This window comes from Nicotiana sylvestris, chromosome 2 (assembly GCF_000393655.2).
Source record: "Nicotiana sylvestris chromosome 2, ASM39365v2, whole genome shotgun sequence".
Classification (NCBI taxonomy): Eukaryota; Viridiplantae; Streptophyta; class Magnoliopsida; order Solanales; family Solanaceae; genus Nicotiana; species Nicotiana sylvestris.
In genome coordinates, this window is record NC_091058.1 from 205380181 (window position 1) to 205452269 (window position 72089).

Below are 72089 nucleotides of genomic sequence, written 5' to 3' on the forward strand. Positions count from 1 at the left end.
TAAACATACACGTGGATATAAAATGATAAATTTGGATGATTAAGTCATCACTAATAATTTAGAGGGATAATTAATAAATGTTTAAGTAATTTAAATGCAAGAAAATTAATTTTGAAATTCTAAAAATTATAAAAAAAATTGTAAATTGAGTAATGATGCAGAATGACATTTTGAAAATATATATACTATTTGAAAAAAAATATGAAGGCAAAATTGGGTATCAACAGGGACCATCTCAATTTGATTGTTTAACCAGTAAAGCACAATTTACCCTATAAGGGAAAACATAAAGTGATCAAAGACCAATTAATGAAGAGGTAGATAGATACAAGGGAATGAAAAATCCACCCTTTTCTCTCATTGTCAACCTAATCAGTTTGTGCCTACAGGAATCAAGAGAATCTAGTATGTACAGATTGGTTCCAGATTAGTATCCTACAATTGTTGAGACCAAGGAATTCACTTGTCATTGGATCATGTTATGTCAATTAGTTAGGATAATCGAGAAATCTCTGAGAGCCAATGGCCTGTGATGAACTCGATGGATAATGGACCCCCCCCCCTCCCCTTTACCATTCTCCACTTAAATATGAGGCTTTTGTTTGGAACAGGGGTTCGAACGATGTCAATTACTAAGGATACCACCCATTGTGAATCATAGCCAGCTATAACCAGGTTTCTTACTCAAACCTCTATCCAACATAAGCTTGCGCTGTCCCTCTGCATCATTCCAATTCCCTTCCGATGCTAGCACATTTGCTAGCAATATGTACGTTGCAGGATCGTTAGGGCAAAGTTCAACAAGCTTCTTGGAAGAAATAATGGCAAGTTCCTTGTTACCATGAAGTTGGCAAGCACTTAATAGGCTTTTAAAAACCGAAGGTCCTGGCTCTATTGGCATATTGTTAATAAAGGCCTCTGCTTCAAGTAGATGACCAGCACGGCCATAAAGGTCGACTATGCAAGCATAATGCTCTAGCTTTGGTGGTGGTAGGGAATTGTCATTCTTCATCAAATCAAAATATTTAATCCCTTCGTCGAGCAGGCCAGCATGTCTACATGCTGAAAGTACAGCGAGGAATGTGGTTAGATCTGGTTTAATACCACATCTCCTCATTTCTTCAAACATAACCATCACATCCCTACCATAACCATGATGAGCACAGCCTGTAAGAAGCGAGTTCCACGATATGAGGTCTCTTTCCTCCATTGAAGAGAATATTCTCTCCGCTTCTTCAAGTCTACCACATCTTGTATACATGGAAAGAAGCCCGTTTTGTATGAAAACTTCGAAAGTATATCCTGTTTTCAGAGCTAGACAATGGGTCTGCATTCCCTCCCCTAGGCCCGAAATGTTCCCAATAGCTTTCAAGATGCTTGCAAAAGTGTAATGGTCAGCAGTAAAGCCCGCCCGTCTCATTCTAGCAAAGCATGCGAAGGCTTGTCCACCGACTGCTAAATTAGAGAAACCAGCAATGACGGCATTCCAAGAGATTTCATCCCATTTCATAGTGTCAGAGCACAACTTTTGAAAATCTTCTAAGCTACAACTACACTCTGAGTAAACAGACAACAGTGTTACCACCAAGTAGTGGTTAGTGTTAAAACCTTGCTGAATTACATGACAGTGGACTTGCTCACAATGAACCAAGTAATCTGGGCAAGAAAATGAGTTCAACAAACTAGAGTACGTAACATAATTTGGTCGAATTCCCAACTTCAACATTTCCTTGAACAAAGTCAAAGCCTGGAAAGGGCATTGCTTTTGGGCATAACCAGTAATCATGGACGTCCAAGTAATAACATTCCTTTCAGGCATTTGATCGAAAACTCTCCTCGAAGTCTCAAGATCAAGACACTTTGAATACATATCAATCAAAACAGTATCTACTACAAGATTCAAAGCAAAACCAGCTTTCCAAATCAAAGCATGCAACTGAGCCCCAAGTTCACATGCTTCTAACTGAGTACAACCAACTAAAACAGCTGAAACACTAGAAGGGGTTGGACTAATACCCTCTCTTAGCATTTCAAGAAACATTGCAACAGCATTTTCAGGGTAATGGATGTCCAAATAACCAGAAATCAAAGCATTCCATGTCACCACGTTTCTCTCAGGCATTTCATCGAACAGTTTCTGTGCTAGTTTTATAACACCACATTTCCCGTACATATCAACAAGAGCAGTGTTGATAAATACATTTGAATCGAAACCAATTTTGATAATCTGACAATGGGTTTGAATCCCAACAGTGAAAAGACCCAACTTTGCACAAGTGGAGATGATTTTATTGAGGCTAAATTGGTCACATAGAAAACCATTTTGATGTAACAGAGGTAAGACGTCTAAATTAACGTTATTTGAGTCATAATATTTGTCTTTGAAGCTTGGGTTGGTATTATTTTCTGGGTATTTCACGAGGTAGCTATGTGTTGTTATAACTTGGTAATAAATTTGGTTGGCTAATTTTGCTTGTCTTGCTATGTTGTAGCAAAGGTGAAATGCAGGTGATCTTATAATCATTTTATGTCAAATCATTCCCCGTTTGAGAGGTTTTTCACTTGGACTTAGGCCGTCGGGAGAAACTTATTAGGTTTATATCAAAATGATAAATACAGAATTATTTATTATGTACTGATTTAAAAGCTTGTCATCATTAATCAAGGTTCATCTCGACCATTGCCCCTAGTTTTGTGAAGATGCTATACCCAAAAATGTATTACCTTTCAAGTCAGGTTAAGTTATATTTATTTAAGTTGACTTGGATCATAACTTTTGTTTATATGTCGTCCTTACATCCAGCTTGTTGTTGTTGTGGGTGTCAGTCTTCTATCTCTGCTTGATTTGTTGTAATTGTATAGTCTATCTAATAAAAATTTCCGTATAGATCTATGAAATTACTAGCAAATCCAATTCATTTTTATCATTTAACTATAGTTAATTTATATGAATTCTCACCTCCATTTATTACGTTATCTTGTTAAACTAATATGGATTGATAAAATATCGAGTGTGAATAAACACATGGTTATCTGTCCAAAATTAAGTCTAGTCAATATTGATCAGGTAAAGATGTGTGAAGTAGCAAGTTGTAACATTATCCCTTCAATTTCTGATCATTTTGAGACATAAATGTTTGTATTTGGAAAACACAAAAAAAAAGGACAAACAAACATCTACACATGTATAGCCTATAGGTTGAGTTATATTTCGGCCCTTTTTCATATCGGCAAAGGGTTAAATATACCCTTTTACTTTCAAATATTGTATACATGTATCCCTCGTTATATTATTGGGCTATCTATACCCCTACCGTCATGTTATTGGGTTATCTATACCCCTACTGTCATACTTTGAAATAAAAATACCCCTATTTTGGATGGAGTGACATGTGGCAACACCAGATTAAAATGACTCATTTCTTATTTTTTACCCGACCCGTTTTTAAAAAACACCACAGCCCGACCCCTATTTTCATTTTTTTCTAGTTTTTTTTTTAAATTCAATTTTTAAAAAACGAAAATATTTTGTTAAAAAACAAAAAATATTTTTTTTTTCTGTTTTTACAAATTTGTTTTTCCAGTTTTTACAAAACCAAATTCTTTTAAAAAACTAAAAAAAAATATTTTTCAAAAACGAAAATATTTTGATGAAAATAATTTTTTCAGTTTTTAAAAAATGAAAATATTTTTTTTCTGTTTTTACAAAAAAAATTCAGTTTATACAAATTTGTTTTTTCAGTTTTTACAAAAAGAAAATCTTTAAAAAAACTGGAAAAACTGGAAAAAAAACATTTTTCAAAAACGAAAATATTTTGTTGGAAATATTTTTTCAGTTTTTAAAAAACGAAAATATTTTGTTAAAAACTAGAAAAAAAATTCCAGTTTTTACAATTTTGTTTCAGTTTTTACAAATATGTTTTTATAGTTTTTACAAAAAAACAATATTTAAAAAAACGATTTATTTCAGTTTTTACAATTTGTTTTGCAAAATCTTTTCAGTATTTACTCAGTTTAAAAAAATTAAAATATTTTGCAATTTTTTTTAAAGTTTTACAAAAAGAAAATTCTTTAAAAAAACTGAAAAATAAAAATATGTTTCGGGTCGTGGGTTTTTTGTAAAATGGGTTGGGTAAAAAAAAATGGGCCATTTTAATATGGTGCTGCCACGTGGCACTCCATCCAAAATTGGGGTATTTTTGTTCCAAAGTATGAGGGTAGGGGTATGGATAGCCCAATAGTATAACGAAGGGTACAGATAAACAATATTTGAAAGTAGAGTGGTATATTTGGCCTTTTGCCGTTTTCATATAGTAGTACATATTAAACCCCCAAAAATATGGGAAAACTATCCTCTATAGTCCCTCAAAATTTTAATAGCCCATATTTTTGTTCATTGACAAAAAATAGTCCTCCGGCCCAAACATATTACATCTAGTAGCCCGAAATGTCTATTTTGTATATTTTTTGCATAGTAACGGTCTATTTTGTATATTTATTGTATAATGACAGACTATTTTGTATAGTGACAATAGATTTTGCATATTCTTTTATATAGTGACAGACTATTTAGTATATATTTTGTATAGTGACAGTCTATTTTGTATATATTTTGTATAGTGGTAGTCTAGTGTATATAAATTATATAGTAACAGTCCATTTTATATATATTTGTATAGTGACAGTCTATTTTGTATATAGTTTGTATAATGACAGTCTATTTAGTATATTTTTTGTATAATGACAGTCTATTTTTTTTATAGTGATAGTCTATTGTATATAAATTGTATAGTGATAGTCAATTTGTATAATTTCTGTATAGTGACAGTCTATTTGTATATATATTTTGTAATAATACCAATATTCAAGAGAAATGATCACCTTCCGCGATTGTTAGGGAGAAACCTAATATTAAGTGGAATGATGTTGCCGAGTTGGAAAGTGTTAAGCAAGCTTTGCAGGAAGCTGTTATTTTGCCTGTCAAGTTCCCTCAGTTCTTTATCGGTGAGTATTTGCTTTTATTTGGTATATTTGTATGGTTGCCATATTTTCTAGTGAAAAAAAATTGATAGGTGCGGGTGATTGTATTTCTTAAAAGTGATTCTTAAGTAGCATTCCCTCTTTACAAGAACGCTTTGGAGCACTTCAAAAACCAACTGAAGTACGAGAAAAATCATAAGATTAAGGAAGCGATTACTCAGAAATGTATAGCCTATAGGTTGAGTTATATTTCGGCCCTTTTTCATATAGTATTACATATTAAACCCCAAAAAATATGAGAAAATTACCCTCTACAACCCCTCAAAATTTTAATAGCCCATATTTTTGCTCATTGACAGAAAATAGCCCTCTGGCCCAAACATATTACATCTAATAGCCCGAAATGTCTATTTTGTATATTTTTTTTATATAGGAACAATCTATTTCGTATATTTGTTGTATAGTGACATCCTATTTTGTATAGTGACAGTATATTTTGTATATTTTTTTTGTATAGTGACAATCTATTTAGTATATATTTTGTATAATAATAGTCTATTTTGTATATATTTTGTATAGTGACAGTCTATTGTATATAAATTATATAGTGACAATTTATTTTGTATATTGACAGTCTATTCTGGATAAATTTTATATAATGATAGTTTATTTAGTATATTTTTTGTATAATGACAGTCTATTTTTTGTATGTATTTTGTATAGTGATAGTTTATTGTATATAAATTATACAATGATAGTCCATTTTGTATAATTTTTGTATAATAACAGTCTATTTTGTATATATATTTTGTAATAATACCAATATTCAAAAGAAATGCTCATCCTCCTTGATTGTTAGGGAGAAACCTAATATTAAGTGGAATGATGTTGCCGGGTTGGAAAGTGCTACCGGTGAGTATTTGCTTTTATTTGGTATATTTGTGTGGTTGCCATATTTTCTAGTGAAAAAAAATTGATTCATGTGGGTGATTGTATTTCTTAAAATTGATACTTAAGTAGTATTCCCTCTTTACATGAACACTTTGGAGCACTTCAAAACCCATTTAAAGTATGAGAAAAACCCTAAGATTAAGGAAGCGATTACTCAGAAATGTATAGCCTATAGGTTGAGTTATATTTCAGTCCTTTTTCATATAGTAGTACATATTAAACCCAAAAAAAAAAGATGAGAAAACTACCCTCTATAGCCCCTCAAAATTTTAATAACCTGTATTTTTGCTCATTGACAGAAAATAGCCCTCCGGCCCAAACATATTATATCTAATATCCCGAAATATCTATTATATATATATATATATATATATATATATATATTGTATAGGAACAGTCTATTTTGTATATTTTTTGTTGTATAGTGACAGTCTATTTTGTATAGTAATAATATATTTTGTATATTTTTTGTATAGTGACAGTCTATTTAGTATATATTTTGTATAGTGATAGTCTATTTTGTATATATTTTGTATAGTGGCAGTCTATTGTATATAAATTATATAGTGACGACCTATTTTGTATATTTTTATGTAGTGACAGTCTATTTTGTATATATTTTGTATAATGACAGTCTATTTAGTATATTTTTTTGTATAATAACAGTAGATTATTTGTATATATTCTGTATAGTGATAGTATATTGTATATAAATTGTATAGTGATAGTCTATTTTGTATAATTTTTGTATAGTGACTGTCTAGTTTGTACATATATTTGTAATAATACCAATATTCAAAAGAAATGCTCACCCTCCGTGATTGTGAGGGAGAAACCAAATATTAAGTGGAATGATATTGCCGGGTTGGAAAGTGCTAAGCAAGCTTTGCAGGAAGCTGTTATTTTGCAAGTCAAGTTCCCTCAGTTCTTCACCGGTGAGTATTTGCTTTTATTTGGTATATTTGTATGGTTGCCATATTTTTTAGTGAAATAAAATTCATTGTTCGGGTGACTGTATTTCTTAAAATTGATTCTTAAGTAGCATTCCCTCTTTATATGAGCGCTTTGGAGTACTTCAAAACCCATTTAAAGTATGAGAAAAACCTTAAGATTGAGGAAGTGATTACTCAGAAATGTATAGCCTATAGGTTGAGTTATATTTCGGCCCTTTTTCATAAAGTAGTACATATCAAACCCCAAAAAATATAAGAAAACTACCCTCTACAGCCTCTTAAAATTTTAATAGCTCATATTTTTGTTCATTGATAGAAAATAGTCCTTCGGCCTAAACATATTACATCTAATAACCCGAAATGTCTATTTTGTATATTTTTGTATAGGAACAGTCTATTTTATATATTTGTTGTATAGTGACAGTCTATTTTGTATAGTGATAGTATATTTTGTATTTTCTTTGTATAGTGACAATCTATTTAGTATATATTTTGTATACTGACAATCTATTTGTATATTTGTTGTATAGTGACAGTCTATTTTGTATATTTATTTGTATAGTGACAATCTATTTAGTATATATTTTGTATACTGACAGTTTATTTAGTATATATTTTGTATACTGACAGTCTATTTAGTATATTTTTTGTATAATAATGAGAGTCTATTTTTGTATGGCGATATTGTATTGTATAAAAATTGTATAGTGATAGTCTATTTTGTATAATTTATGTATAGTAACAGCCTATTTTGTATATATATTTTGTAATAATACCAATATTCAAAAGAAATGCTCACCCTCCGCGATTATTAGGGAGAAACCTAATATTAAGTGGAATGATGTTGCCGGGTTGGAAAGTGCTAAGCAAGCTTTGTAGGAAGCTGTTATTTTGCCCGTCAAGTTCCCTCAGTTCTTCACCGATGAGTATTTTCTTTTATTTGGTATATTTGTATGGTTGCCATATTTTCTAGAGAAAATTTTTTTGATTGGTGCGGGTGATTGTATTTCTTAAAATTGATTCTTAAATAGCATTCCCTCTTTACATGAACGCTTTGGAGCACTTCAAAAACCAACTGAAGTACGAGAAAAATCATAAGATTAAGGAAGCGATTACTCAGAAATTTACCGAGTATTTGCACCGGGCTGAGGAGATACGAGTTGTGTTGGATGAGGGTGGGATCGGGCCAAGTCCAAATAGAGGGGATGCTGTTGTGGCGACAAGGCCCAAGACGAAGACAAAACCAAGGATGGAGAAGATGGGGAGGATTCTTGGGCTAGCCTCTTAATTAGTTTTGGGCTATAAAATGCATACTGCAATTTTTGGCTAGCGATTGATATTAGTTTCTAACAGCTAGCGATAAATGAAGTTTGCTCAAAAAATATGAAATAAGGAAACATTTGGGTTTAAAAAAGTCTATTACATAGTACTACCTCTGTTTTAAAAAGATTGATATTATCTCCTTATTAATCTGTTTCAAAAAGATTTCCTTGATAGGAAGCTTTATAGTCACACAAACATTATTTCTTGTTTAAAACACAAGTTTCAAAATTTTTATTATTATACAAATATTTTGTCATATTTAAAATTATAAGTTCTGAAAGTCTTCATTACTTTATTAACTTTGTGTCAAGCCAACAAATTGAAATGGAAAGCGCACTTTTCTTTTCAAATTGCAGTTAGTTTGACACAAGGACTTCTAGTTATAGTTATTCAAAGCTAACTAAAATGGTCATTGGAGCCAAAGTAGCCAGGGTCTCTACGAACCCCATTGTTTATCATTTCTTCAATTGCACACCGGACGTATACACGAAACTCCTCGAAGCCTACGCTCAAAGTGGCGCCCTCCAATCAGGGAAAACTTTACATGCACATTTGGTTATCAATGGATTGGCTCAAAAAGCCCATTTTGCCACCAAGCTTGTTGCTTTTTATACAGAATGTAGACAATTACTCCATGCACGTAAACTGTTCGACAAAATTCCCCAATCAAATATTCGCCGTTGGATTGTTCTCATTGGAGCCTATGCTCGACATGGGTTTTATGAGGAAGCAATGAGTGTTTTCTCTGAGATGCAAAGGGAAGGAATGAAGCCTAATAAGTTTGTTCTTCCCAGTGTTCTCAAAGCCTGCGGGCGCTTCAATGATTTTCGAATAGGAGAGATATTACATAGTGTGATTTTGAAGAATGAGTTTGAATATGACTCGTATGTGGTGAGTGCATTGATAGATATGTATTCAAAGTGTGGTAAAGTTGAGAAGGCGAAGAGGGTGTTTTATGGTATGGTTGATAAAGATTTGGTGGCAATGAATGCTTTGGTTGCGGGTTATCTTCAATATGGGATTGTCAATGACGCGTTGGTATTAGTTGAGGAGATGAAAGTTCAAGGAATGAAGCCTAATGTGGTGACATACAACACTCTGATCGCGGGGTTTTCACAAGAAGATGATCAGGTTATGGTTTGTAAAGTTATTGAACTGATGCATGATGATGGTCTTGAGCTAGATGTAGTTTCTTGGACTAGTATTATTTCTGGGCTTGTGCAGAATTTTCATAACAAGGAAGCTTTTGGTATGTTTAAACGAATGTTGGATGTTCGGTTGTGCCCAACTTCAGCTACAATCAGTAGTATATTGCCTGCTTGTGCAACTGTTGCAGACTTGATGCTTGGTAAGGAGATACATGGTTATTCAGTGGTGACAGGGATTGAGAAGGATGTATATGTAAAAAGTGCTCTCATAGATATGTATGCAAAATGTGGATTTATATCTGAAGCTAAGGAATTGTTTTCCAAGACATCTGAAAGAAATAGTGTGACGTGGAATTCAATGATTTTTGGCTACGCGAATCATGGGTATTGCAGTGAAGCAATTGAGCTATTCAATCAAATGTTAAGAGAGGAAGAAAGGAAACCAGATCACTTGACTTTCACAGCAGCTCTCACTGCTTGTATTCATGCTGGAATCGTCCAGTATGGAGAAAGTTTGTTCAAAATGATGCAGGATAAATACGCGATTAAGCCAAGATCGGAGCATTTTGCGTGTATGGTGGATCTTTTAGGAAGAGCAGGGAAACTTGTTGAGGCCTACAATTTGATTCAGAGCATGCCAATTGAACCTGATTTATTTGCTTGGGGAGCATTTTTAGGAGCATGTAGGCAGCATGGAAATATGGATTTAGCAGAGATTGCAGCTAAACAACTGGCTAAACTTGAACCTGAGAGTGCTGGAAGTAGTGTGTTGCTATCAAGTTTATATGCTGATGCAAGTAAGTGGGCAAAAGTTGCAAAGGTGAAAAGGGTGATCAAGAAGAAGAAGCTGAAAAAGTTTCCTGGCTGTAGTTGGGTAGAAGTTGCATAAGTTTTTAGACGGTAAGAGGAGCTGAATGTCAGATATATTTGCCAATGGACATGCCTGGTTTAAATCAAACCAAGTTCCAACAGAAATCTGAGTCTTAACCAGATTTCTGTCCTTTCATAGTTACGTAAAGCTTTGTCAAACATATCAACTGAAAAACTTACGCAGGGCAATAGTTGAAGAGGAAAAGTGATGCAGATTGCGTGATGGTACCAGCCACTAGAGGCAAAGAACTAGCCCAGAATTGAAAGTTTTTCTCTCAGACGTGGTTAATAAATCCTGTTTTCAAACTCTTAGAGGCATTTAGAAGTAGCCCAAAAATGAAACACGGTTTTTCTTTCAGAAATGGTTAGTAACTTCCGAAGCAAACGTGATCATTCAAATTTGTCACATGCTTGTCTAGACAGGAAGAGCACACAGCTAGGTTGTGTGCTCAGGGTAAAGGCATGCCCAGAGGAATCAAATGGTATTTCTGCTCCCTAGTGTTAACTGATGCACCAAAGAAGAAATATGTACTGCTCAACAAAGAGGCAAAACATTTCTTGACTGACCAAGGTTCAGCTTATAATGATCCGTTGGATCAAGCCCTGCTACAATGTGTAGGAGATGAAACAGTTTGTTGAAAAAACTCCAACTAGATGTAGAAGACAACCCTATAAAAATCCCGTGCTCTGGGGGATCAGTAAGCAGTATCGCAAGCAAAAGAACTGGTTTATATGGTGTGAAATCAGAATTTAAAGTTTCTTTCGGATTATTGGCTACTAATTTGATGCTGCACTGAGCTTCAGAGTCAAAAGCCTTGTAAATAAAATGCATGTACGTGGTCTGGGATTTAAGAAATAAGTACCGAGTAGTGAGTAGTACTTTTGTGCTGCTTTCCTCATTTTCTTCTCCCCCTCCCCACCCCCACCAATGAGGGTAAACTTTCAAGATTGGCATATATGTAAAATCATGGATTTCCATCAGCTGAATGAGTTTGCAGGGTGAAGGGAAACCTGCGTTTTGAACAGATTCATCTATGCTACCACATAATTCAAACTGAGACTAGTAATCTCTATGCTTTAGCAGTAACTTCCCTGGTATAAACAGAATATATAAAAAAAAATCATCGTATCTCGATATAATTATTTCTTGAACAGAAATAGCTCTAGCTTTCCCATCCATTCTCTGGAGTGTTGTGGAAAAGAAGTTAAAATGAATAAATTTTCAATTCCCCAGTAAGTTAAATGACCCAATACTAAGTAGAAGAGGACAACAAGAAAATCAAAAGGGTGAACCAACAAGTAGTTTTAGGTTAAACCAATGATTCGAAATAAGTTACAAGAATATGAGACTTTTGATCCTTGTGCAGAAGCAATATCCAGCAACAGTGAATGAGATGAGATTGCAAAAACCCTCTGTAATGAAGGATGAAATAAACCACGTTGCTCTTTTGACTACTTTGGTGTACGATTATGACTTCGTGATTTCCTATGTCCATTGCTTGATGAACTCCACAGTATGGAGATGATTCCATACCTACTATCAAGTTCAAAAGTACGGTTTCTATCAATCCAGAACATAAGAACAAGGCAAATGGAAGCAACCAAGAAAACAAATGGACACAGGATTCTATCAACCAGTTCATAATCCATCTATGAAGAATGGCACATCCACAGAATAGCAGAGCAAGCAAAATCGCAGACATTATACTTCATCGTACACATGATAAGCAAATCTATGTTTTCGACAATAAGAAATTAGCAACTACCCATACAGGATATGCAGCCAAATAATCAGAAGATAAAAAACACCTGAATGGGCCAGTTACCATCTGACAAGAACAAGAACATAGGGACAGTATATTTCGCAAAGAGAATTAAAAGAATTTCTTTAGTACCACTCTTTGAGTGTGCACTTGGAGCAGTTGTCTTTTATACCTGCATAAAGATGTTTTCTGAAATTGTCTAAAAACCTGTGCTATATGAAGGTGGTGACTGGTGCTTTCAGCGCTAAAAAGCATGAAATTTGTTGCCTCTCCCACCTAACAGCAGAGTTGCTAACACATGCACTCATGGTGACGCATAGCAGATATAAGGAGAAAGATGAGATGTAAGAAGAAAGAGAAACTACAGCACCAGAAACACAATTAGGAAAGCCAACTAAGTTTAATCTGAAAGAATATTTACTTGGGCTGTTCAATTATTAACCAAAGCAATACATTTAATGTTCATCAAGAAACAAGCGGAAACCGAACCACGATACATTTATTAGATAGTAAAAGAACATCATGATATTCAGGCAAAACAAACAGAATCAAGTAGTTAATAAAGTTAAGAAAATTAAAGAAAAACCATCTCCCCTGGAATTGGGGGACGCATAGTGTGGACAATATTGATGCCTGCATCAATCTAGAATGACCTACAAGAACGAGAGGAAAGGATGTCAACTTCCACTCATTTCTAATCAGCCACCATCACAAGTCGTTAGTTTACAAAAAAGTTTCAAATTCAACAATTCATCAAAATCATTTCAAATTCCTCATTAGTTCCATGAGCTGTGATTCATTGCATCAACATGAAAGTTTCGACTAAAGCAGGAAGACGAATAACATCTGTTTTAACTGGAGTCATCCAGAGTACTCAGAGATTCTTCCTAGTTACATTAGTTTAATGTTGCCCAGCAACCCTCCTCCTTTATCCGGGCTTGGGACCGGCTATGCTTTGCAAAGCTCACATAGGCGGAGTTTCAAAGCAATAGAAGTTGCGTATAAAAGATATCCCATTTAACACTTTGAAGGACGAGAAAAAATAAGAGAAAGTACTGAAGAAGGTGCAATGCAGCATCTTACAATCAGCAGAACTTTACCTACCCACTGTTGCTTCTTTGAACTAGCTTAAAGAAAGGAAAAGTACAAGACACATTCACATAGACAATATATATGTATGTATATATATATATATATATATATATATATATATATATATTGAAATGGGGAAAAAGGGCACACATATAAATAGAAGGCTTCAAGCACGAGCATCGTTACCGGAGAAGTTACTAGAGGTCTAGTGAAATTGTGAACCAAGTGGTGCACAAAAGATATTCATCAAAGCTTCTCAAAATTTAATACCATATGATTTCAGCCATAAAATAGATAGTTAAAAAATATATATACCTCACAAAAATTGATTAATTTAGTAAGGGCAAATAAGACATTGAGTTACTGGGTCCTCCCAAAGAATTTCATATCATGTTCATTATTACAAGGGAAACAGGGTAGCAGATTATCTAGGTGTTTTGGGAAACCTAATGCCACCTCAGAGAAAACGCAACCAAATGAAATATTTGTAATTGTTACTCAACTTGAAGAAAGCACAATAATTTAGGAGATATGAAGTCTGCCAATTACATATGGTACAATCAAGTATTCTGTTATAGAAAGTAAATATGGCTTTAAACTGGGCGAAGAAGGATAAAGCTTCATATAACCATGTTAGAGAAGCTGACAATGTTCCTAATACATTATTGAGTCTATGATCATTACTGAAAACAAATGCCAAATACCAACATTAACACAAAATATTAACAGATATCATGTTGAGATTGTACAAATGATCCACTTCCGTTGGGTGAAATTTATTTCAGGGTCCACATCAATGCTTTACAAGAATAGACCAAACATAGTGACATTTTGCTGTCTAACTCAAATTTGTCTGAAATGTTACCAGAGTATACCTCGTGGTCTCTGTCATGAATTCTCTAAGCTCAAGCATCTGGCTGGTCCACACTACAAATTTGAGTACCAATGATCAATGAGACAAAAGTCATGTAATCGGATATGCCGTTTAGTATTTTTAACCCTATCTTCTGAGGTAAAAGCATGAGCCAGAAGATTACCAAGGCAAGAACAACTTCATTTGTACATGTTGATCAAACATTCAGATGAAAACAGTTATTGCCCTAACACCAACCATTTCTGAATGTGAAGGGACAATGCACTTCCATAATCACCATAAGAAAAAAGACATCTAATTGCCCTTTATACAGCCACATTTAACTACCTATGGATCAGTAAACAGCCCAGAAATAAATAAATAATGGTGATGAGATTTTTCCTCTTCATCAATAAATGAAAAATGGTTGGGAGGGGAGGGGAAGCCAGCATTGGATAATGAATGAAGCAAATGAAAGTCAAAGCAATATCAAACTTTAATGTTCTCAAATTGCACAATGACATATGCAGTGTTAACACTTGAGATCCAATAGATACAAGAAACTAGCAATGTATATGTGGTAGATCATCACAATAGATACAGCAGAAATATTTCTAGAATGCAAAAATAAATATGATCGCGAGAAAACGATTTCAACCAAGGTGTTACGACAGTTACTACTAAAATATGTTGGAGGATAAAATTAAGAAATTTCTTTGCTTTACTAGCTTAATACAGAAGGAGAGCCTTGGAGCAACGGTAAAGTTGTCTCCTGTGACCTATAGGTCATGCGTTCGAGCCGTGGAAATAACCACTAACGCTTGCATTGGGGTAGGATGTCTACATCACACCCTTGGGGTGCGGCCCTTCCCCAGACCCTGCGTGAGCGCGGGATGCTTTGTATACCATGCTGCCCTTCTTGCTAGCTTATTACAAAATTAGAACGGGTTGACTCCCTCCATTGAAGTGGTGATTACGGCGCAGAAAATGCATTATATTTTCTTAGTTGACCATCAATCTTAGTTTGCATCAATTTCAAGAGGAGGACAAAAGAAGTTTTCAGCAGCTATAGAAATTAAAATAGGCATTTCACAAAAATCCACTTCCAGAACTCATAATATTTCACCCACACTAACAGCTAGATAAAATGCTATAATGGCCCGCAAATTCTTAGAACTAGTTTTCTTTTATGTCATAGTTTTTGGGACCCAAAAGTAAAATCTGCAATCAACCAAAAAAGCAAGTGGTAAAAAAGATGTAAGAGTAAGAAGTCACTCCTATATCGTATACACCTACTTCTAGGAAAATCCTGGTTTTGCCCTCAATTTTGTATAATAAATCAATAAGCACACCAAAAGATACACCACAATAGTTACTAATAGAAAAGGAAAAAAGAGAATCCGAAATTATTGTACTATCTTTCAAGAAAAGTGTGATCGAAACAACAATTCTATCTTGTTCTCTAATTATGTATTAAGCTCCTTGCTGAATAAGAAGCTACAACCAGAAATGACATGGCTCTAAGAAATTTGGAGCAACTACTACTAGTTTGCCTTAGTCCCAAATAAGTTGGGGTTAGCTATATGAATCTTGACCATGTTACTCCATTTAAGCTCATCTTAGGCCAATATGCTCTAAGAAATTTAGAGCAATTTATGAAATTTTTGTCCCTATAAATCTACCAAATCTAAACAAGTAAAAAAAAGCCTAAATGATACTAACTGGAATTCCTAGTTTGCAATCCACCAAGTGAGAATCTTCCTGATGGACCAATCCAGTAACCAACCCTGTACAAGCAATTATCTATTAGCATACACAATAAAAGTTCACAAACAGTAGAGTTGCAACTTTTATAGAACCAAGAATTACCTCTTTTTTCTTGTCTGCTATAGCTATTTGTCACTAGGAGCAACATGATGATAAGAACCAAATTTATTTCCAGACCAATCTCGCTGTTGTGCCCCCATATTATACTGATGATGAAACCCACGTCCATGTCCATGTCCATGTCCTGACATTCCCATCATAGGCATTGGCACCATTTGTGGGGGATACATCATTGGCATTGGCATAGGCATTGGCATCTGCGCATGACCATTACTATTATGACCATTACTGTTATAACCACTACTGTTATGACCATTACCACCGGACTGCTGCAGACTCTGTGGCACGGGTGTGGACGCGAATAAATGATCGGAAGAAGTGGGCCCCTCATTTGACAGCCCTTGCATTCTCTTCAAGTACAACCTATACTTCTGCAAATGGCTTGCAACATTTTCCCGCGTTAATCCTTCCACGTTCATTAACTGCATAATCGTCTTTGGCACCGCATTTTTTATCCCTAAATGAGCCACCACGTCCACGAATCTCTTGTGCAGCTGTGGCGTCCACACGAGCCGCGGCCGCTTGTTCAGCGGCTTAGAAGCTGAATTATTATTACTATCATCTCCTCCTCCACAATTCTCATTCCTCAGTAATGCTGAATCCGCGTCTAACATCTCCGGGTCAATCCTTCGGGTCTTCCTCGGATCCGATCCGTTTTCCGTCGGATCCGTTTCCGGTGAGGACAGAATGTGTAATTGTTGCAACGGTCCACTGCCTCGGAGAGATGAGAACGTGTTCTCCGAAGCACGATTGACGTCGGTCATCGTCCTTGCCGGCTCCGGCAATATTTTGAACGCCGACGCGAGTTCCGGCGGGATTAACGCCTGAGATAACGGCGTTAGATCGTCGAGACTCGGAAGTCCGTCTTCCCACTCGAGAACACGGTTATCGTCTCCGGAGAAAGCATCACCGCCGGTGATTTTTACTTCTTCGCCCATAGAACTTCTTACAATTTTTTAATTTTTTTATTACAATTTTTTAAAAAAAATATCAAGTTAATGAAACCTGCCGTGATTTCAGTAGAGGATTGGATCAGAGAAAGAGAGGAATTTCCGGTGAATTTCACCGGCGAGAAGAAGACGGAGAGTGTGGGGTGGGTGAAAGAGGGGGGTGGGGTATGGGGCGGTGGAAAATAGCGAATAAATAAAGGAGAAAAGGCGTGAGAAAAAGTGCATATCTGATTCTAAATTGGCCCACCAAGATTGCCAACGTGGATGGCTTAGCTAGATATTTTTTCTATCTTTAGAATCTTATGAAATATCTCTCTCGCTTTCCTCTTATCAACATTGTGTTAGTGTGTGTCCTCTTTTTGCTTTTCTTTTTTCTAGTTTATAGCTTGTTTTTGTACTATATCGTTACTTTAAATATTATTTTAATTATTACTTAAATTTTATTGTATTGTATTATTAAATTTGCCGTTATATAGCGACAAAAAGTATTATTTTTATATAACGGCGGATTTTGTGTGATGACATCATTACCTTTTTTTCCTCTCATTTTGTCCTTTATTATTAAATAAATATATTTTATCATTTACCCTACTTTTTATAATGATTCTACTTCGAATCTTATTTTTTCTTAGTAATGTTGTAAGTTTATTCTTCATATTTTTGGTATGTGATATCATGAAACAACTATAAACGTTACAATCTATCTACACATTTTATTCATCAAACAATACAATACGATATGATATAGTACAATACAATACGATCCATTATGAAACGACATGTAACAACCATCCAAACAAGCTATTAGTATTCCTTCCTCTCATTATATGTGTCATCGTTCGAATTTTAAGAGTCAAATAAATTTTTTATCGTAATCTTTTTATATATTTTTTTAATATTTTTTGAACTATAAATTATTGTATGTAATTTTTTAATTAATATAAATTTAATTTCAAATACTTAAAAATTCTACGTTCGAACATCATCAAAATTAATATATTTGAGAAATAAGATCGGAGCCGCATAAATTAAGACAGGTAATATGTGTCTATTGTTATAAAATAAAGACTGTAAAGTAAAGACAAGTATAGAGAGAAACTGATATATTATTCGAATTCAAACTGATGTACATAATGAACTGAAATCTCTTCTATTTATAGAAGAAAGGAAGCTGCTGTGTAAGCTGCTACTATACCAGATATGGATAATCTTCTACTGAGAGCAATGTTTATCCATAACGGAGTACTGAAAGGATAAGCTTATTATACCCGATATGGATAATCTTCTACCGGGGGTAATGTTTATCCATAACTGGGTACTGAAAGGATAAGCTTATTATACCCGGTATGGATAATCTTCTACCGGGGGTAATGTTTATCCATAACCGGGTATCGAAGTGATAAGCTTCTTCAGGAAGCTTATTTCCAATAGAGTACTAAATAGATAAACATATTTACGGTGGAGTCCCATATGGATAAGCTTCTTCAGGAAGATAATTTACAACGGAGTACTAAATGAACATTCATAATATAATATATTTATAACACTCCCCCTTGGATGTTCATTAAAAGATAATGTGTTTCATTAAAACCTTACTAGGAAAAACCATGTGGGAAAAAATCCTAGTGAAGAAAAAAAGAGTACACATTAGTAATATGCATTGCTAGGTGTCTCATTAAAAACCTTATAAGGAAAACCCCATGGGAAAAAACCTTAGTAAGGGAAAAAGAGTGCATCGCGTATTTTACTCCCCCTGATGAAAACCTTGTTTCAAATATTTGAGTCTCCGCATTCCAATCTTGTATACCATCTTCTCAAAAGTTGAAGTTGGCAAAGATTTAGTGAATAAATCTGCTGGATTATCACTTGAACGGATTTGTTGCACATCAATGTCACCACTTTTCTGAAGATCGTGTGTGTAGAATAATTCTGGTGAAATGTTCTTCGTTCTATCTCCTTTTATAAATCCTCCCTTTAATAGTGCTATGCATGAAACATTGTCTCCGTATAATATTGTGGGTCTTTTATCACATTCCAACCCACATGTTTCTCGAATGAATCACTGATCTCAATCATATGCACTCCCTGCGTGCCGGTTTGAAATCGAGCTTTATGGGTATCAGATAAATAACCTGCATCTGCATTACCAATACGATATGCACCACTTTTGTTAGCATTAGCAAGATAAATAAGTGCACCATCTACACCGAGATAGAGTATTTCAGGACCAAGGAGCTCCTCATCCTCTTCTAGAGGTTGGAACGGATCCTTATTCACTTCAAGTGATTGAATATTCATTGGTGTACTTAATGGGTACACTTTGTCCATGTAAAAGTATTTTTAAGACCCTCTTGGAGCTCTTCCGGAGTTCCAATAAGATTTATGTCACCAACATAAACAGCAAGTGTAACAAATTTTGATGACATTTTCTTTATAAAAATACATGGACAAATAACATAATTTATGTAACTTTCTTTCAGCAAATATTTACTGAGGCGATTATACCACACGCGCACAGATTGCTTTAAACCGTACAAAGATCTTTATAATTTGATCGAGTACATTTCTCAAGACTTTGAATTATATGCTTCGGGCATTTTCAATCCTTCAAGGATCTTCATATAGATTTAGCCAAATAAGTCATATAGGTTAAGACTTGTATCTAAATGGTATGACATCTTCAAGTGTCTGGACTGCTAGTCCGATCCTCACAATCTTTTACAATATTGTGCACTATATTGTATTAAATATATCGTCGACGATCATTTTGTGTCAGTTCCGAAGCGACATAACTTGTGGAGATCTCATCACTTTCTTTATTTTCAGGTACCTGAACTTTTTCGGGAGTTTCATGAAATGTTATGTCGTGGGCTCTTCTAGAGCTTATTTCCTCCTCATTTTGATCATTAGCTCCTACTATTTTTCAAGGATTGTTACCTTTGGAACCGATTGGTCTACCACGCTTCATGCGTACAGTAGACTTTATCCTTCAGGGACTTTAATTTTAATAGGAGCATTTGCAGCTGAAATATGATATTTAATTTTGGATCAGCAAATGCTTCTGGCATTCGACTTGAATTATCTTCTAAGTGAGGATCATGATAATTCGATTCATATAGCATATTTTTCAACTGTTTATTTCATCCCCCAAATGTTAGAAAAACTAACATATATCCCCAATCATCTTTGGGAAACATATCTTTGTGTATTATGGTAGAGAAATTAATCATATACCACACAACAAAAGATAGTAAAAATATTTGGTTTCTGATCCTAAACCAATTGTGAAGGGAGGACTTATCATATATTGTTGATCTGATGCATACAAGTGCTGCTATATGCAATTTAGAAAATCTTAGACCAACACATGAAGCTTTGTTCTCATAAGCAATGGTTTAGCCATTAATAGGAGGTATTCAATGCTAAACCAGCTTGGATATAAACCAGCATTATCAAGATGAACTGTCTTGATTTCATAATCTGAAAATTATGCTCTTAATCGAGAAAAGCAATTCCAAATGCCAAACTGCAGGTTGACAATAATTACACATGTAACCATCTCATATATGCACCTATAAGTGGTTCACATGATAGGTGAACGGGCCCATATTCACCTTTTATATATTTCAGAATCAGGGGTCTTAGTCCCAACTTTAGCTGGTATAATCAATTCATTATGAGAACAAGCAACACATGAGAATTCCTGAAGAATCTTCTAGTTCTTTAGTATATGCTTATCTGAATTCTCAAATAGCTCATTTAAAAATGGCAAATGAAAACTTCAAGTTTATCATGTCATGTGTTATCTCTTAGTAAACTTCTGGTTTACTATGGCATAAACTTTTGCTTTAGTAAACTTCTGGTTTACTATGACTGCTTTTGCATTAGTAAACTTCTGGTTTACTCTGATACATGATATAGTACAAAATTGAAGAATAAGGCGGGTAACTTCGCACATACATATTATTTTACCCCCTATGATTGTGGAAACATGAAGATTTTTAATCTTCCAATCATTTGTAGTCTCAATATGATAGTCATTTGTATTAGTAAACTTCAGGTTTACTACAACATATGTTTTGACCATAATCATATAATATGAATGACATATTTGTATATAAACTCTTCGAGAGCCTTCATTTATTATCCACAATTTAATATTTATCAGACACTACTGGTGTCATATGTCTTCTAGACAAACAGTTAGCTCTTCAGGAGTTGTTGATATATTTTGTACTATCAAATATTGCTCAGACACTTCTGGTATCATGAGAGAAATTCTTAATAAAATGAACATTATAAAAACATTATAAATTTATAAATGTAAGAAATTAAAAATTTCAGTATTTTTATCATCAACTTTGTGACAAATATCTCCTTTAGGGAGAAACGCCATTAACATCTGAATATTTTATATCAAAGCGGCAACCACATAATCATTACATCCTTCAGGGAAAGATACATGAGTTGTTATTTCCTTCAGGGAACTCGATAACTAACCATAAAATATTAATGTGGTTGTAGTACAAAGCATTCTACAAGAATGTTTTTTGCCTTAGAATGATATTTAATAAAATTATTCAAGATATTTTACGTACAACGGGTACGTGCGGTAATGATCTTTATGCCACAAAAACAAAATTTATATCCTTTGTTATTCTACCTCTTCAGGAGGTGAGTTGTGGTATTTCTTCATTCACTCCAGGGAATGAAAATGTGCTTCAAAAATAACTTTGAATAGCTTATTATTTTGTTTAAGCACAGAAAGACACAGTTTCATAATATTTTCTTGCTTCAGGAGAAAATTTCAATTGTGTTACTTCTTCAGGAGCAAATTTAAAATACGAAATATTGAGTATATATTCCTTCAATCATATTACCTCTTCTGGAGGTGAATTGTAATATATTCACATCAAAAACGTGTTCCTATTTACGCCCTTTATTAATATTGTCACATTTACTTCAGGAATGGGCTAATATTTATCAAAAGTTCTCATCCTTCAGGGAACGGAACATAATTATTTGAACGTGCATTAATCACACCAAATCGTGTGATGTCTTAGAAGCTCTTTTACGATAATGCTACTTCAGGAGCAAATCGAGGCATGCATGTACTATAGAGAATATTTCTCTAGTTTATCTTCAATTGTAACCACAGAAAGCCTAAATTATCACTTCTAGTGGCCATAGGCATATACCACTTCTGCTGGTTAACAAAAATTTAGTTACAATGAGATATGCGAAACATAACCACTTCTGGTGGTTGTATATTTCTTGCAAACTCTGCTGGAGTATAAGTGGATCTAACAATGTCATCCACTTTATAGTTTCCTATGCAATATTACTCTTCTGGAGTAAAATTAAAATCTTAATTCGAAAACGAGTAAGTGAAAAACGAAACATAAAGATATACAAATTATAGTGTTTTAAAATTCATAAAATGCTCCAGAATCTCGTCCAATGATTATGACTCACTTACTAGGTTCCTAAGTACCTTTTTTATTTTATTTTAATGGCAGTAGCACACATAGCAAGTAAAACGCATAACTTATCTTTGATGGTGTCTGCTAGACCCATCATATCAAGATGAATTTCAGCATCAAGCACCCAAGACACGTAGCTTTTGCCCGATATATCCAATACTACAAATTCACGTTTAGAAAGATTTGGCATTATTTACAAAAAGAAAGTTCGTACCTTTGATACTTTCAAAGTATTTGCTCGAGATGGCAGAGTCTCGTGCTGATAACGTGTTATAAAATAAGATTGTAAAGTAAAGACAAGTATAGAGAGAAACTGATATATTATTCGAATTCAAACTGATGTACATAATGAACTGAAATCTCTTCTATTTATAGAAGAAAGGAAGCTGTTGTGTAAACTGCTGTGTAAGCTGCTACTACAAGCTGCTATTACAAGCTGTTGTGTAAGCTGCTGTGTAAGTTGCTACTGCAAGCTGCTGTGTAAGCTGCTACTGCAAGCTGCTGTGTAAGTTGCTATTATACCAGATATGGATAATCTTCTACTGAGAGCAATGTTTATCCATAACGGAGTACTGAATGGATAAGCTTATTACCCGGTATGGATAATCTTCTACCTAGGGTAATGTTTATCCATAACCGGGTACCGAAGTGATAAGCTTCTTCAGGAAGCTTATTTCCAATAGAGTACTAAATAGATAAACATATTTACGGTGGAGTCCTATATGGATAAGCTTCTTCAGGAAGATAATTTACAACGGAGTACTAAATGAACATTCATAATATAATATATTTATAACATCTATACTTTACATGTAGAATTTTTTGTCCTTTTTCTTAGGCCTTTTGCAAGGATCAGTAATTGTCTGAAACACAATCTTATCTATGATTAGCATTTATTGGTTTATTTAAAGGATAGAATTTCGCCAATTCAATTTATATGATATTATTCGACTATGCATAAAACTTAAGGAAAAAAAGATTTTTGTCACTTATGATCTTAAAAATATTATGAAATTTCTTGATTATAAAAGTATGTGATTAAGGACAAAATGAAAATTTTAAAAATAAATTATTTTCACATACAAAAAAGTGATATTGAATTTTAATCATACTCTTTTACTTCTTAGAATAGCTTCAAGTGAACAATCACATGTGAAATATTTTAGATTCCACAATTTATGGCATGCTCAAGAGAGTTTCAAGGAAGTAATAAAGAAGAATAGGATATACATGTGGAACATAAGAAAAAAAATAGTCGGCGATCTTACCTTCTCTCTTTTTTATGAGTATGCTTATAAAATCTCTGCCAATTCATTTGAACCAATTATTAGTGACGTGTTAGCAGTATTTATCTATAACTAAGTCATTTCTACAATCTATTTGTTCAACTACGTTTTGCTTGTAGTTAATTAAAAAATCCTTGATTAAATGTGTCGTCATGTCTTGTTTTGCTTACAGGATTAGATTATTGTTGAACAATTTTACTTTTGAGTAATTAAGAGTTTAATCTTGAAGACTTAAAAAACGGGATTAAAAATAACAAAACTTTAGCGCGATTTTTATGAGTCGTTTGAGTTACTAACTTGAGTTAGTTCGAGAAAATAATTTTACAAAATTAGTTCCTTTTAAAAAAAGATAATTATTGTAACACAAGAACTCATGATCAATGAAGAATAGTTCCGCAAAATTACAAAAAATACGTTAGACGCTCATCCAGATAATTAGAGAAATCACTATCCCAGGGCTTTTACTCATTGAACACACCTCATCTCTTTAGTTACTTATTTTTATGTAAATAGTCATTAATCAATTAGGTAAAATAAAAACCACAATCTGTAGAAATCAAATTTTGTTTTAACCTGTTTTTTTTAGTGATATTGAGTAGCTACAACTATATGTTAGTTCTCTCTAGAATTCGACTCCGAACTCTTTAGCCGAATATACTTTCCACCGCTGCTAGCCCTTCACGCCTAGAAATGGGCGTGATCAGTAGCTTAAATCAATAGGCTAAGAAAATGCACCTTAGACGCGATTATTATGAGATCATAATGTCGCTTGAGCTGCATCTACTGCAACCGAATCTCACAACCACATTACCTTATGAAGGTAAAGGCTGTTCCAATAGACCCTCAGCTAAGAACAGTGAGATAAAGAAATCGTAGTCTCATAAAATTGCAGTAAACTGAGCATCTGAGATAAAGGAAAATACACTTAACCATAAAAGAAAATTGTCAAATCCCATACATGGAAATTCTGACCACCTAAACATCAACTCTCCACATGGCAACATTTGTACAATCGCGTTGATATAAACTGCCTCGTCGTCTGATATTTTTTTACACTCATTGGAGACGAGACTTCCTCTGCACAGCCGATCTCGAATATATGACATCTGAGCTTCAGCATACCTGATTTTATGTTTTAACTACACAATTTACAGTTCTCTAGCACATGCAACAACTTTATTTGCAATTTACTCCATACCTTTGAAGACATGTATGGAGTTTAAACACTAGATGTAGGAGAAAAGGAAGATAGGTAGCTCAAACTAGCCTCAGTTAGCTGTACAACTTTCTTTCCTACAAGACTAAGCAGGGCTTAGGGACTGAGCAGCAATTCTTCTTTCTGCAAAACAGAATAACAAATCATTTAATAATGGCGTTCGGACAATATTTGACTGAACTGATTAAAAAAAATGTGTATTTGAAGTTGAATAAGTGATGCATCCAATGCTCCAGCCAAATGCAAACAGAAAACTGCTTACCCCCAGCAGCAACTAGTTTTTCAACACGGGCAACAATATGCTTTCCGTAAGTGTATTTCTTCAGAGCATTCAAGTGAACTCTTATCCTCGACATGATCAGCTCACGTTGCTGATCGCTACAAGTTTCCAAAACTTTCTGTACAACGTAATTCGCAAACTGATCTTTCATCATAGCCTGGACAAAAAGAAGAAAAATGAGGAAACATGATGCACATTTTAAATACCAAGGCTTCTCACTTTTTAACTCTATAAAAGATGATCGACGATAGACATGAGAACGTGAGAAACAAGACTAAAAATTTATATGATGCACTAAATACCACCATTATCACAATCACTTATCTATGTGATTGTCCTCCGTACATGAATTGTATTCCCATAGATGCAAAAAATTAAAATGCAAATATCACTAAGGTACGATTTTCATGATTGAATAGCATAACATAGATAAATCAAGAGTTGAACATCATAGAAAACTAATTCATGACATTTGAGGAAATCCTTTTAGCATACACTAACGTAATGATTGTCCAGCAGAAATTTTGAGCCTCTAACTAAACGTATTAAATAAGTAGGTAGCATGTTTTCAGGCTACAATGGAGCTTGAAATGGTACAACTAATTTACGTTTTTATATTAGCAGCACAAATGTTTTAGCCAAAAGCTTTCAAGAAAAGACTTTCTTCTTAGCTAGCCAACATGAAGTTGTAGGTGGCCCATCCTCAAAACTTTCAGTATATGGGATACTTAATGTGGGTCAAATATAAAGTGAGATCATTGAAAAAAGGTACAAGGTGGGGAGAAAGGAAGTTCCCAACATAGAAACCCATCAATCAACCAACTCCGCCATAATCCCAAATTATCGGGGTAGGGTGTAAGAGTCCTATATCCATCACGCTTCATTCAAGTCCAACTGGAATATAGTACAAGAAGTCTAGCTTAAAGCTCACAGTAATTCTTCCGCTTCAACAAATAGGACTATTTCTTTAAGGGCGAAGTCCAGCAGAAATTAGGGAACTACCCAATGCTCCAAGACATCTCTTACTCTTTTGTTTTTCCAAGACAACAGTCTCAGCATCCAAAATCTGGTGCTACAGGGTCACAAGGCACATGAATTATTTCTACTTAAAGGGGGAACAGGCCAGAATGTCCAAAAGCACGAACATAATACAAATGTCAGAAATTCAGCTGTTCTCTACTGCCAATATGTGATTTGCTTGGAAATGGTGAATAATTAAACACATTAATATGCGACATCAGCATGTGTCTTCGTCCTCACGTCCTTTCAAACATGTTAAGGGGAAGTCCAATGCCGCTCACCATCCAGCTGGGGATAAATAGAGGTCTAGACACGCTGGCACCAATCATTCTTGCGATCTAGTTGATTTAATTCAAGACTCCATAATTTCAGTTTGACATAAAGCACAGTTGCTTTAGAGGGTCTAATGACTCAAATTAAGAGACAGGAAACATCACTTACAGATGAAGCACGGTTGACAAATGATCGTTCAAGGCTAAAGTTTAGACAAACCTGAAGAGGCTCATTTTCATCAGTCGTACCAAGCATCTCATTCACCAGTAGCTGTCGTTCGCTGGAATTACAATAAGTTAAACACTTCTCTACAACATTAGAGGCAAACTTCTGCTGACTCATTTGCACAATCTTCCCAGCTAGTTCCTGAATTATGGTAGAGCGCTCATGCGGCTTCCCGTGCTCCAGTACATGCTGCAAGTGTTGCATTTAAAACAACAAATGGAAGAAAAAGGAAAAGACAAAAAAAAAGGTAGAATTGTACCTCAGTATAGGAATGAAAGACATGTTTGCTAATATAGCAAAGTGTTGTTAGCACAAACAAAAATTTAGTTGACCAAAAGAAGCTTCTTCAAACACTAGCACTTTAGCAAAACAAATGGAAGGCAGCAAGAAAGAAAGGTTTTTGAGGTATCAAAGAGGGAAAATCCCATTACTTACAAAATTCTTTTTTCTAGCCAGAACAGGTTCCCCATTTAGCATCATGTTAAGGACAGCAGCATACATTAGCAGCACTAGAGAACCAGGTGAATGTGCATGTTCATGTAGTTGGAAAGTTGATTGAAAATTTTTTGCAAATAATTTTTCAAATTTCTAACTTTGTTTTGGTTGTGGTTTTTTTTTCCTTTTTATTTCTTTTTTTGGCAAAGGAAAAAAAACATCTACTTTAAGTTTTTCAAAGGTTCTAATTTTTAAGGGAAAAAAGAAGGGGAATACTTTGCAAACAAATAAAATTTCCAAAATAGGAAAAGAAGACAATTTGCAAAAGATTTCGCTTCAACAACCAAATGCCTTTATAGTAAAAATCAATGACCTCGTTTTGGCACTTAGCAGTGACACAACAATGTTTTCCTAGTACATCATAAAGAAGCAAGACAGAGCCATCAAAAAATTGAATGAAATGCGCAATATTACCATAGTCTAAAATAAGCAAAACATGTGCCCATATCAACAACAAATTCAGGAATCACCAACTCAGATACATTTTACGCATTGCTCCATACAGTCAAGAAGTGAGGATATTGTGTAAAATACAACAGATATAACGAACTACTAACTCAAGAAAAAGAAAATGGAAATAATTGCTTCTAAATAAGACAGTCAAGATACCTTATCAAAAAAAAAATAAGACAGTCAAGACACCAGCAGCAGCAACATATATAGATAGTAAGTATTCCATACCTGAACAACATAATTACCATATTGATCTTGTGCCAACATGCTAACAGATCCCAGGATTTCTTCCATCACTTTACTTTGGGTTTCTGGATCACTACAATGTTCCAATACTCTCTGACAGATCAAGGAATATTCGTAAATATAAAACACTAAATTACTAATCCAAATGGATAAGACACACTACTCATCTACCTGTATTACTCGACAGCCATATGGATGGGTGGAGAGAGTAATAACTTGTCCAAAAAATGTCGAGATGATAAATTGAATGTGATCTTCTGGTACACATTCAATACATTTCTGAATAACGTGATTCCCATTCTGATCTCTTACACAACGCATGATATTACCATCAAGCTCCTCAACCATTTCAATCTTCTGGTCTACGTCGACTACTTCTATTGCCTGTATAGTGAACCAAACAGAATAAGAACCAAAACAAAAGATTAACACTAGCAGATAACACTTATGAGCATTTCTAGAAACAATTTGGTATACCTTCTGTATGACGCGACAACCATACATTTGAAGGCTCAGTGTTAATACATGCCCAAAGAGCTTGCCAGCTAATTCTCTCCTCTGAGATGCCATTCCATGTTCAAAAAACTGCAGGAGAAATATGGACATTATGATCCATTTAAAGAGAAACCGGACAGATAGGAAGATACATGCACCACATACCTTCTGGATTACGTAATTTCCAAAGACATCAGTCATCAAAGTAAGAGCTTGGGGGAAAATTTCCTGAAACACCATGTTTTTCTCCTCAGTGGTGGCAGTTTCCAGCTTTTGCTGAATGAATCGACTCCCATACTGGTCGGCACTGATCATAGATAACATATATTGAGGCTAGTTCAAGTAGGCAAAAAACAGAGGTAGTTCAAGTAGGAAAAAGACGCGTAAGAGCAAGTTTACCTAAACTCAACAACGTGGCCTGCAATTTCTGAAAGTTCAAAACACCTGGTCTTGTTACTTTTGAACTCTTCCAGTAGGGAGGACGCTAAGTTGTTTTCCATAGCATCCAAGTGATATGGTCCTATGACACCTGCAGCAGCTATGTTTCTCATTCGTCTCATATTATTATAATCACTATGCCTCATAGGACTACCGGGTCCCACTGGAGAGCCTGGGATGACAGGACTTGCTAAAGGACTTCCAGGATATGACAAGCCAACTCCAAACGCAGGATTTCCATAATAGCCATGGTGACCTGAACCACTGCTTTTGACTCCATACTGAGATTTCTGAGGTACAACATTACCAAGATAAGCTTTCTGAAGCAAGTCTATATACGAATTTCCCATGTAGTTCCTGTCCAAGGAAGGATCGTTAAGAGCAGCAACATATTCAGCTGTCAAGTACTGAAGATACATAGGGTCCATGAATGACGGCCCTCCCATTTGATTTCCCATTCTACTGAGATTATGCTCTGAGGTTGCAGAGCTCAAATTAGATCCCCCCAACATCCGAGAGTCCAATCCAGGTACAGCCATAGCTGATGCAGCAGCAGCATTTCCAAATAAAGGTGGCAAATTACAGTTGCCAAGATGGCTTGACATTGGACTGAGAGAATGACCACTTAAACCATAATTAGAAAAAGATGAATTTGGACTATCCAAAAGTGGATACTGAGGAAGTACGCCACCTCCACTATTCAGTCCCGATCCTTTGAGGTATGAACTATTGGAGAAAGCAGCTTGGGGGTTAGAACTATTAAGGTCTGAGCCGACAGAATATGGTACTTTTGCAGACTGAGCAGTAGAAGCCCTATTGAACTGTGGGGATTCAGATTGCTTCAAGAATTCATGCTGCTTTGTGTTATTCTGCCCACCTGCAAGATTGGTGAATATAGTATTAAAACCAACTTCTTGTTCAATCTGAGAAATGATGTCAACCGACGTACCATTAGATAGATTCATGCCAGAAAAAGAAGCAACAAGCTCTGGAGACTCAGTTGGACTATTAACACTTCTCTTGTCTGAATTGACTACCCTCCCTCCACCAATAGGAGTAAGGCAAGGACTAGGAGCCCTTGCAATGTGCTGGGGATCAGGAGTGGTACTTCTTGATAAAGCAGCAGCATATGAATAGGAAGCAGCCACCTCATCGGATGGGATTTGAGTGCTTGATGCAGACCTTAAAGGCTTTGAAGAAGAAAACTCGTGACGAAGATGAGAAAGCTCAGCTTCTGCTGCATCACCACTTCTGTCAAAAGCATTTCGACTAGCTGGCCGTGAAGGGTGACCAGGAGCAGGTGACACACGGCTGAAGTCATCCTGGATGAAACATGGCTTAAAACCCATCAGATGATCCTGTTAAATTCTCTTTCTCGAGATAAAACGTAAAACAGGTTTCTCCCGAGACAAAATAAGACCCCCTTCATTTCAATTTATGTGCCCTAGTTTGATTGGGCACAGAATTTAAGAAAAATAAGGAAACTTTTGAATTTTGTGGTGTTAAATATGCCATGTGGAATGTTGGAGTTAAAGAGTTGCTAACTATTGAAAGAGGCATTCTATTTAAGGGGCACAACTTGGAGAAGCAAAAGAGGTATGAAAGTTGAGATATAATCTCCACTGAAACAAGCAGCCAAAAGCAATTTCACAATAATTTCACCGGGTCTTTCCAAAAGAAAAATCCAACTTCCAATTACAAAACCAACATCTACTTGTTCCTTGGTAAAATTTCTAAATGATACAGCATACCTGTAGTGTTGTAATCCATAAACAAATATATATATTCGCAACATAAGGAATTTCTATTTTTTCCTTAATATAGCAATATCAGTATCTTATATTGCCTATGAACTTACTGCACTATACTAAGTATACATAGAAATGCAACATCGTTCTAGACTATCATCAATTGTTACACTATTTTGCTCTTATCCTGCTAATGCAAAAATCCAGTCCCATATATGAAAGAATACATTGTTCCGACTGACATGAGATGCTTGCTCTTATTGGAACACACTGAGCCCACACTTTCTCAAAGCCAATCGCACTTGATATCATTAATTGTCACAATAATTTGTTTTTATCATGTGATCGCAGAAACCATTCTCATAAAAGGAACAAAAAATGCTCATTTATGTCATATATGTCCAGATGAATTGTCAATAGAAAAATTTGAGATAGAAAAGAATAAATAAATAGAGAGAAAGTTAAGTTAAATGAAAATTTTGAAGGCGCCCCTTTAATCATAATGCTAAAATGTTGGCCTCGGAGATGCAGAACTGCCTCAAATCTCATCAGCTTAGCAGAGATTATTGAGCGAAATGGAGCTACACGTCTACCAAACCATCATGTAAACAAAGCGGGTTCAATAGGAAGACTAATCGACTATCACCTAGCATTCATGCCACACAACAATAAAATATTTCCACAATTCGAAAATGCCAAATACAGCCAAAACACCTCAAGGAAACTTGTTGAACTGTTTCCTTCTATACCAAACATACCATTCGGGCAGTAACATAAATGAGCTAAATTCATGAAGCATTAAATACCAAACGTTAATCGCGTCACTTTCAAAAGCATTTAATACCTGAATCTTGGAATCTAACATCCAATAGTCAATGTTGAAATTGTAAAAACAAAAAAAAAATACACTAGATAAAGTTTGAAGCATGCACCTGGAATATTTCAGCAATGCTCTTCTTTTTACTACCTAGTCCTAGTCCCGGCAAACCAATCAGCCCATCACCACCCCATTCCACTGAACCCTGCGATTTATCCGTTTCATTCTCGCTCTCCGCTTTTTTTGAGTTAAATCCTGGAGGCATGGGTGACCTCCTACCATTACCATTATTATCATTCTTGTTTACGTTCCTCCTATCACCAATAGCGGAGCTCCCTCCTTGCAACCTCTGTGAAAACCGCCAATCTTCTTTGGACAAAAGTGGAGGAGGCAACCTAGGATTAAGGTTTACGTTCGAGTAATAGTAAGATAAGTAAGCAGGATCAGACCTAAGCTCCTCCTCAGACATGAAACCATTATTGTTAAACAATCCACCCACTGCACTCGATGAACCCTCAACAGTAGGTGGAGCTGAGCCACTTCTATACATATTCAGCTCCTTTTCGCGATCGTCAGCTTCTTGTCTTCGCTGATCATGAAGTAACATCCCAATTTCTTTCTCAAACTCATCTCCAAATGAATTTTCATTGTTCCCAATCATCGGTCTCCTACCCAATTCAGACACCATCTTCACTCACTCATTCCACAACAAATATAATCAATACCCACAAGCCTTAACAACCCAAAAAAGCTATTCAAAATCAAAACTTTGTCATATATATAAACCTTTAAAAACTACAAAACCCCACGTGCACAACCTCAAAATCAAAGCTTTAAGCTCTTAAAAATCCAATCTTTGATCAAATAAAATTCCAAGAAAGCTCCATGATCAAAGAACAATTACATATACCCTCATTCCACAACATGTATAATCAATACCCACAAGACCTAGCAACCCAAGAAAGGTTTTTTTTTTAAAAGATTCACATAAACCTTAAAACTACAAAACCCCACAAGTACAACCTCAAAATCAAAGCTTTCAGCTCATAAAAATCCAATCTTTGATCAAATAAAATGGTACCAAGAAAGCTCCATGATCAAAGACCATATATACTCAATTCTACAACAAATATAATCAGTACCCACAAAACCTAGCAACCCAAAAAAGGTAAAAGAACCAAACTTATCATATAAACCTTAAAAAGTACAAAAACCCACATGTATAAGCTGAAAATTGAAGCTTTGGTGTTGATAAAAATTCAATCTTTGACTAATTAAACTCCAAGAAAGTTCTTTTTTCTCAACATAGAACAGGTAAAGAAAACTGTGAGCTAATGAGAGAGGTGATGAAGGTTAAATGGGGAGAGGAGAGAAGAAATTCTGGCGGCGAATCAATCCCTTTTAGGGTTTTGTTTTTTGAAGTAAGTATTAGGCAAGAAATGATTAAATGCAAGAAAACAGAGTTTTATTCCGTAGGTGTATAGTGAGTAACACTTTTTAGCCAAAATTAAAAATGAAAAAAGAAAAGAAGTTTATATTATAGATAGATATATATGTAGAGAAATAAAGTGACGTTGGTATGCCTAGTGTTCCTAAAGAAGAATCTGCAAAATGCCACGTCTACTCTTCAATTAGATTGGGAACTGCTCTTGTTGAATTCTTGGTCCTTCTTGGAGGATTTTTATATTTTGGGTAAATATCTCCTTATTTTTACTTTTTCCGAAAGAAGGATTTGACCAACGAGATGTGAGGCGAAATGATTGGATCCTTTAGCTTTTACTTAAATTTCGAGTTTAAATTAAAAAAATGAAAGTCTCTTGGTATGAAATATTTTATTTCTTCTAATAAATATATTTAATATGTATTCAAATTAATGAGTCAATAAATATTTGAAATAGGGGTTTTGTTTTTCATTATGGTAATGCAATGTTACGGGTAGGAAAATTAGATTGTTTCTAATGATAAAAATAATTTTAATCTTATGTGAAGTTTATAAAAACAGGTAATATATCGTATTTATACTAATTTATTTGAAAAAAGAATTTGACCAACGAGATGTGAGTTGGAATAATATTCAAATTCTAAGAATGGAGAATCTTTTGATATGAAGTATTTGACCTCTTTTAGTAGATTTATCCAATACACTTTTGATTTGTTGGGTCTCGTAAACTATGACTACCATATTCGAGTTACTATACAAGAATTATATAGCTTTTTTTAAAAAAATGATGGCCTGTGATTGGAGAGCATATTACAGAAGTTATTCTTCAATTATTCAACACTGCCAACATGCTCAGAGCTATTAACTGCACTTCAGTTATTCTCATACCTAAAGTACATAATCCTAAATCTATAAAGGAGCTGAGGCTCATATTATGTTGCACCATTCTCTACAAGACTATGTCAAAAGTACTAACTAAGAGACTACAGGAGGTGATAGATACTTTGGTTGATAAATGTAAATGCATTTGTCCCTGGTATGCTAATTACAGACAACATCATCCTAAGCCATGAGTTGATTAAAGGATACGGAAGAAAAGGGTTATCACCAAGATGTGTGATGAAATTGGACATGCAAAAAACCTATGACTCACTTAAGTAGGTATTTTGGAGCAAGTTTTAGTAGGTTTGGGCTTCCCTAATGTCTTTGTGAAGTGGATTATGGGTTGTGTTACCACTATAACATATTCCATTTTACTTAACGAAAGACCTACTCAACCATTCGTGGTCAGGAGAGGACTAAAGTAAGGGGACCTTCTATCACCCTCCCTGATGTATTAACAATGGAGTTTCTAACAAGAAAATTAAAGACTATGAGGCTGATATCAGACTTTAACTACAATCCCAAATGTGAGAAGCTGCAGATTGTACAGCTAGGTTTTGTTGACGACCTACTTTTGTTTTGCAGGGGTGATATAAGATATGTGCAGTTATTATATGAATGTTTCCTCCGGTTCTCCCATTGCTCGAGACATATAGTAAATAAACCCAAAAGCTCAATATTCTTTGGAGGAGTACCTGAGGATATACAACAAGTTATTCTAAACATGTTGGGAATTTCTAAAGGCTCATTACCAGTAAAGTACTTAGGTATATTACTAAGTTGCAAAAGACTATCAGTTTCAATATGCCAACCTTTAGTGGACATATTAGTGGGAAAAATTACAACATGAACAATAAAGTTCTTGTCCTATGCAAGGAGACTTTTGCTTATTAAAAGTATCATGTTATCAATACAAACCTTCTGATGCCAGACATTTATTGTGCCTAAAAAGCTACTTAATATGATTGAATTTATATGTAGAAGGTATCTTTGGATGAGAGACAATGAGATGACAAAGAAGGCATTACTATCATGGGGAAAATGTGTGTTATCCTAAGTCAACTAGAGGATTCAATGTCATCGATATATGCTAGGGGTGTCAAATGGGCGGGTTGAACCGATTTTGGGCGGGTCAAAATGGGTTGAGTCAATAATTGGGCGGGTCAAAAGTTACTTGAGGTAAGATGGGCTGGGTCAAGATGGGCTAAAATTTGGATCATAGCCCGACCCACCCAACTCTTATCAAGTTTTACTTAATATGTGTTATTTTCTTATGTACTGTATAATTATAAGACCTTTTTTTTTCTTTTGTTACGGTCATATATAACATATCGAACAAAAAAATAATTATTTCTAAGATATTTTGGCAAAGTTATTCGTGGATCGATTTGGGCTAAAAATCAACCCAACTTTAAATAGATTGATATGAGTTGGATCAAGATGGACTAAGTTCAATGAATGGGCAGGTCAATAATTAGCCCAACCTTGGACGGGTCATTTGGGTTTGGCCCAAATTTGACAGTCCTAATATATTCCCATGAAATAAAGTTACAATATGCAAGCATTTCTAAAATATGTGCCAAAAGAATAATAGACTTTGGGTACAATGGATTCATGGCTATTATGTGAAGGGTAAATAGATCTGGGGGTGTGACCCTCCACAAGCTTCCTATATGGTTAAAAGGTGATGCTGGCAAAGGATACCTTGAAGAAAGCAGGATACTTATATGAAGACATCTTGAAGTCTAGCCACCTCCAATCAAGAAGATATACAACAAATTTATAGGAACTTATCCAAAGGTAAGTTAGAGGAGACTAATATGCAATAACTCAGAATATTCTAAGTGAATATTCACACTACAACTGTCAGCACTAGGAAGGTTATATAATAAAGATAGTTTATCAAAATGGGGTGTGAAGACTGAGCTAATTTATTCTCTATGTGACACTAATGATGTATTCATTGAGCATCTATTTTCCAAGTGCAACTTCTCTGCTGTCCTATGGGGAAAATACTCACATGGATGGAAATAAACAAAGGGCCAATGGGATGGAATCAAGAACTGGCATGGACAATTAAGAATGCAAATGGAAAGGATACTAAAGCTAGAATTTATAGTTAACAATGACAGGATATGTGTACTACCTGTGGTAAGAGCGAAACTTAAGAATCTTCCAAAAGAAATCAAGAAGTGTTGAAGTTTTAAGCAGATTAATAACACAAGATGTTCATTGCACGGGACAGTGGGATCGAAAACTTATAGGATAATTAAGAAGGGTGAATTTCTTTCCTTAGTTTAAATCTGTCTACTTTTGTAACTAAGGGGAAAGTGAGGAAGAGAAGATGAATGTGTAAAGCTGGGGCTGTCCAACTTTACAGGTTTTGTGTTGCTTGTTCATATTTTGTCCTTAGTAAATAAAATTACTTAATTACCAAAAAAAACTATAGCCTTTTGTTTTAATTATATAGAATGAATTTTACTTGTTAGTTTTTATTACAGCTTTTGAAAATGGCTAAACCTGTACAATAATTTTTTTGTCTTTAATTTTTTGTTGCCCGCTCATTTCGAAAGATAGGATTAGAGAATTATGTTGGACAAAAAAATAGAAAACATTAGAAGATGTTCAAAAGGAGCTGATAGCAGTGGTCTATGGAGATGTGTTATATCACACATGTAGAGGTAAACATTGAAAACTATTTCAAGACATAAAGATACATAAATCAAAAGTAGTTGGGCAAATAAGGAGGGAGATTATAGAAAGGACAGGGCTTCTAGGTACTTCAAAGAGAGCACAAAAATGCAGGAGATTAGTGCAACATATACTATGAATTGGAGATTGGTTGTCTATTTTGTCGAGGAATAAAGTTTGTGATCAAAATTAGGTGCTCTTTATTTTGTAATAGTTTTTGGATGTTATTGGTAATATTTACATTTGTTACCCCAAAAAAAAGAAATTTTACCAAATTAAGGTACAAACCTCATCTTTTGAGCTCTAACAATATGTTTATAACAATAATACAATAAGCTCTCTCAAAATATTTTGCACTTTTAAAATATGTATTTTCACCACTTTGATATAGCAAGTTGTATGACCCTTGTACTTTGCTTGTTTTTGAATTTATGAATTACAGAAGCAGAGAAGAAAATTTAGAGGAGTTAGAGAGTATCGAGAGAGAGAAGAGGAGATCAGTTCTCAAAAGGTGTAACTGCTTCATTCACTGTACAATTGGATACGACTGTAATCCTATAGATATAGCAACTAATTAAATAAGTACTAATACAACTAACAACCTAGATAACTAACTTAGATAAATAGACCAAATTACCCTTCTACCTAAGTGACATTACTCTAAACACCCCCACCCCCACCCCCCTCTCAAGCTAGATGGTGCAAACACATTTAGCACATATAGCTTGGAATTCAAATATTCATGTTGCACTTACTTAGTCTCTTGTTTAACAAGTTTGTCCGTTGATCTCTAGTGGAAACATACTCAGTTTTAATTAAAACCCTTTTGCATTTTTCTCCTCACAAAGTAGCAGTCTACTTTTATATGCTTTGTCTTTCATGAAAGTTTGGGTTGACAACAATCTACATTGCAGCTTTGCTATCAATGTGCACCTTAACTGGAAATTTCACTTCAACTTCAATTTTCTTGAACAACCCTATAATCCATGTTAGTTCTGCTACTACTGATGCTAAACCCCGATACTCAACTTATGTTGAGCTTCTAGAAACGGTGCTCTGCTTCTTTAATTTTTAAAAAATCAATGAGTCACCAAACTTGATTAAGAATTTTTTTACAGACTTCCTAGAGTTAGGGCATGCTTCCTACTCAGCATCACAATAGGCTTGAATCTTCTTCTACCTTTTGCAAGACAAAAGGATCTTTTGCCCCTGTTTGTTTTTACACACTTAACCACCATCATTGGTGCTTCTAGATGTGACTTCTTGGACTGATGCAAAAATTAGCTTAAGGTTTGGACACTGAAGGCTATGTCATGTCTTGTTATAGTCAAATATATTAGTTTACCTATGATCTTTTGATAGACACCAACATTTGGCAAGAGCTCTTACTTTTATTTGCTTGAATTCCTTGAGTGATTATCCAACTCTTTGGTAGTAAGTTTACATTTATTTTAAGTGATGTTGGTGCTGGTTTTGCTTCTTCTAAGCCTAATTCAGTGCTAAACTCTAATGCATATTTTTTATGATGCATTAGAATATCTTGCTTAGACCTGTCAAATTCAGTTCCTAATAAATACTTCAATTCTTCCAGGTCCTTCATCTTGAAAGCTTGATACAAAGCAGCTTTATTTTCATCAATCAATTGTAACTTACTTCTTGTAATCAACATATCATCTATAAAGACTAGGATCACTACTACTTCACTTCTGACGCTCTTTATGAACACAGAATGGTCATACTAGCTCTAAGTGAAACCGAATTGCAGAAAAGCTTCTAGTAATATTTGGTACATGTTTGAGGCTATACAAGGATTTAGTGATATAGGCCTTGTCTCTCCATGTCTCTTAAATCCTTAAGGTATATCCATATAGATTTCATCATGAAGGTTCCCTGAATGAAAGTATTGTACAAATCCATTTGATGAGTATTCCAATGTTTAGCAGTTGTAACCACAAGAATGGACCCGATAGTAACCATCTCAACAACATAAGAGAATGTCTCGTTATAGTCAATCCCCCATATGTACTATATCCTTAGCTACAAACCTAGTCTTAAACCTTTCAATCTCTCCAGAAGCCTTGTACTTAATCTTGTACACCCACATGTAGACAATTGGTATCTTTTCCTCAAGTATGGAAACAACAGTCCAGCTGTGATTATGTAAGCAACAATTTCTACCTTCATAGCCTCCACCCACTTAGGGTCTTTAATAGTTTCAGTAGAAGAAGCAGACTCTACTTCAGAAGAAGAAGCGGCTAAAAAAGTCTGATATTGAGGAGAGAGCTGAGCATAGGATAGATTATTGGCTAGGCCATAAAGAACATTTTCATGATCAATAAGAGACATAAAATCATTCATCCAAGGTGGAAGATTCTTGGGCCTTGTTGACCCGACCGGTTGTTTTGAGAGTTGTAGCTCTATTCCCCTATTTATTGCTCATTCCCTACTTTATTTTTGTTATGTGACTTGCCAGGGTAGTTGATTCGGGTCTAGAGAGGTTTTAGAATAAATTGAGACACTTAGTCTCAAGGTTAGAAGCTTAAGTTGAAAAGCTTGACCGGATATTGACTTATGTATAAATAGCTCCCAAATGGAGTTTCGATGGTTTCATTAGCTTTGTCGGGTGATTTTGGACTTAGGAGCATGTTCGGATAGTGATTTGGAGGCACGTAGTTGAATTAGGCTTGAAATGGTGAAAGTTGGAAATTTAGAAGTTTAACCGAGAGTTGACTTTGTGGTTACTGAGCTCGGATTAGGGTTTTGAGAGTTAGAGTAGTCCCGTTGTGTCAATTGTGACTTGTGTACAAAATTTAAGGTCAATCGGATGTGATTTTGATAGGTTTTGGCATCAAATGTAGAAGTTAGAAGTTCAAAAGCTCATTAGGCTTGAATAGACACGCGATTCGTGGTTTTAACATTGTTTGATATGATTTGAAGGCTTGACTAAGTTCATATCATATTTTAAGACTTGTTGGAATATTTGATTGAGACTCGGGGGCCTCGGGTGGAGTTCGGGTGGTTAATGAATCAAGGTTTGGAGTTAAAGGGTTGCTGAAGCTGTGAGTCTTCTGGTGCAATCGCACCTACGGAGCTTTGATCACAAGTGCGAGCTCGCATGTGCGATCAGAGGAGTGTAGGTGTGGCCTGGAGAGGAATGTGCAATGGTCGCAGGTGCGAGGGAATTTCCACACCTGCATGGTCGCTGATGCAAAGTAAGGGGTGCAGAAGCGAGCTCAGTAGAGGAAGCCTTGGAGCGCAGATGCGGACTCGCACCTGCATGTGGGGGATCACAAAAGCGAAGGCAGAAATCCTAGGCTTGGCCGCAAAAGCGGAGGAATTTCTGCACCTGCGAGACCGCAGATCCGGTTAAGTGGGTCGTAGGTGCAAGACCACTAACAATGTTTAAATTCGAGGGTTTCCGAGATTCTATCATTTTGGACTTTGCAAACTCGGATTAGGGCAATTTAGAGACGGTTTTCAAAGGGATTCTTGAGAAGTCACTTGTGGTTATTTTTATTCCATACTTGTGTTTCCCCATTGAATTTTCCACCTAGTTTGTGTGTTTTTGAGGTGGAATTTGGGAGTTCGAGGCTATGGATTTGGAAAGTTTAATTTGGGGATTTGAGTGACGATTTGGTGTCAGATTTTGGTAAATTTGATATGGTGAGACTCGTGGTTGAATGGTCTTTCGAATTTTATGACTTCTATTGGATTTCGAGATGTGGGCTCGAGGGGAGGGGGGCTTTTGAGTTGATTGTTTGTCTTTTGACTAAGAACTTAGTATTTTCTTATGGAACTGATTCTTTTAGCTCGTGTTGATTGTATCAAGTTATTTGTGGCTAGATTCGAGGCATTTGAAGGCCGATTCGTGAGGCAACGACTTATTAGAGTAGGGATTTGCACAGTTCAAGGTAAGTAATACTTTTAAACTTGGTTCTGAGGGTATGAAACCCTGAGCTACGTATGATGTTATTGGTGTTGAGGTGACGCGCGTGCTAGGTGAAGGGCGTGTGGGCATGCACCCTAAGAATTGTGACTTGTTCGATTTCATGGAACTATATGGGTTATTAATCTTGTTGTTACCCGTATTTCCACCATGTGCTAAAGAAATTGAGTTGTTGTCATATTAGAAATCATGCTTAGGCTATATATTTGTACTGTAGGGACCCATAGAGGTCGTGTTACATGTTGAATTATCTGCTAAATTACCATTTTGTACTTAGTCACAGTTTTTACTTGCATATTATATCTCAATCTTTGTTGTCCCTTATTGATACATTATATCATCGTTGTTTAGGCTGATTATCATGATTCTTGAGAGTCTGAGACTAGAGAGATTAAATGACTGAGTGAGGCCGAGGGCCTGATTGTGAGGATATTTATTGGAGCGGGATGCACGCCACATCATGTTTGTTTGATTCATGCCATGATTGGCTTATTATAGTGATTGGGCTGGAATCGCCCTTCCGAAGTCTGCACATCCACAGTGAGTGTAGGTACCTACTGAGTGCAAGTACTGAGCGACTGAGAGGATTGAGTGGTTGTAAGGATGGAGTGACTGTGAGGAATGAGAGATTTTGAGGTTGAGGTGAATGAGAGGACTGAGTGACTGGTACTCTAAGAGTATGCACATGATTTCATTACTGTTTGTACTTCAGTTGGCATATATAACTGTCATGTAGTTACTGAGATGTGCCATATCCTGTTTCAATTGAACTTGACATGATTTAACTGTTTTGGCTTTAATTGTCAAACTTAAAAGCATGCCTACTTTCTTGTACTATAATTCTGTAATTGAACTATACCCCTGAAGCTCGTCACTACTTTCAGTCCAATAGTTAGTCTTGTTACTTACTGAGTTGGTTGTACTCACGCTACACCTTGAACTTCGTGTACAGATCCAGGTGTTTCTAGACACGGTAGGTGCTGATATCTGAGCGGCTTAGTCATTCAGAGATTTTGAGGTAGCTGCCCGGCGTCCGCGGACCTTGACTCTCCTTCCATATCTTTCATCTTTATGTATTTAGTTTCAATTTTTCTTAGACAGTATTTCAGACTTGTGTTGTATAGACACTCATCTACTCAATGACACCCTGGTTTTGGGAACTTCCATATTGAGTTTTGATCCTTTATCCAGTTTATGAGAGCTTTAATTATTTAAACCTGTTTTAGCTTATTTTTCATTTAAAAGTGTTGGAAATGTTTGAGTTTTTGGCTTGCCTAGTACCATGTAGGTGCCATCCCTACATGCTAAGTTTGGGTCATGACAAGTTGGTATTAGAGCCTAGGTTACATAGGTCTCACGAGTCATGAGAAGGTTTAGTATAGTCTTACGAATCGGTACATAGACGTTTGTACTTATCTTTGAGAGGCTGTCGGACCCTTAGGAAACTTCACATTCTTGTATTCTTATCATGCAAATTTGTTGATTTCGGGAACTAAACTTCTGTTGTTCTATTCTCTCACAGATGGTGAGGACACGTACTACCGGACAGGATGGACAGCCACCAGTACCACTAGCTAGGGCCACGAGAGGCCAAGGTCGTGGTAGGGGCAGAGTTACAGCTCGTACAACAACTAGAATAGCACAAATAGATCCACCAGTTGCTCCAACTCATATGGTTGAGCCAATGGGTCTAGCTCAAGCACCAATTGTGCCCATTGTGATTCCAGGCCTTTAGGAGGCTTTGGATCAGATTTTGACTGTGTGCACCATCCTTGCTCGGGAGATTTCTATTCAGGCCACGCCAGCCACTTCTCAGGTCAGGGGAGGTACCCAGACTCCCGCTGCCCGTACTCTAGAGCAGGTGATGCACAGACTTCAAACGCCGGGAGTACTATCAGCCCAACCGGTTGTAGCTTCTTAGGTCTAGCTGGGTCCCGTTATGACTGATGATGAGTAGAGGAGACTAGAGAGGTTTGGGATGCTTCAACTTCCATCATTCAGTAGGGCTAAGTCAGGGGATGCCCAGGACTTCTTGGATAGGTGCCATCGGATTCTTTGCACGACGGGTATTCTGGAAACTAGTAAGGTCTCATTCACTACTTTTCAGTTTACTGGGGCTTATTTTAGATGGTAGGAGGCCTATGATAGGCGCAGTCCAGTCGGTGCAGCACCATTTATATGGCATGAGTTCTCCTTTCTCTTCTTAGAAAGTTCGTGCCACAGACTCGTAGGGAGGAATGCAGATGTTGATACCCAATTTTTCCCTCATATATTTTAAATATGCATATATATATTTTAAAAATAGTGCACATGCATTATTATTAGATTTACAAGCATGTACAAGTGTTTTTACAATTTTTCTATAAATTTGTAAAGGGCTTTAAATCAATTGATCCTTGCATTTCTAGTATACAAATACCAAATAATTACCTCTCATATTATTTTATGATGATTTAATCATCTAAGTTCATCATTTATGCCCATAAAGTGTTTAAATATTTTATTGCATTTTTTATAATTATATTTGCATTTTTCAGACTAGAATTACACATTTTGCAATAATAGCATATATACATGCACAATTATATTATTTACACGGAAAATGACTTTTTATATTTTTATAATATTAAGTAATTATTTTAAATCATCTTCATGTACAAATGATATTTTTATTATTTACAAATTATTTTATAAAATTATTTTACTAAATTAAATGGGTATTTAACTAATAGCCCTAAAATTCCTATTTTTTTCGGACCTAACCCAATTACCCCGGCTCAATTATTTAAAACCCATTAGCCCAGTCCCTTACCCACTTAATTTACCCGACCTAGAACCCCGACCAATCATGGCCGTTGATCTCTGAGATTAGCGACCCGTAGTATTCTTATCCCTTTTAATTAACCTAGTCAGAAACCCTACCCCATTCCCCCAAAACCCGCCGTCCTTTAATGCTCTCAATGCCCTCTGTCAAACCCTAGCACAGTCACCCTCAAATCTCTCTTATTCTGGCTCAAACATGGAATCAATTACCTATTTTGTGTTACCATATCATTATACGCTCGTCTATGGTATTAATTAGATTCTTGCCCTATTTTTGGCAAGAACTAGATCAATAACGGATAAATTCACCCTGATTCTATGAAAATCTGGACGATCTTCCGTCCATATGCATGTTTTATTGAATGATTCTTGCATCTCTGGTCCGATTCAAAGCATCAGTCTCAACTAGGGTATGCGACCTTTCCTTGTTCTTTACTGATCTCTGATTGATACTCTTTCATTTCTTGTATTTGACTAATATTTTTCTTATTTCTGTTTGATCTAACGTGTTTTCATTTATTTTTTTACCTTATTTTAAATTAGGATTTCAGATCTTTCTGGTTCGATTCTGTGTTACCTTTTGAATAATCTCCCATCTTTTTTCGTTTTATGCAAATATGTGATTATTTGCTTTATTTTCGATCAATTTTGTGGTTTACCTAAATTTAAGGTTTCAAACCCTTTTACTTGAACCAAATCTGGTTCAATCCTACTCTTCTTTTGAATAATCCCTATCTATGTTCATTTTTGCGCTAGTACGTGATTCTTTGCCATTATTCTATGCTGATTTTGGGATGTACCTAAATTAGGGTTTCAGACCCTTTTTACTTGAACCAAATTTGGTATCCCTTTTCGTTATATGTCTTATGTAATTCTTTACCTTTTCCCTACTGATTTTGTGTATCTTCACCTAAAGTTTAGGGTTCAATTTTACTGATTTAAATGCTTACCTTTCTAGTGTTTGACTAATTGATTTTCCATGTTTATGTGTTTAACTCCTACATTATTTAAACCCTTCCCCATTACCCTTTAAACATACTCACGCTCAGACTCATACATATATACTTGAAAGCACACACTGATACACACTTACACAATTTCAGTTTCTTTGATTTGTTGCACTGTCTAGTCGGCTGAAAGCCAAGTCTAGACTCTTGGATTTCATTTGTCTTCACATTCCTGTTTGCTATCTCCTTAACTGGTATGCCTCCATTTCTGTTATCATGTTCTCTTCTATATGTTATGTAGTTAGACTTCAATATGATTATGTTTGCCCTTCTGTTTCCTGTTTACTGCTCTCTTAACTAGTCTGTCCCAATTCCTGTTACCATGTTCTATTCTATATGCTATGTGGTTAGTCTATTATAGACCTCAACATGTTCCTGTTTGATACATGATTCCTGGTCATCTTGTTCTCACCTGTTATGCCTCAGTTATTGTTGTTCCATGTGATTATATGATTAGTGTACTTCCAACTGCGATCTGTTTCTGTTTGCCATGTGTTTCCTGCTTGTATTCTCCCTGACTAGTATGCCTCAAATCCTGTTAATTTGCTTTGTTCTATGTGGTTATATGATGGGCTTACCTTAGCATGTCTGGCCCTTGATTTCTGTTAACTTCTTTCTATACTAGAGAGCTTTAGTTCTTGCTATCCTGTGCTATAAGTTTGTTTGGTTAGTTATTTCAAACTCCAGCATGCTTCTGTTCAATATGTGTCTATATGAGTCCACCTAGTGATAGTTAATAAACTAAGTTATGTGAAACTCTGTCTAAATCAGTTGTATGTTCCCTGTTCTGAACATGGCTGGATACTGCAAGCATGTAATGTGGCTAACTATGTTTGTTAATTCAAGTGTCCTTGCTTTTTGTGATCACTGATATAAGTATCCACTCTAAAAAATATCAATCTTCTTAAATCATGTACTGAGTATGGATCATGTTTGTGCGACTCTATTTGCAACCCCTATAGCCTGAATCTATTTGCTTCTAAAATTAAAATGTCTTCTAAAACTGCCCCTTACCTTCTGTGTACTGGTTTTCAAATTGCTACTCTTAGTCCTTTAGGTTCCTACCACCCCGGTGTGAGCACTGCCTAGGGTCCCTGAGACTCTTTTGAACTCTAACACATTGGGGCTGGTTTTCCAACACTTTATGAATTATGTGTTGAATACATGGCTCTAGTGTGAGCATTGCCCGGAGTCCCTGAGGCTGTTTGGGAACTTTGATACACTGGAAGTTTGGTTTAATGTGCTATAAATGGATCTCTGCTACTGTTTCAAGACTGTCGTGCTGAAGACCTGACTCTTAGGTTTATATTGGGTCTGCTAAGGCTCCCTATAGTATAATGATTCTTATTATGTAATTTATTCATATTGGCCTATAATAATCTCTGTAATAAACAGATATGGGGTTATTAGTAAAAGCTAGGGGGTCTATTCTCATATCTTTTGTTGAAATTGGGTAGAAATCCTGCCTATAGGATTTAACTATACTGATTGCATTATGTGGATACTATACTGTGATCCTGCCTGCAGGATTCTTCTGATCGTTTGATTCTATGCTGCACATCCGTATGTTAGAAATTCTGCTTATATGACTTTATGTTTAATTCTTTGCAATGGAAATCATATCCATAGGATCCATGCGCATTTTTACAAGCATTAGTAACCATGTCAATAGGACCCTATCTATTCGATTAGTAATTTTCCTGGCAATATGTTTAAAGAATTCTGCCCACGTGTGATTAATAGATATCATGCCTATAGGTTTATAATTGTAGATACCATGCCTATAGAATTTTTAAATCGGTTTCTGCATTTAGAAATCATGCCTATAGGATTTCAAAATCAGTTTCTGCACTTAGAAATCATACTTGTAGGAAATAAAGGAATCAACTTCTGCAATTTAGATATCATGTCTATAAGGTTTTAAAATCAGTTTCTGCATTTAGAAATCATGCCTATAGCATTTCAAAACCCGTTTCAACACTTAGAAAGCATGCCTATAGGATTTAAAGATAAAATCTGCCTGTTAAAATTAGTAGTTGATTTACAACTTAGATGCCATGTCTATAAGGTTCTGTCTGGTTATCACTTAGGCAAGCCTGCAGGTTAATTAAATTGTGGGTCTAAAAACTGTGATTGCTTGTTTGACATGTGCCCGGATTCAGAGTATTAACAAAGTTAGTAGGCAAACTGATAGGTATTCATCTGCTCGCTTTAATAAAACTGACGTATATTCTGTTTGTGTTCATTTAGATATCCTGCCTATAGGACCCTAAAATCATTCATAATTGTTTGAACAACATGCATTTATTTGTCTATTTACGGAGGTTAACATGAGCCCACTTAATTGCTTCGTGTGTGACAGTCCTACTTGACTTTTGTTTTTCGCTTAGTTTTCTCATTTTAAACAACATAGGTGAGTCTAGAACCGCCTTAAATAGAGGCCCTAAACACCTCTAGGGCCAGAGGTAAGGGACGGGTACTGCACGCATAAGGTACGTACTGGACGTTATTAGAACGCTTAGGTAATAATTAAAAAAGGGGAGGGTAATTGGGTAGTAAAAGGAAATGATGACATATGCGCTAATGTTATGTGTAGCACCCCAACTTGGGGACGATTACCAAGTATTGAACAGAAGTGATCCTATAGGCTAAAAAACCTAGGACCCCCTTTACTCCTTGTTTTAAAAGTAATATCTATTTGTTTAAATTGCTTTATTTCCTTATAAGACCAATTCGCTTAAATTGAGTTTGGCCGGGACTCACCGTTGTGGATCTCGAGGGGTGCCTAACACTTTTCCCTCAAGGTAATTTCGAGCCCTTATTCAATCTCTGGTGGTGTAAACTAGTTCATGAGTTATTTACTCTAGGTGCCCTAATGCATCTTAATCCGTTAGGTGGCGACTCTTCAAGTCTCATACCCAATTCCCAAAAGGAAAGGTGTTGTCCCAAATGTCGAAACCTGGACTCCGCGAGGAAAAAGGGGAGCGCGACAGCATGTCGACTCTGCTGGGGATATTTTTAGGCTCTTACTATGACAAACTTGCTTTTTGTGAATTAGTCTTAAGCATGTTTTATTCTGTTAATACGTGCGCACTCTTTTCCTTTCCCCTTTATCTGGATTTAATTGTCTATTTTCAAGCATTTATGATTTCTTTTACTGCAGAAACTGACTTGTCTCCTTGTTTTATTTCTTAAACATCTTTCAATTATTAAATACTGTATTTATCATTCTTTTAAACATGCAAATACTTTACAACATGCTATTTATTGTTGCATAAATTATGCTCGACATCATATTCCACTCGTGCGTAATCAATATTATAGCAACGTTTGATGAGTGTTTGCGCCCTTCCTATATATCACTCTTTAAACTGGGAAATGTGTATTTGCGGTAAAACTAGTCGATCAGCGGTGCAGTCGATAGTTCCGTGCCTTTCCCCCTCAAGTTGTCCACTTGAGGGTACCAATCTAGACATCCATAGAAACCTTACTTTGATTAATTGTACATGCATCATGGTCAAACCTAGCCGGGTTAACATGTTGTCCATAGAATAACCCTTTAAGACAAGCCTCATCCAAAAGTCCACCGGGTTTTCCATAATCCCAATGGATGCAACCACGATTTTGTGCATTAATTTTGGAGAAATAAGTGCTAATACGCTAATCATTGTTGTATAAATAGTCAAATATAGAGGGGAAAAAGGCCTAACCATATTTGTTTTGAAGAAAATGAGGCACGAAGTCCTCAGGTTTGGCATCGTCCATAACATACCACCACTGTTGCTAGATTGGTGGGAGGATCTTCCATCAAGTGATAAAAATCATGTGAAAAGGGTCTTGGGAAATTTGCCTTCTTTATTGGACCTCCAGCCGAACAACATGTTAATCGAAGCTGCCACAATGTTCTGGGACAAAGAAAAAGCCGCGTTTCACTTTGGAAACATAAAAATGACCCCTCTCTTGGAGAAATAGGGGGATTTGCTAGGATACCTTGGGATAGTCCTGATTTATTGGTGTCAGAAAATCGCACTACTAGGGGGTTTATGAAGATGATGGGATTAAAGAACAATGATGACTTGGAGTGCCTGAAAAATTCCTACATACCCTTCGACTTCCTCTATGAACGATATGGTCACAACAGATCTTATCGTATTTTTGATGACGAATTCTCTATAACTTCTTTGGGTTGGATTCACCGCAGAGTTTTTGTGTTCATCATCTGTTTCTTGGGTACGATAGTGTTCCCGATCCAAGGGGATAGAATCTACACCAGACTGGCCATGGTAACTAAAACATTGATGGATGGGATCGAGGGGCAGACATATACTATTGTCCCTATGATCATAGCAGACATATATTGGGCCTTAGAGCGCTGTCAGAAGGGGTACAAATACTTCGAAGGTTGTAATCTGCTGCTATAAGTTTTGTTGTTAGAGCATCTCTAAAAAAGTCAATACTGTCAAGAGCTTTCACGAAGGCCATGAAATGATCACATAGCCTTCCATCATCATAAGAGAATGACTTATATCCCAGACAGATTTGCTCAACCCGAAAATGCTATAGGGTGGGCGCAGGTTTTCAGCAATTTGACCGAGGATCAGGTTCAGTAGATCTTTAAATGGTTCCCTACTGATGAGTTCATCATCAGATGTGATACTTTCGAAGCATGGACACATGAAACACTGGATGCACGGTTGACAAACTCGACGGCAACGCAAGTTTGTAAGCCACCTCTCCCACTCGATCAAGAATCTCAAAAGGACCAATGAATCTAGGGCTTAGCTTGCCCTTCTTTCCAAATCTCATCACACCCTTCATAGGCGACACCCAAAGCAACACCCGCTCGCCGACCTTGAATGCCACGTCACGAACCTTACGGTCGGCATAACTCTTTTGCTTGGACTAAGCTGTAGGAAGCCTATCCTGAATGATCTTAACATTGTCCAAGACATCCTGCACTAGATCCGTACTCAACAACCGAGCCTCTCCCGGCTCAAACCACCCAACCGGCGACTGACACCGCCTTCCATATAAAGCCTCATAGGTAGCCATCTAAATGCTCGACTTGTAGCTGTTGTTATAGGAAAACTCCGCTAAAGTCAAGAACTAATCCCACAAGCCTCCAAAGTCAATAACACAAGCTCGGAGCATATCCTCCAAAATCTGAATAGTACGCTCAGACTGCCCGTCCGTATGAGGATGAAATGTTGTGATCAACTCGACCCGTGTGCCCAACTCATGCTGAACTGCCCTCCAGAAATGTGAGGTAAACTGCGTACCTCGGTCAGAAATGATAGACACGGACACACCATGAAGACGAACAATCTCCCAGATATAGATCTCAGCTAACCTCTCAGAAGAATACAAAACTGCCACATGAATGAAATGTGCTGACTTGGTTAGTCTATCAACAATAACCCACGCTGCATCGAACTTTCTCTAAGTCTGTGGGAGTCCAACAACGAAGTCTATAGTGATACGCTCCCACTTCCACTCGGGAATCTCAATCCTCTGGAACAAACCACTAGGTTTCTGATGCTTGTACTTTACCTGCTAACAATTCAAACGCCGAGCCACATATGCAACAATATCCTTCTTCATCATTCCCCACCAATAATGCTTCCGCAAGTCCTAATACATCTTAGCAGTGCCTGGATGAATAGAGTACCAAGAACTATGGGCCTCCTCTAAAATCAACTCTCGAAGTCCATCCACATTAGGCACACAAACTCGACCTTGCATCCTCAAAACTCCATCATCTCCTAATGTAACCTGCTTGGCATCACCGTGCCACACTGTGTCCCTAAGGACACACAAATGAGGATCATCATACTGCCGATATCGGATACGCTAAAATAATGAGGAACGAGCGACTGTGCAAGCTAACACACAGCTAGGCTCAGAAACATCCAACCTCACGAACAGATTGGCTAAAGCCTGAACATTCAAAGCAAGCGGCCTCTCACTGACCGGAATATACGCAAGACTGCCCATGCTGACTAATTTTCTACTCAAAGCATCGGCCACCACGTTGGCCTTCCCCGGATGATACAAAATGGTGATATCATAGTCTTTCAACAGCTCCAACCACCTCTTCTGTCTCAAATTTAGCTCCTTATGCTTGAACAAGTACTGTAGACTCTTGTGATCCGTGAACACCTCACATGACACGCCATATAAATAGTGCCTCCAAATCTTCAGCGCATGAATAATGGCTGCTAAATCCAAGTCATGAACTGGATAATTCTTTTCATGAATCTTCAACTGTCGCGAAGCATAAACAATGACCTTGCCATCATGCATCAACACTGCACCAAGTCCAATACGAGATGCGTCACAATAAACTGTATATGGCCCTAAACCTGTAGGCAATACCAACACCGACGACGTAGTCAAAGTTGCCTTGAGCTTTTGAAAGCTCGCCTCACACTAGTCCGACCACCTAAATTGGGCACCTTTCTGGGTCAACCTGGTCATCAGAGCTGTAATAGATGAATATTGATAGATCTTAAATACTATTACCTTATGTTTTGATGATCTAACAAACTTACTGAAAAGAACCAGATAGGGAACCTGGCCTACTTGGATTTCTGCAAACTGAAACGGATCCCAGCTAAGGATGAATTGCTAAAGATTCAGGAGCTAGGAACCAAACAAGGACATGATGCTCCTGTGGTTCCTATATAGCAGTACAGAGTCATTTGGACACAGCTATTGTCGCACCTCCTTTTCCGCACCCGCGAGGGTGCAAGGGAGTTTTTTACAATTAAAGGACAGTCGAAACGGGATTTATTTCTTTATTTCAGAGTCGCCACTTGGGAGATTTAGGGTGTCCCAAGTCACCTATTTTAATCCCGAATCGAGGAAAAGAATGACTCTGTATTACAGTCTGCGCACCAGAAATCCGGATAAGGAATTCTGTTAACCCGGGAGAAGGTGTTAGGCATTCCCGAGTTCCGTGGTTCTAGCACGGTCGCTCAACTGTTATATTTGGCTTGATTATCTGATTTTATACAAATATGGACTCATGTGCAAGTTTTATCTTTTTACCGCTTTCATTATTATATTTTTTAAAGAATGTGAACATCGTTTAAAAACATGTCTTTGGATTGGGTCACATAAAATGCATCCACGATCCGGAACGTATTTTTATTCAATGTTTTGGGATTTGGATTTGGGTCGCATAAATGCATACCCGTGTTTAAGAATGTATTATTATTATATCGCGCCTAAAGCAATTAGCGATTTATTACTTTGGGGTAGGGCCGTGAAATTTGCTAAACGACTCCTCCTTAATTCTAAGCAATTAAATGTACATTTATTGAGGGCCCCGCAATCTATACATTTTATTAAGCGAGGCTCATCTCATTTATTTTCCTAAATGGATAAATCTTAAAGCGACTACATTTTGCTATTTAAAATTAGTCTCTAAAATGAATAAAGAAAATCCTAATTAATTACGTTTTTTTATTATTATTATTTAAGAAAACATGACACGCTAATTGCTTGATTCATACAAATATTGATGAAAAAGGAATTTTATTCTTAATTTCGAAAATTATAAATTAAATAAAAATTCAACAACTAATATTCAAAATAAACAAATATAGCTAGATTAAAACTCAGCATTGTTATTTTTAAAAAAAATATTATTGAGATTAATTATTCACAATCATTTGAAACTAAATTTAACCATAATTACTAAACCTTATTAGAAAGTTTATTAGACTTAAACGTTCTTCTAATCTTGATTAAGCTCAAGTCATGCCTTAATGCCTAATTTACGATGTTTAATTTAAATTCGTGTCTTAGCTAAATTTAGCTACTTGTTCATGATCAACCTATAATCTTGAAGCCTTCATAACTAGTGAATTAACTTATTTTGCCGAACCGATTTATTACAGACTAACTTATGATATTATTTTCTTATTCCAGTCATTATTTAGTAATTCATGAAATAGCTTAAATACAATCAACAAAAGGAACAAAGAAAAAAAACCGAAATTAAAACTTCAAATTTTCATTCTTCATATGTATTCATGCTTCATATTTCGGATTACAATAACCAGCTTTTCAGTTGTGTACCTGATATTGGAAGCAAAAGAAAATGAATATGAGAATCAGCAGCAACAGTAAAATCAATACAACACAGCAACAATAGCCCAGCAACAGTAACAACCCAGTAACAGACCGGTGGAGTAGTAATCCCAAAAAAAAACAAAAGCTTCCAGCTTTGATGAAACAATAATTAATTCTAATTTCAAACAACAAAAGAAAGCAGAATGTTTTTTCTTAGGTTTTTTTATTTATTTGAAAGCTTAAATATTTTTCGGAATTTTCTATCTCTTAAATGTTCAGCCCTTTTCTCTCTCTTATTTTCAGATTTGTTTCTCTCTCTCGTATCTGTGTATTTTTCTCTATCTCTCTCTATTTTTCTCTCTGTATCCTGTCTTGTGTTCAAGACTTCACATATATAACCCATCCCATAAACCTTTCAATTAATTAAAATCCATACTTTTTCTCTACCCAACCCATTATCTTTCCACTCATCCCCATTACATTAAATAAACATATCACACCACCCCATTATATTTTGTCCCCCATGCTTCATTTAAAATAATGCAAGATTCCCCTTTAAATTAAATCTTGTCCCCCCTTTATATTAAATAACCATATCACAACCCACCCCATTTCATTTTGTCCCCCATGCTTCAAATAAACAATTACAAAATGTACAATTCCTAAACTACCCCCTCCGACCTTACTGAAATTACCAAACTACCCCTGAACGTACTACAAATTTACCAAACTACCCATCAGCTATAACACATCAATTAATCAAACTTAACTAAAATATAGACAATATGATCAATTTCTAACAATGTTCAAACAACAATATGAACACGGATGAACATCATAACAACAATATCACATGAACACAATTTTAACAACATTTCAACAACAAATCACATGAACACAAATTGAACAACAAAGAACAACTAAAATTTGATTGAACAATATTTTAGCAACAAACAATCCTATTTTCGGATTCAACAACAACAACAAACAAAGTATGAAGATTTCTAAATTCAATCATATTGAACTTAAAATCAACTCTAACAACATTACAACAAACAATTCTTATATTAAACTTTAAACAAGATTATGAGAACAATTCAAGAAATAATCATAAATGGTAAACAAGAAATCAAACTATACAAAATTCGGATTCAAGATCATCCAAACAAAGTATGAACATGAATGAATCTATTTTAACACAACAAACATGACGGATTAAACGATTAAATCAATATATTCCTTTAACACAACTAAATTCTTTTTAGACAAATAACAAGATCGACGAATAAACAATTATGAACTTAAGCTTGAACTTAACAATATTAACAATTTCTAACAATACATAAACTCATGAAACAAATTGAAGAAATAGTTAATTAAATTTCAATTTGAATCTAACAAACATCAAACTAACAAATATTCATTTAAACAATAATACAAACATGAAATAAACATGAAAACAACTAATTAAACTTCTATTTTGAAATCTGAAAATTAATTTTAACAAAGCACATGAACATGAACAAACTAGAAAAAATGATTTCAACGATAAACAACGAACAAAACAAGAATCAAATATTTAACGATTTTAACTTTTAGAAATATAAAAACGAAATATGGACAAAATAAAACTCAAAAACAACTAACCGGAGATGAATCAACGAAGAACTTTGATTGTAAACAAATCTGTCCGAGCCTCGACCAAAGCTCGAACAAATGACGACGAAGACGAAGAGAAGATGAAGCAGCCCGTAGCTACTGCCGCGACGAGCAGCAGCAGTCCGTCCAACACCTGCTGCGACGAGCAGCAGCAGCACGACGTCAAGACAGCAGCAACGGCGGCGACAGGCAGCAGCAGCGGCGGCGACAGGCAGCAGCACAGCGCGGACAGCCATGGACGACGACATGGTCGACGTCGAAGCTCGTCCATGGCTGTGTTCGTTTGGTTGTTTGGTTGAGACAGAAGCAGCAGTAGCTGGTCGACCATTGCAGCGGCAGTCCGTCGAGGAGGATGACGGGAAGACGACGCACCGGCAGAAGTAGCGGGGAGCAGAAACGGGCAGCAGTGCGCACAACGGAGGTTTGACGAAGAAGATGAAGCAACGGAGAAACCATGGACGACGTCGACGGAAAAGATGAAGACGTGAAGATGGAGGGGAAGCCATGGTTGGGGTGTAAGGGGGGGGGGCAGCCATGGTTGTGTTTTTTTTTTAGCTTGGGGAAGATGATGAAAAGAGAGAAAGAGAAGAAAGGGGGGGGGGGGAGCGGATTGGTTAGGTCTTTTTATTTTTTGTTTTGTTTTGTGTCTTTGAAATGCAAGATAGGGGTATTGGGTCTTTTGGGTTATGGACTGGGTCGACCCAGTTCGAAATGGACTGGGTCGTAGGGAAGATTGGGCCATTTTTTGGGCCTATGGCTTGAAATCGAAGAAGAGGCCCAATTCCGACTTTCTTTATATTTTCGCTCTCTTTTCTTCTTTTATTTCTCTAAAACTAAATTATAAAAATACTTAAACTATTATTAAGAACTAAATTAAGTTATAAAAGCGCAAATTAACTCCCAATAACAATTAACGCACAATTAAGTAATAATTAAGCATAAAATTGTATATTTGGACATTAAATGCTAAAAATGCAAACGATGCCTATTTTTGTAATTTTTAATTTTTGTAAAACAAATTTAATTACTAACAATTGTAGAATTAAATCCTACATGCAAAATGCGACATATTTTTGTATTTTTTTATTAATTTAGCAAATAAACACGCACAGACAAATACAAATAATTATTCAAAATATCACAAAATATCACAAAATTGCACACCAAAGAAAAATCATTTTATTTTTGAATTTTTTGGGAGTAATTCTCATATAGGGCAAAAATCACGTGCTTACAGCTGCCCCTCTTTGCCCGGAGACACGAAGGGTTTTCGTGCAAAGATAAAGCGAGCGATTTTTGCCCATCCGAGTACTCCGTTGAAGCATTTTTTTGAAAAAGATTTGACCGAACCTTTGCTTCAAAGGTTTCCTACATATCCTGGGCTAAACAGGAATCAGGTCAATGTAGTTCGAGAAATTTTGGTAGCTGGGACTACCGTTGGACTGCAATGTTACTGTTGTTGCATGCTATTACTACTGCTTACCGATCTCCTTGTTACACCGTGCTTAAAAAAACAAGAAGCTAGGCTAGAGTACAATTTGTTTTTGTTGCCTTGCTTCCTTGTCTGCTTGCATTTCTTTCGGTGCTTTACTTCTTTTGACACATGTACTTGAGTTTGTACTGTGACCTCTTGTTGCAACCTTCTGTTTCCCGGTGCCGGGGAATTTTATTGTTTCCTGCTGGGGATTCCTATTGTAACCCTCTGTTTTATTGTCCTCTGACTTGATCTTGAAATGTATGCCTCTGTTATCTGGGCGGGCTCCCAACTTCAATACTTGAAAATTAAAGACTTGAAATGTATGCCTCTGTTATCTGGGCGGGCTCCCAACTTCAATGCTTGAAATGTAAAGACTGAAATTTATGCCTCTGTTGTCTGGGCGGGCTCCCAACTTCGACGCTTGAAATATAAAGACTGAAATGTATGTCTCTGTTATCTGGGCGGGCTCCCAACTTCAATGCTTGAAATGTAAAGACTGAATGTATGCCTCTATTTTATGGGCGGGCTCCCAACTTCAATGCTTGAAATGTAAAGACTGAATGTATGCCTCTGTTCTATGGGCGGGCTCCTGACAACAACTTTGAAAATAATCGCCATTCCTCTCTTCAGGCGGGCTCCTGACTTCAAACAATACATCGCCATTCCTTTCTTTAGGTTGGCAAGATTTCAACAACTTTTAAAAATGCCTTTCCTCTCTTCAGGCGGGCTCCTGACAACAACTTTGAAAATAATCGCCATTCCTCTCTTCAGGCGGGCTCCTGACTTCAAACCATACATCGCCATTCCTTTCTTTAGGTTGGCAAGATTTCAACAACTTTTAAAAACGCCTTTCCTCTCTTCAGGCGGGCTCCTGACAACAACTTTGAAAATAATCGCCATTCCTCTCTTCAGGCGGGCTCCTGACTTCAAACCATACATCGCCATTCCTTTCTTTAGGTTGGCAAGATTTCAAACACTAAATCGCCATTCTATTCTTCAGGGGGGCTCCTGACTTCAACAACTTCTTCTTTTTTTTCAAATTCAAACTTCTTCTTTTTTTCAAATTATCCTAGGAGAAAATTCATCAAACTAGGATTTGATATCTTATCTTAGGAGAAAGATTCATCGGACTAAGATTTGATATCTTATCTTGGGAGAAAAATTTCATCAGACCAAGATTGTGACTCTAGGAGATAAATCGTCAGACTAGGTCCATTTTGTTGTGATCTTAGGAGAAAGATTCATCCGACTAAGATTTTATCTTGGGAGAACAATTTCATCAGACCAAGATTTTGACTCTAGGAGATAAATCGTCAGACTAGGTCCATTTTGTTGTGATCTTAGGAGAAAGATTCATCCGGCTAAGATTTTATCTTGGGAGAACAATTTCATCAGACCAAGATTTTGACTCTAGGAGATAAATCGTCAGACTAGGTCCATTTTGTTGTGATCTTAGGAGAAAGATTCATCCGACTAAGATTTTATCTTGGGAGAACAATTTCATCAGACCAAGATTTTGACTCTAGGAGATAAATCGTCAGACTAGGTCCATTTTGTTGTGATCTTAGGAGAAAGATTCATCCGACTAAGATTTTATTATATCATCTTGGGAGAAAAATTTCATCAAACCAAGATTTTGACTCTAGGAGATAAATCGTCAGACTAGGTCCATTTTGTTGTGATCTTAGGAGAAAGATTCATCCGACTAAGATTTTATCTTGGGAGAACAATTTCATCAGACCAAGATTTTGACTCTAGGAGATAAATCGTCAGACTAGGTCCATTTTGTTGTGATCTTAGGAGAAAGATTCATCCGACTAAGATTTTATCTTGGGAGAACAATTTCATCAGACCAAGATTTTGACTCTAGGAGATAAAATCGTCAGACTAGGTCCATTTTGTTGTGATCTTAGGAGAAAGATTCATCCGACTAAGATTTTATCTTGGGAGAACAATTTCATCAGACCAAGATTGTATCGGGAGGGAAATTCATCAGACTAGGACTTTTTATCCTAGGAAAAAAATGTAAAGATCAATGATTTGAGAAAACTTACCTTCGTAATTCCTTCTTTTCTTTTCTCCTCCCTTCGCGCTGCTTTGTTCTTGCTTGCTGGGGATAATACCACTGCGGTAGTTTTCTTTCTTCCCCTCCTTCAAATTCAATTTTTTTTCCAGAATTTATTTTCTCTCAACACTGCTGGGGATAAAAGTGTTATCTTCTTGGGATAACGTCGTTGAGGATAACGTTGTTGGGGAATTTTATCCCTTTGAAATCGATGCTTCATTCTTCTGGAAGCTCCTAGGGATGATAATGGCTTTTGTTTTTCTGAGCACAAATGTCATCCCTTTGTTCTGTCTGCTGGGGATCAATTTCCTCCATTGGAAACTTATTATAATGGGGCAACACTGGTTCAAAGACCACTTCTCTTGAGACTGGTGTTATTTTTTATTCTTCCTCAAATGGGTACCTGACTTCCAGAAAATTTTCCAAATGAAAGGAAAATTTTCTGCCCCAGTTTTACAGTCTCCCTTATGGCATGCATTTCTATCATCAATGCCATTTGTTTTACCTGTTTCAAAACAAAATTTTTTAGCTTAAAGCGTGGTAGTTGGTTGTGATACTCCACTGGGACGGCTTTTCCCTTTTTCCTTCCTTGCTTTGCATTCCACAAGGGATGATATTATTTGCTGGGGATAATCCTTTTCTGCTGGGGATATCCCTCTTCTTTCGTGGCATGGCTCGGAGACTTGCATTTTCCCGACCTTTTAGTCTCGCATGAATTTTCCAAGTCATGCTTATTGCTCTCCTTGTTTTGTCCACGGGCCTTGGCCTTGAGGTTTTAATAACCTCTGATTTCGGCAAGGATATCCCTCTTGACACTCGTCGATCCTTTTGTCAATTCCCTTTTGCTGGGGATATCTTTCTTGACATTGGCCTCGCGCTTGTTCCTTCCTGACTATATCACTTGGATGTATTAGTCAGATCTTATCTTGGAAAGCTGATGGCCTATTTTGAAGTCATTTCCCACTGGTTCTGACCAAACAGACTCTACTGGGGAAATTTCTATGAAAGGAAAAGATAAAAGGGAACAGAATAAAAGACAACGGAAAAAGATGACTCTTTAACAAAAGGAACTATAAATAAAAACCTATCAAACGCAAATACCGACTCTAATGGTCATGACATGCACATGTGGCCCATCCTCTGCCGTCAATCGTCTTTTAAGACCTTCAATTGGCGATTCCCCATTTGATTCCCAATCTTATTCGACTTGTAGTGCCCGAAGGGTTTTCACTATCAAGCCTCTCTCATTTTGGTTTTTCTCTCAGCTTGCGTCGCCTTATGGTGTCCGTAAAGATTTTCACCGATAAGACTCTCTCATTTGTATCACTTTCCAGCTGGGGATTTGGAGTGTTGCCGGTATGACTCTCTCTGCCGGAGATTAGAGTCCTTTCTGCTGTGGAACAGAATGTTATGTTCGCCGGTAAGACTCTCATTTGTCTGACTTGGCATCTTTTGCAGACTGATCAGAAGGTCTTTCTTTGGACCGTAATGTGGGTTTTTTGGATAGGCTTAGAAAGAAAGGGTATTAAAGGCTCAAAAATAAATCAATTTGGGGTTCAAAATTACAACCTTCGAAATCATATTTGTTTATAACAAGCGCAACTCTTGCCCCAGTTTCTTGCTTGGGGATTATTTATTTATTATTTTATATTTTTTTTTAATTTTTTGTTACACTATGCACACCATGCACATTATGCACACTATGCACCCTATGACCGAGCCGTGAGGCGCCTACGTATCCTCTTTGAGGAATCAGGTCAAACGTAGTTCCCAATTCCTCTTTTTTCATTTGACTTTCTTTTGTTTTTTGTTTTTTTTTCATTTTTCTTTTTCTTTTTCGTTTTTTTTTTAAATTTTTTTTACCTTCTAGGCTCGTATTTCCTAGTCATTGCTATTGATTCCGAACGAGGGGTATGAAAGAAAATAAATAAGGCTCAAAAGGGGTAACGAAGGATAAAGTGTTTAGGTAGCAGAATAAAATGCCTTCGTCATTCCAGTCTTCAAAACATGCCAAGTGCAAACAACACAATTGAACAATAGATTTATAGTCTCTTCCGATGGTGCTGGACTTGACAATTATATTCAACATCTGTTTGTTCATTTGTCACTTCTAAAGCACCGTTGGGCGACACTCTCATTCTCATTATTATGAACGACCCTCATGCCAATTTAGGCGAATCTTTCTTTAACGGTTTTCTTTGTGTTTAACTTGCCCCAGTTCCACATGACTCGGGCTCCAAATAATCTCAAACCGTTCTTATTTCCTTTAAATGCTTTGATCACCTTCCCAGGGTTTTATGATTAACTTTTAAGACTAGGCCCAAACTGTGTGCGCATGTCATGTCACTGGAATCGGCGCTGAACAAAATGATAAAAGGACTAAACAAAAGATGACTGGAAACAATAAAAGACCGGCTTTTGTATTAGACTACCGGTGAAATGGTTTGAATAATAAAACAAACAAAACAACCAGAATAAAATCTTAACACAACCTTGACAAAACTTAAACAAATTGATATGACAAACTGGAAAGATAAGAAGGTTTGACACAAGACAATATTCGGATTACAATCCTAATAATCCGAACAACAGAAATGACAACAAAATAAGACACCACCCGCTTCTCTTTTGCTAACCAAGGAACGGAGCGACCTCCCACTTTATCAAAATTGGCATCTTTAGCCACTGAGCTTTGCATCAGTATTGTCTAGACCATTTCCAACTTTAATATCATCAACCTTAGTCAACAAGTCCCAATAAGATTCGAGTGCTTCTGTTATCAAGCCTGATCCCTGCAAAGTATGCTTCTGGGTCTTGTATTTCCGGCTTACCACAAACCAACCACCTTAACTTTCTTTGTGATTCAAAGCGAAACAGGTTAGAATGGACTCCGTTGGTCCCCATTATTAACAACATTTTTTTTTCTTTTCTTTTCTTTTTTTCGATTTTTTTTCATTTTTTCTTTTTCATTTTTTTTTTCATTTTTTTGTTGTGGTCGAATCTTATGGAGATTGCCTACGTATCATGACCCCGCATGAATCAGACCTTGCGTAGTTCGGACCAGTAAAAGATAAGCAATACTAATCATTTTTTTTCAATTTTCATATTGGGTTTCAAAGGTTTAAAAATGACCTGCAAACTTGAAAATCAAACGACCCACATATTATAATCAAAAGTTTTACAAACTCCAAAACAAACGGCCAGCTTCCTTTCTCCATTTGACAAATGCAACCAAATGGTTATTTTTGCAAATGTGGCCCCTTCCAAATTTTAAGGCCGGAGAGGATTATTTTATGACACTTTACACACTTGTCCATTCTTTTACGAAAATAGCCTTTCGACAACTGAAAGATACTCTGAGCCTATTTTGGCAAGAACGGTTTAAGACGCGGCCGAAGCTGGCTCGACTTATTATGACAAAATTCAAACGGTATTGACCTGACCGCTAACTCTTTGTTTTTTTTAAATTACAATAAAAACCAGGTGTTGCAACACGGCCCTTCAGCGCCTTGGGGACGAAGATTGTTTAAGGTTGTGTGGGTCAACTGGACCAAATCTTAAAAATGACCCAAAGGTGGCTGTTTATGCGAAGTCAGCCTTTCGTCGTCCCTTTCGGGAATATTCGGCTATGTCTTGATAAAACAGCGTCACCCGACTTCTTTATGACAAAATTAAAATTTGACATATTTTTTTTGGCTATTTTGTTTTAGCAAAAAGTGGAGGCTTGACACTGCCCGACTTATTTATGAAAAAATTAAAATTTTGACATGTTTTTTATTTATTTATTGGTTTTTGGCTATTTTAGCAAAAATGGGGTTGGACCCGATGAGGGTTGCCTACGTATCTCACATCCGATGAGAATCAAACCCGCGTAGTTCGGGCAAAATAACCGAACTATTTTAAAACAATTTTTTTCTTTTTCAGCAACAAATAACAAAACCACTTTCAAAGCACGACTCTTTTCATTTTCATTTTGGTATTTTCAGAAACAAATAAAAAAACTATTTTAAAAGTAAGACTCTTTTTCATTGTCATTTTCAGGGGAAGACAAACTATTTTCCTTTTTATATTTTTTTTAAAAAATAAGACAAAACAACGACTCTTTTTTTTCTATTTTTCATTTGCTTTTTAGTAAAACAAACTAATAAAATATATATATTTTTTTTCATTTTCTCGAAATTTCGGCAGAGTTTTGACAATATTTAGGCATTGGTTTTTTTTCAAAAATAAATAGTCAATTCCCTAACCGCTATTTCTTTTTCTTTTTTTTTCAATTTCAAAATTTTATTCCTGATATTCAAAAGTCAGTCAGCACACAAGTACGAATCAAATAAATGCGCAAGTAGGAGCAAGTAAGATGCATCAGGATGGTCATTTTTATTTTTTGGTACACCTGTCCTAGACAGACCCAACCCCTGTGTTGAGTCTCCAAAGTCAAATGCACGTGATGCAAACAAACGCTCCTACTAGGGATCCGACATGAAGTTGAGTTATTAGTGAAAAAACCTGAGGCATATTGATCTAGCCCTGGCTTACCCAAACGGACAGTTTGAGCCGAAGCGGGGGCAACGTACCGGGAGCACGAAAGTCTACCCGGCCTAGTTACTTGTCCCAACTTCGTCTTATTTGGTATGACTTTAACAGAAAGGTGGGCCACGCGCACGTGTGCACCATAAATTTAGAAGACTCAGAAAGAAGGGGGTTTCGTAGCAGTTGTATATATTCATAATTCAAATAATATTAAAGCGGTAAAAGTGTCATTTAGCACATTGGGCATATATAAAAAAAATCAGATAATAAATAAAGCCAACTATAACAGTTATTTTAAGCTCGAATTCTTAAACCCTGAACCAGTGGTTCTGGGTGTTTTCCCCAGCAGAGTCGCCAGAGCTGTCGCACCTCTTTTTCCGCGCACGCGAGGGTACAGGAGTTTTTTCCAATTAAAGGACAGTCGAAACGGGATTTATTTCTTTATTTCAGAGTCGCCACTTGGGAGATTTAGGGTGTCCCAAGTCACCTATTTTAATCCCGAATCGAGGAAAAGAATGACTCTGTATTACAGTCTGCGCACCAGAAATCCGGATAAGGAATTCTGTTAACCCGGGAGAAGGTGTTAGGCATTCCCGAGTTCCGTGGTTCTAGCACGGTCGCTCAACTGTTATATTTGGCTTGATTATCTGATTTTATACAAATATGGACTCATGTGCAAGTTTTATCTTTTTACCGCTTTCATTATTATATTTTTTAAAGAATGTGAACATCGTTTAAAAACATGTCTTTGGATTGGGTCACATAAAATGCATCCACGATCCGGAACGTATTTTTATTCAATGTTTTGGGATTTGGATTTGGGTCGCATAAATGCATACCCGTGTTTAAGAATGTATTATTATTATATCGCGCCTAAAGCAATTAGCGATTTATTACTTTGGGGTAGGGCCGTGAAATTTGCTAAACGACTCCTCCTTAATTCTAAGCAATTAAATGTACATTTATTGAGGGCCCCGCAATCTATACATTTTATTAAGCGAGGCTCATCTCATTTATTTTCCTAAATGGATAAATCTTAAAGCGACTACATTTTGCTATTTAAAATTAGTCTCTAAAATGAATAAAGAAAATCCTAATTAATTACGTTTTTTTTATTATTATTATTTAAGAAAACATGACACGCTAATTGCTTGATTCATACAAATATTGATGAAAAAGGAATTTTATTCTTAATTTCGAAAATTATAAATTAAATAAAAATTCAATAACTAATATTCAAAATAAACAAATATAGCTAGATTAAAACTCAGCATTGTTATTTTTAAAAAAAAAATATTATTGAGATTAATTATTCACAATCATTTGAAACTAAATTTAACCATAATTACTAAAGCTTATTAGAAAGTTTATTAGACTTAAACGTTCTTCTAATCTTGCTTAAGCTCAAGTCATGCCTTAATGCCTAATTTACGATGTTTAATTTAAATTCGTGTCTTAGCTAAATTTAGCTACTTGTTCATGATCAACCTATAATCTTGAAGCCTTCATAACTAGTGAATTAACTTATTTTGCCGAACCGATTTATTACAGACTAACTTATGATATTATTTTCTTATTCCAGTCATTATTTAGTAATTCATGAAATAGCTTAAATACAATCAACAAAAGGAACAAAGAAAAAAAAACGAAATTAAAACTTCAAATTTTCATTCTTCATATGTATTCATGCTTCATATTTCGGATTACAATAACCAGCTTTTCAGTTGTGTACCTGATATTGGAAGCAAAAGAAAATGAATATGAGAATCAGCAGCAACAGTAAAATCAATACAACACAGCAACAATAGCCCAGCAACAGTAACAACCCAGTAACAGACCGGTGGAGTAGTAATCCCAAAAAAAAACAAAAGCTTCCAGCTTTGATGAAACAACAATTAATTCTAATTTCAAACAACAAAAGAAAGCAGAATGTTTTTTCTTAGTTTTTTTTATTTGAAAGCTTAAATATTTTTCGGAATTTTCTATCTCTTAAATATTCAGCCCTTTTCTCTCTCTTATTTTCAGATTTGTTTCTCTCTCTCGTATCTGTGTATTTTTCTCTATCTCTCTATATTTTTCTCTCTGTATCCTGTCTTGTGTTCAAGACTTCACATATATAACCCATCCCATAAACCTTTCAATTAATTAAAATCCATACTTTTTCTCTACCCAACCCATTATCTTTCCACTCATCCCCATTACATTAAATAAACATATCACACCACCCCATTATATTTTGTCCCCCATGCTTCATTTAAAATAATGCAAGATTCCCCTTTAAATTAAATCTTGTCCCCCCTTTATATTAAATAACCATATCACAACCCACCCCATTTCATTTTGTCCCCCATGCTTCAAATAAACAATTACAAAATGTACAATTCCTAAACTACCCCCTCCGACCTTACTGAAATTACCAAACTACCCCTGAACGTACTACAAATTTACCAAACTACCCATCAGCTATAACACATCAATTAATCAAACTTAACCAAAATATAGACAATATGATCAATTTCTAACAATGTTCAAACAACAATATGAACACGGATGAACATCATAACAACAATATCACATGAACACGATTTTAACAACATTTCAACAACAAATCACATGAACACAAATTGAACAACAAAGAACAACTAAAATTTGATTGAACAATATTTTAGCAACAAACAATCCTATTTTCGGATTCAACAACAACAACAAACAAAGTATGAAGATTTCTAAATTCAATCATATTGAACTTAAAATCAACTCTAACAACATTACAACAAACAATTCTTATATTAAACTTTAAACAAGATTATGAGAACAATTCAAGAAATAATCATAAATGGTAAACAAGAAATCAAACTATACAAAATTCGGATTCAAGATCATCCAAACAAAGTATGAACATGAATGAATCTATTTTAACACAACAAACATGACGGATTAAACGATTAAATCAATATATTCCTTTAACACAACTAAATTCTTTTTAGACAAATAACAAGATCGACGAATAAACAATTATGAACTTAAGCTTGAACTTAACAATATTAACAATTTCTAACAATACATAAACTCATGAAACAAATTGAAGAAATAGTTAATTAAATTTCAATTTGAATCTAACAAACATCAAACTAACAAATATTCATTTAAACAATAATACAAACATGAAATAAACATGAAAACAACTAATTAAACTTCTATTTTGAAATCTGAAAATTAATTTTAACAAAGCACATGAACATGAACAAACTAGAAAAAATGATTTCAACGATAAACAACGAACAAAACAAGAATCAAATATTTAACGATTTTAACTTTTAGAAATATAAAAACGAAATATGGACAAAATAAAACTCAAAAACAACTAACCGGAGATGAATCAACGAAGAACTTTGATTGTAAACAAATCTGTCCGAGCCTCGACCAAAGCTCGAACAAATGACGACGAAGACGAAGAGAAGATGAAGCAGCCCGTAGCTACTGCCGCGACGAGCAGCAGCAGCAGTCCGTCCAACACCTGCTGCGACGAGCAGCAGCAGCACGATGTCAAGACAGCAGCAACAGCGGCGACAGGCAGCAGCAGCGGCGGCGACAGGCAGCAGCACAGCGCGGACAGCCATGGACGACGACATGGTCGACGTCGAAGCTCGTCCATGGCTGTGTTCGTTTGGTTGTTTGGTTGAGACAGAAGCAGCAGTAGCTGGTCGACCATTGCAGCGGCAGTCCGTCGAGGAGGATGACGGGAAGACGACGCACCGGCAGAAGTAGCGGGGAGCAGAAACGGGCAGCAGTGCGCACAACGGAGGTTTGACGAAGAAGATGAAGCAACGGAGAAACCAGGGACGACGTCGACGGAAAAGATGAAGACGTGAAGATGGAGGGGAAGCCATGGTTGGGGTGTAAGGGGGGGGCAGCCATGGTTGTGTTTTTTTTTAGCTTGGGGAAGATGATGAAAAGAGAGAAAGAGAAGAAAGGGGGGGGGGGGGGGGGATTGGTTAGGTCTTTTTAGGGTTTTTTCTTTTTTTTTTTTGTTTTGTGTTGTTTGTAAGATAATAGGATGTTGGGTTATGGACTGGGTCGACCCAGTTCGAAATGGACTGGGTCATAGGGAAGATTGGGCCATTTTTTGGGCCTATGGCTTGAAATCGAAGAAGAGGCCCAATTCCGACTTTCTTTATATTTTCGCTCTCTTTTCTTCTTTTATTTCTCTAAAACTAAATTATAAAAATACTTAAACTATTATTAAGAACTAAATTAAGTTATAAAAGCGCAAATTAACTCCCAATAACAATTAACGCCCAATTAAGCAATAATTAAGCACAAAATTGTATATTTGGACATTAAATGCAAAAATGCAAACGATGCCTATTTTTGTAATTTTTAATTTTTGTAAAACAAATTTAATTACTAAAAATTGTAGAATTAAATCCTATATGCAAAATGCGACATATTTTTGTATTTTTTTTATTAATTTAGCAAATAAACACGCACAAACAAATACAAATAATTATTCAAAATATCACAAAATATCACAAAATTGCACACCAAAGAAAAATCATTTTATTTTTGAATTTTTGGGAGTAATTCTCATATAGGGCAAAAATCACGTGCTTACAGCTGGAATTGAAGTGACATACGACACTGTTTCTACTGCACTGCAATATATTGTCAACCCACTCATTCTCTAACCAAACAAAGCACTCACATCACTTCGAGTGATGTGATCAAGATGTACCTGATGAAGCCTTATACAAAGACATCACTGGAAGGTTTCTGTTTCTTATTCAAGCATTTTGCAAACACAGAAAAATCATCCTCTCAAGCTTGAAGAACAAAGTTGAACGCCACTACGGACCAGTTCCTAAAAGATTGATTGTTGATGTCCTAGTTGAGTTTTAACCTTGTTATTGTACTTACTATATCTCCTAAATCGCTTACTTAGAAGCATACTAATTAGGAATCCTCTTGTAAATCCTTAAACTCGCTGAGTTTAGGTTGTGGCTAGATTTAGTCATAAAGAAAAGTCTTTGTAAGTGTAGAATTACAAAGTGGCTTGTGGTGATAGCACCATAAGTTAGAAAAAGCCTTTGTAACTAGAATAGTCACAAAGTGGCTTGTGGTAAAGGTACTACAAGTTAGTTGAGTAAATCCTTTACAATAGGAAGTATTGTAAAGTGGCTTGTAATAGGTAAGATTACAAGTTAGTAAAGTTAAAAGCCTACAGGTGTAGGTCGTGGGTTTTTGATCCCCTTGTGCGGGATTTTTCCATGTAAAAATCCTCTGCCTCATTTACTTACCGCTTTAATAAGTGCTCTCAGCAGAAAGGTACTCTACGATTTGGTGGACCCATATAAGCTAACAATTGGTATCAGAGCTAGGTTCCTCCTATCAGGTTAACACCTAGGAAGGATCCTCATGAAGAAGTAAATCTTGAAGAAGGTCAATCCATACACCACCCACCCAAGTTTGATGGAAAATGCTATTGGTGGTGGAAAGCTAGAATGCATGATTTCATCATGGCTGAGGATTACGAGCTTTGGGATGTTATCTGCGATGGTCCGTTTGTTCCAATCAAGGTGCTAAATGAATTTCCATTTTCAATAAAAAAGACCAACAGAGAATACACTGAAGCAGACAAGAAAGTAATAGAGAAGAATTTTCGTGCCAACAAAATTCTGGTATATGTTTGGAACCTAAAGAGTACGACAGAGTATCTACATGCGACACTGCCAAGGAAATATGGGAGGCTTTGCAAATAGCATATGAGGGAACTACACAAGTAAAGCAAGATAAATCTAATACCGATGATGGCAGTTGAAGGCGAGGAGATTATAAATGACTCAACACTTGTTTTGATGGCTCAATCAGACAATGGCAACGAAGAGGTAAACTTCATGGATGTTCAGAAAAATCTGAAATCCTATTCTCCAAAAAAACTTATGTGTTTAGCTAATGTTTTAATTACTGCCTTTTGTAGTCTTGCGAAGGATAGGGATTCCTTGTTCTTAGAACTAGAAGAATCTGAACATATTAAAAAGACTTAGTGGCTGCAATCACTGATCAAAAGAAGGCCATTGAAATTCTTAGAAAAGAAAAGACTGATCTCTTGGCAGAAACTGCTGACCACAGGGAACTAATAGCAAAGCCCTTGACTGAGTCAAAACTTGAAAGCTCTGAAAGAGGAAAGGAGATAGTAAGTGAGGAATATTCTAGGTTTGAATATGAGGTAAAGGCCTTGAGATGTAGGATGAGTGATGAAATTGAGAAAAACGAGATCCTCCAAGCCAATCTAGAAAAAGTAATGAATGATCTTGAAAAGTCTCTAAAGTGGACCTGGTCCGTAGAGGCTACCACTACATTGCTCACTAATAACAGTGAAAAAGGGTGGAGAGCAGGGTTTCCAAGGAAGAAAGATCCTTACAACCCTCACAGTAAGAGCGCCCCTACATCTGACAACTAGCCTCGTACCCAATGTGGGAACACTGGCCACTCCAAGGAAGGTGTCCAGGCTAAGAGTCAATCAATCCCAAAAGATAAAGTGGTTGCTGAAACTGTGATCACAAAAGAAGGACCAGGTTCCACTCATAGAAAATGCACATTACCTGCTTGGACTAAGAGAGCTCTTATTCATCCTCTTGGTTACTTCAAAGGACCCAAACTTGTTTGGGTTCCTAAAACTAACTCCTAATTTCTTGTGCAGGGAACGGTGAAGGGAAGTGGTCAACAATGGTTCATGGATAATAGATGTTCGAAACATATGACTGGGAACACCACAAACTTTCTTTCACTAAAAGCCCTACAAGGAGGGAGTGTATCCTTTGACAATGGCAAAAAGGGATACATTCTTAGAGTTGAAAAAGTTGGGAAGTCACTCACTCACTCTATTGAAAATGTGTACTATGTCAATGGACTTAAGTACAGTCTCCTGAGTGTCTCTCAAATTTGCGATAAGGGAAACAAATGGAGTTCTTGTCCAAAATATATATAGTCACTGACCTTGTGACTGGTGAAATAGTCCTGGTGGCCAAAAGATACAAGAACATCTATGTTGCTGATTTTGAATCCTTACAGAGTGGTGATCTAAGTTGTCTGAAGTTTCTTGACGATGATGCTGAACTATGACACAAAAGACTGGGCCGTGCAAGCTTCTCTCTTCTGAACAAACTATTTCAAAAGGACCTAGTCCATGGTTTGCCTATGTCACAATTCAAAACTCAAAAGGTCTGCGATGCCTGTGCCAGAGGAAAACATGTAAAGTCCTCCTTTAAGTCAAAAAGAGATGTGAGTACCTCAAAACCGCTTGAGCTCCTGCATATGGATATGTGTGGACCTATGAGGGTGCAAAGCAGAGGAGGAAAGAGATATATTTTCTTGATCATGGATGACTATTCCAGATTCACACGGACTCTGTTTCTCAAAACAAAAGATGAAACGGTTGAAGTATTTGTGGCCTTTGTGAAGAAAATTCAGGTGAAGATGGAGTCTAGAGTTGTGTGCATTAGATCAAATCATGGGACAGAATTTGTCAATGTCAAATTTGATGATTTCTGCAATGAAAATGGCATCTCTCACAACTTCTCAGCTCCCATAACTCCACAACAAAATGGAGTAGTAGAAAGAAAGAATAGAACTCTGGAAGAAATGGCAAGAACAATGCTGATTGACAGTGGACTTGCAAAGAACTTTTGGGATGATGTTGTCAACACTGCCTGCTACTTAGTGAACATGTGCATGATCAGCTCAATTCTGAACAAAACCCCATATGAATTGCTGAATGGAAGAAATCCAAGCTAACTTACCTAAGAATATTTGGATGCAAATGCTATGTTCTCAATAATAGAAAAGATCAGCTTGGTAAGTTCGATGCCAAAAGTGATGAAGGGATATTTCTTGGATACTCTTCTCAAAGTAAGGCTCACAAGATATATAACAAGAGAACTCAATGTGTTGAAGAAAGCGTCCATGTTATTTTTGATGAATCTTATCCATCATTTGAGAAGAATACTGAGGAAGATCAAGATGGAGAACCTTACTTGTTCTTGGTGAAGTCATTAGCACGACAAACAGAAAAGCAAATATGATGAGTCAAGTGAAGGAGGCAAATGATGACAACACTGCCTCATCATCAACAGAACCAAGCACTTCAATTACAACCACTGAAGCTGAAGAAAGAGTGGTTGATGCAGTTCAGGGAACTCCACTGGCATATGAGAGAAGGATATAGGAAAATTAGCCAAACATACCTTCTTCCTATCAGAATGAACCCCAGACATCTAACTGGAGACATCAAAGTTCTCACCCCATAGACAACATAATCCATCCTCTAGATTCCGGAGTCCAAACCAGGTCAAGAGCTAGAAATTCACTTGCCTTCTCAACCTTTCTCTCCCAGATAGAACCCAAAAACATCAAGGAGGCCTTAAAAGATGTAGATTGGATTACAGCCATGCATGACGAGCTGCATTGGTTTGAGAGAAATAGTGTTTGGCACCTGGTACCCAGACCCCCAGATAGAACCATTATAGGAACCAGGTGGGTATTCAGAAACAAGCTAGATGAGCATGGAATTACCACAATGAACAAGGCCAGGCTAGTGATTCAAGGTTACAATCAGGAGGAAGGGATTGACTATGATGAAACTTTTGCTCCAGTGGCTCGCATGGAAGCCATCAGAATTCTGATTGCATTTGCTTCTCATATGGAATTCACTTTGTTCCAAATGGATGTCAAAAGTGCATTCTTGAATGGACTACTTAAGGAAGAAGTCTATGTGAAGCAACCCCCTAGGTTTGAATGTCATGAGCACCATGAATATGTGTTCAAATTGGACAAAGACTTGTATGGGCTAAAGCAGGCTCCTCGAGCATGGTATGAAAGATTGTCAAAATTTCTCTTAGAAAATGGCTTTAAGAGAGGGAAAATTGACAACACTCTTTTCTTAAAGAAACGAGGAAGGAACCTGCTCATTGTTCAGGTCTATGTTGATGATATTATTTTTGGAGCAACAACTGATTCTCTGTGTGAAGAATTTGAATAACTTATGGGAAGTGAATTTGAAATGAGCATGATGGGGGAATTAAACTTCTTTTTGGGTCTTCAAGTAAAACAGTCCCCAAAGGGTACCTCCATCTGTCAGCAAAAATACATTAGGAAACTCTTGAAGAGGTTCGACATGGAAGCATCAAAGGTGAGAGACACTCCCATTGCAACTGCCACTCGACTGGACACGGATGAAACCGAATCTCTTGTGAATCAAACAATGTACAGAGGCATCATTGGGTCTCTTCTCTATCTCACTGCCAATCGACCAGATATTGTTTTCAGCGTGGGGCTATGTGCGAGATTTCAATCAAATCCCAAGGAATCTCACTTGAAGGTTGCCAACAGAATACTGAGATATCTCAAAGCCACGCAGGACCTGGTGCTAGACTATCCATCAGGTGACAATTTTAATCTAATTAGGTATGCTGATGCAGACTATGTAGGTTATCTTGTGGACAGAAAAAACACTTCTGGGATGGCTCACTTCTTAGGATCATATCTTATCTCTTGGGGTACAAGGAAGCAAAATTCAGTGGCTCTTTCAATAGCTGAAGCTGAATATGTAGCTGCAGCATTATTGTGCTCAGCTTCTGTGGATCAAGCAGCAACTGGAGGATTTTTGAGTTCTCACTGAGAGTGTGCCCCTCCTATGTGACAACAACAGTTTACTCGACATGACAAATAATCCAGTTCAACATAAAAGGACCAAACATATTGATGTGAGGCATCATTTTCTAAGAGATAATGTGGAGAAAGGGTTGATATGCATGAAGTTCTGCAGAACCGAAGATCAAATTGCAGACATTTTTACCAAGGCACTAAGTAGGGAACAATTTGAAAGAAACAGAGTAAAGTTGGGACTGTTGAGGCCAAATTAAGAACCTTATTCCTTTTTAAGTTGGCTCGAGTTATTAAGAAATAATAGGTTCAAAGTGTTTTCTGGCCCTGTCTAACTTACTTCAATACCGTTGCAGGTAAACACGCATGATGAACATAGAAGCAGTAGATGCAGTACATGACTGATAAAAGAGGATTAATCCTTTTCAAAAAAGGGGCTTAAAGAAAATGTTTTTCAAAGAACCAGGTTCTTGTACTAAAGGTTAGTAGTTTTGTACATCCTTTAATACACATCTTAAAAGGCATAAAATACAACTGCCATGTCATCAACTTTTCAGATCCGGCTGTCACGTTCCTTCAATTCA

General features: G+C 36.2%; 4 protein-coding genes across 6 annotated transcripts; 1 reads left to right on the forward strand and 3 right to left on the reverse strand.

The window, feature by feature from the left end:
- Positions 1–583: 583 nt before the first annotated feature.
- Positions 584–2545, reverse strand: LOC104224401 (pentatricopeptide repeat-containing protein At2g13600-like). Its single transcript, XM_009776035.2, has one exon. The coding sequence runs from the start codon at positions 2522–2524 to the stop codon at positions 656–658; it is 1869 nt and encodes a 622-aa protein (XP_009774337.1). The 5' UTR covers positions 2525–2545; the 3' UTR covers positions 584–655.
- Positions 2546–8526: 5981 nt separating this feature from the next.
- On the forward strand, positions 8527–11250 carry LOC104224402 (pentatricopeptide repeat-containing protein At5g59600). Its single transcript, XM_009776036.2, has one exon. The coding sequence runs from the start codon at positions 8613–8615 to the stop codon at positions 10242–10244; it is 1632 nt and encodes a 543-aa protein (XP_009774338.1). The 5' UTR covers positions 8527–8612; the 3' UTR covers positions 10245–11250.
- Positions 11251–15319: 4069 nt separating this feature from the next.
- On the reverse strand, positions 15320–16927 carry LOC104224403 (transcription factor PCL1-like). Its single transcript, XM_009776037.1, has 2 exons — positions 15803–16927; positions 15320–15720 (listed from the first exon to the last, which is right to left on the reverse strand). Exon 1 carries the CDS (start codon positions 16756–16758, stop codon positions 15826–15828), a length of 933 nt encoding a protein of 310 aa, XP_009774339.1. The 5' UTR covers positions 16759–16927; the 3' UTR covers positions 15320–15720; positions 15803–15825.
- Positions 16928–24401: 7474 nt separating this feature from the next.
- Positions 24402–32671, reverse strand: LOC104247748 (pumilio homolog 2-like). Of its 3 annotated transcripts, none has more exons than XM_070168427.1 (9): positions 31361–32671; positions 29630–30002; positions 28642–29557; positions 28408–28549; positions 27919–28332; positions 27730–27840; positions 26548–26742; positions 25018–25192; positions 24402–24878 (listed from the first exon to the last, which is right to left on the reverse strand). In XM_070168427.1, the coding sequence occupies exons 1-9, from the start codon at positions 31931–31933 to the stop codon at positions 24841–24843; spliced, it is 2937 nt and encodes a 978-aa protein (XP_070024528.1). In that variant the 5' UTR covers positions 31934–32671; the 3' UTR covers positions 24402–24840. The 3 variants fall into 3 exon arrangements, with proteins under 3 accessions (XP_070024528.1, XP_070024529.1, XP_009802143.1); XM_070168428.1 differs by having other exon boundaries at positions 27919–28131; positions 28225–28549; XM_009803841.2 differs by having other exon boundaries at positions 27919–28131; positions 28225–28332; positions 28642–30002.
- Between the last annotated feature and the right edge of the window lie 39418 nt (positions 32672–72089).

Bases quoted from the DNA above. Each gene is read 5' to 3' on its own strand.
- LOC104224401 (XM_009776035.2), bottom strand. From the start codon at position 2,524: ATGATTATAAGATCACCTGCATTTCACCTTTGCTACAACATAGCAAGA.
- LOC104224402 (XM_009776036.2), top strand. From the start codon at position 8,613: ATGGTCATTGGAGCCAAAGTAGCCAGGGTCTCTACGAACCCCATTGTT.
- LOC104224403 (XM_009776037.1), bottom strand. From the start codon at position 16,758: ATGGGCGAAGAAGTAAAAATCACCGGCGGTGATGCTTTCTCCGGAGAC.
- LOC104247748 (XM_070168427.1), bottom strand. From the start codon at position 31,933: ATGGTGTCTGAATTGGGTAGGAGACCGATGATTGGGAACAATGAAAAT. The intron at 28,333-28,407 runs GTATGTGGTGCA...TTTCTCCTGCAG, and splicing joins GAAATTACGTAATCCAGAAG to TTTTTTGAACATGGAATGGC. The intron at 27,841-27,918 runs GTAGATGAGTAG...TTGATCTGTCAG, and splicing joins ATGGCTGTCGAGTAATACAG to AGAGTATTGGAACATTGTAG.